General features: G+C 45.6%; 6 protein-coding genes across 6 annotated transcripts; 1 reads left to right on the plus strand and 5 right to left on the minus strand.

The window, feature by feature from the left end:
- Window positions 1-557: 557 nt before the first annotated feature.
- On the minus strand, window positions 558-2,664 carry HOXD9 (homeobox D9). Its single transcript, XM_063116351.1, has 2 exons — window positions 1,598-2,664; window positions 558-1,146 (listed from the first exon to the last, which is right to left on the minus strand). The coding sequence occupies exons 1-2, from the start codon at window positions 2,517-2,519 to the stop codon at window positions 905-907; spliced, it is 1,164 nt and encodes a 387-aa protein (XP_062972421.1). The 5' UTR covers window positions 2,520-2,664; the 3' UTR covers window positions 558-904.
- A 4,370-nt stretch (window positions 2,665-7,034) lies between these two features.
- HOXD10 (homeobox D10) lies at window positions 7,035-9,808 on the minus strand. Its single transcript, XM_063118601.1, has 2 exons — window positions 8,944-9,808; window positions 7,035-7,312 (listed from the first exon to the last, which is right to left on the minus strand). Exons 1-2 carry the CDS (start codon window positions 9,776-9,778, stop codon window positions 7,035-7,037), a joined length of 1,113 nt encoding a protein of 370 aa, XP_062974671.1. The 5' UTR covers window positions 9,779-9,808.
- Window positions 9,809-18,731: 8,923 nt separating this feature from the next.
- On the minus strand, window positions 18,732-20,976 carry HOXD11 (homeobox D11). The gene is made up of 2 exons (XM_063118602.1): window positions 19,984-20,976; window positions 18,732-19,093 (listed from the first exon to the last, which is right to left on the minus strand). Exons 1-2 carry the CDS (start codon window positions 20,786-20,788, stop codon window positions 18,858-18,860), a joined length of 1,041 nt encoding a protein of 346 aa, XP_062974672.1. The 5' UTR covers window positions 20,789-20,976; the 3' UTR covers window positions 18,732-18,857.
- An 8,509-nt stretch (window positions 20,977-29,485) lies between these two features.
- Window positions 29,486-31,085, minus strand: HOXD12 (homeobox D12). The gene is made up of 2 exons (XM_063118305.1): window positions 30,428-31,085; window positions 29,486-29,724 (listed from the first exon to the last, which is right to left on the minus strand). Exons 1-2 carry the CDS (start codon window positions 31,083-31,085, stop codon window positions 29,486-29,488), a joined length of 897 nt encoding a protein of 298 aa, XP_062974375.1.
- Window positions 31,086-42,182: 11,097 nt separating this feature from the next.
- HOXD13 (homeobox D13) lies at window positions 42,183-44,847 on the minus strand. Its single transcript, XM_063116352.1, is given in 6 exon segments — window positions 42,183-42,532; window positions 44,054-44,259; window positions 44,261-44,371; window positions 44,373-44,444; window positions 44,446-44,487; window positions 44,490-44,847. Coding segments are annotated over 6 exon segments (1,020 nt in total). The 5' UTR covers window positions 44,835-44,847; the 3' UTR covers window positions 42,183-42,288.
- A 12,537-nt stretch (window positions 44,848-57,384) lies between these two features.
- EVX2 (even-skipped homeobox 2) lies at window positions 57,385-62,083 on the plus strand. Its single transcript, XM_063116360.1, has 3 exons — window positions 57,385-57,811; window positions 59,328-59,572; window positions 61,394-62,083. Exons 1-3 carry the CDS (start codon window positions 57,388-57,390, stop codon window positions 62,081-62,083), a joined length of 1,359 nt encoding a protein of 452 aa, XP_062972430.1. The 5' UTR covers window positions 57,385-57,387.
- Window positions 62,084-63,255: the final 1,172 nt, after the last annotated feature.

A 63,255-nucleotide genomic window follows, 5' to 3' on the forward strand; every position in this document is an offset into this window, starting at 1 on the left:
ACGAAAACACAGAGCACAAACTCATTCCCACGCACCCCCTTTCCCCCTTCTTCCAAAGGTGGGGGACTTTTGTATAGTCAGGTCAGTCTTTATTATATCACCCATGAAAATTACAAAAAGGAAAAGCCCTTAGGTAAGAGTCTCAGGTGAAAGACCATATGGACTGATGCTGAGAATGGTTAAGCCGAAGACTGTTTGGGCCTGTGGAAGTTCATACCGCTTCAAGTACCAATGAAGAAGGAAAACCATCTTAAAAATCCTCTCCTCTGGGCCTCGATCTGTCACATTTCTTGCCAAACAAAATGTACAGGAGGAAGGAGGTGCACAGCGGCTGGTATTTCTTTTTGTATGTCTGGATATGTGTGCCTTTAAAGTAGTCCTCCTTATCATTTAATATAATCATCGGATCATCTCCTTTCCCTTTATTTTCAAAAAAGTTAATCTCTCTGTCTGGACAATTCTCTCTGTCTCTCTTTCGCCTTCTAGACTAGGTCATTTGGAAGAAACAAGTCAAACATTTAATATTTAAATAAAATCCCCCCCCCAAAAAAAACTAACGTGCACTCACAATACCTTAAAACCAAGGAGGAGGTAAAGGGAAAGAAGCAATAAATTCTCCAGCGAGAGAAGGACTCCTCACAAAATATTTTCCTCCCCAAAATACCTGACAACAGACCACATTTACTGGTATCTAAAACAACAAAAGCCCCACTAGAGCAATTGAAAATTCTGGGCCAATGCATCTGGAAAATAATAATAATAATAATAATAATAATAATAATAATAATAACAATATTAACAATAATTAATATCTCTAATTTTGTGTGTATGTAAGAGTGTTTTAATAGAAATCCCAGTGCATTTCCACACAAGCACACACACACACACACACACTAATAAGGCGCTAGTCCCCTTTATTGCTTTTTTCCTTGTTCATCTTTTTCATTTTCATTCTTCGGTTCTGGAACCATATTTTGACCTGTCTCTCTGTAAGGTTTAAAATCCTGGCCACTTCGTAACGGCGATCTCGGGTGAGGTACATATTAAAGAGGAATTCCTTTTCCAGTTCCAGCGTTTGGAATTTTGTGTACGGACAGCGTTTTTTCCTCGTGGAACGAGCATGGATCCAGTTTGCGGCGGGGTTATCTGGAAAAGGGGGAGAAAATAAAACATAAGAGTGGGGAGCAAAGGAGGGGGAAGGCCGGGGTTAGGAAGGGGAAGAAGGGCAGACGTCGAAGAGGGGGTGGCAGAAGAGAGGGAGGGAGGGGGGAAAGGTCGTTAAATTAATTTAACGAAGGGTGCCTGCTCTTTTCACGATCAAGGCGGAATTATCATAAAAGCTTGAATGGCCCAGTCTGTTTACTGTACAAATGATGTCTTCTTGATGGCGGTAGGTGGTTATGGGGAGCCCCCTTTTTTATGGGTGCTTGTTGCCGCTTGAGCTCGGGTAGGCGTCTAGACGTTTTTATAGGTTAGTAAAACTATCAGTTTTGCACATTGGAGCCTTACAGGTTTGGGCAATAAATCAAAGCGGGCTGCAATTTCTTTTCTTTCTCTCTCTCACTCGCTCGCTCGCTCGCTTTTTAAAAAAACTTACTTGGGTCAAGTTGCTGCTGCTGCTTCTCCTCCTTCAGATCGCTGCTCGGGCTGGGGTTGCGGCTGCAACCAGAGGCGGGCTTGGCCGGGTGGGCGCTGCCGCTGCCGCTGCCGCTGCCGGTGGTGGCGGCAGACGCGGCGCTGGGCTGAGGTCCGCTGCTCGCCGCCGCCGCCGCCGCCGCCTTGTCGCGGGGTTCTGCCAGGAAGGGGTTGCACGTGTATTCGGGCCCAGCGATCCCGGGAGGCTCCCGGGAAGCGGAGCACTCAGTTCTAGTGGAAGGAGAGGCGCAGGAGGAAGAGGAGGAGGAGGAGGCGGCGGCCGCGGCGGACGAGGTGGTGGTGGAGGAGGAGGAGGAGGAGGAAGGGGCCGTGGAAGCGGCGGCGGCGGCGGCGGCGGCTCCGGTTTCGGGCTTGATGATCCCGTAGTGGCGTCCGGCGGCGGCGGAGCCGGCGGGCGCGAGGGCGGCCGCTGCAGCCGAGAGGTTGGCGCTGCCGGTGCCCCCTCCGCCGGCGGGGCTGCTGGGGAAGGCGGCGAAGGGCTCGATCCAGGAGCGCACGTATCTGCCCCCGCCGCCGCCGCCGCCGCCGCCCTCGCCCGGCCCGCCTAAGTGCGGCTGGGGCAGGTAGGGGTGGTAGAGGGCGGGCATGGGCGCCGCCGACGGCTGCGGGTGGACGGCGGACCACGAGGCGGAGAAGACGGCAGACTTAGGCGCGAAGCTGCAGGAGGCGAAATCCGAGCCCTCCGCCACCACACCTGACGGTGGCCGGGGGGACGGATGGTGCCCTCCCTGCAGGAACCGGCCAGCCCCGCCGCCCCCGCCGTACACTTCCTCGCTGTCGTGGCCTATGAGAGAATCGACATAGTAGTTACTGAGGGTGCCGCTCGACGACATTTTTTGCAGGCTCCCTCCGTAGCAGGGCATATGGGGGGAAGGCAAAAAAGGTTACTCTGTTGAACTGTAGAGAGGCGCCCTGCCCGCAGAACAATCGTAGTATTTTTGCAGGCTGCCAGCTTCAACCATTGGTCCCTCCAGCCACGTGATCATATTTACCAATACTCGGAGTAAATCAATCCGCTAAACTGTGAGGTTGTGGGAAAAGGGGGGGGGGTTGCTGCGATTATTATTATTTTAAAAAAAAACTCATCAACAAACAAGGACAACAAACCCTCCCCGTCTCAATTGTTTTTAATGTAACTGCATACACAAAGAGTGGGGTGGGGAGTGTGTGTGTGTGTGTGGGGAGAGAGAAACCCTTTTGCCTTAGCCAGACTCCAAGCGGGCGTGGCTCACTTAGCAGCAACAGCAGCAAGTTGGAGGACTATTTCTTCACCTTCTCTGAGTGATTTCTGCCATTCGTTTCTGCAGCCAGCCCCAAGCTGGGAAGTTCTTGCCGGTTTTGGCTGGTCCTTGGCCTTGAGATCAGCGGAGAAAAACCCATGGAGTGAAAGAGACGAGCACCCCCGCACCCCCACCCCCCAATGAGAGATCCTTGCCTGTGAAAACAAACACTGCCGAAAGCTGGGAGTGTGTAACGACTCCTCATAAAAACAGGGAAATGTTACAGTCAAAGCCCACAATGCGGAGGCTGCCGTCTTTCAAGAGCAACTCCGGGTGCCGTTTCCTTTTAAAAATAAAAAAGGGCAGAAATAAGAAAGATTGGAAAAGGAAAGAAATGAATATGAGAGAGAGCGAGAGCGAGCGAGCGAGCGAGCTGCCCATTGTGTTGTTTTAAAACAGGTGGAAGACCTCTGCAATGATTTTATGCCTTTCAATAAAATTTTTATGAGGTGCATTTGATTATAGATTAATGTGTCCCTCTAATAAAATGGACTGATGGCACACGAGAAGAAGCCCTTCTCTCTCCCCCACCCCACCCCACCCCACCACTACCACCCGCCCGTCTTTTCACCTCAACCTGAAGCTGAGCCAGTCCTGACTAGCAAAGGGTCTGAAACTTTTGGATTCCAACCTGCAGGTAGCAACACTTCCAGGCTCTTGGGAAGTTTGTGTGCGCGTGTGTATGTGTGTTTGCAGGGCGGGGAAATAAAATGAATGAATAAAAAGGGATGACTGAACCCGCGCTTTGGGCTGCCTCGACCCAACCGTTTGGAAAACACTGAGATTAAACCAAGATTCCTTCGCAAATATTCTGTAATAGACAAGGCACAGACTCCTGCAGTCTCTGTCCCCCGACGCTTCTTTGTTTGGTTTTACTTCCTGGATCCCTTAGTAAGCACAAACATTGACTCCTCTCTATTCCCCCTGCTCTCCCCCCTACCCCCCACCCCCACCCCCACCCCCAAATAAGTCAAGGAGATCAATCTGGTTTTACCACCTTTATTATCTACTTGCAAAGGCCAAGTTTCCGGCGTGAGTTTTGGACCTGCAGCAAACATCCCGCCATTATTGAAAGCTAATTGACCCGTTTATTGTTCTTCTTCGAGTGATGTTTGGTCTTCAGACAGGCTTAGAAATGGATGCGCTTGAATGTGGGGAGAATGTACACGGGGTCGGTCCAAATCCAGATCTCTGCTTGAAATGAAAATACACATACACAAACAGGGCGAAGAAACGAGACATAACTTCCTGTGTACAGCTTTGCGAGAGAACGACTCAAATTCCTAGTTATTTCATGATTGATTGCTCTCTTAACACTCCTTTCCCAGATTTGCTGGAAACCATCTCTTTTACATTGGTCTGTTCAGGTTTTATATGCTGTAAAAAAAAAAAACCCACCACCACCACCACACACACACTGGTCTTTATATCTAAAGAAATTCAACACCCATTTTCTTGCATATTCCTATGTGTGTGTATGTATGTATATATATATATATATATATATATATATATATATATATATATATATATATATATATACACACAGTCCACACATCCACCCACACAATATTCATACACACACCCCAATCCTAAACAGCGCAACAATGTGGAAGCCATTCCTCCTGGATTCTAGCAGAACTCGCTTTCGAACTGAAATGGGTTAAAACCACAGCCTAACAATGCCATTTCCTAGTGGCAACATCTTTGGGTGGTCATCAGGGACCCTGATCGATCCAAAGATGTACAGTTTGCATGGTAGTGAAGATACCCCTTTATACTGAACCGATTGATACTACCCAAAAAAGAAAGAAAGAAAGAAAGAAAGAAAGAAAGAAAGAAAGAAAGAAGCAGGCGTTTCCCTTCCACGTACACACCCATAATCGTTTTCTACACATTCCAAAATGCCCAGGGATATGTTATTAGCACAGATAAACACAGGTAGATTACACACACACACACACACATAAATATAAATATGCAATGCAGGCACCTTCTATATACACACCCTGAGTATAGATCCACACACAATTTACTAAATATTGATAAGTATCCCCACAATCTAAACGAACAACCTTCCTAGACCGGGGGTGGGGTGGGGGGAGGAAAAATGTGATGTCACCGTTTCCTTTATGAACTGCCTGGGTGTCATTAGGCAAGCAAATATTTTCAACATGTTACAAGCAATTTCCTGATTTAGCAGCCAAGGAGGGGGCGTTTGTTGTTAGCTGGGATTCCGCTTCTCCAGAAGCGAGGCCGGCAGCTTTCCATGGCTTTCCAGCCCTTTCTGAAGGTGAAAGCAATTTCCAAGCATTTGGACTTCATCTGGGAGTCATGTTCATTTGCAAACTGCCTTTTAACACAGTTTCGGCGTCGGATCCCCCCCCTCTTCTTCCGTTCTTACCACCCCCACCCCCACCCACCCCTGCCAAACACACACACACATTCCCGACCCCTCTTGCAAGATAAAGTAGCTGTTGGCAATATTTCGCAGCTATGTCCGGGGACCGGGGGTGGGAGAGAGTCGTGAACTTCATTACCTTGATGTGTGTTGCTAAGAAAGGGGACCACAACGAAGACGACCACAACACCCCAGAATTTTAGGGGAACCGAATAGGGCTGTATTTGGACCGTCTAGGGCAGTGGAGGAGTTTTTCCAGGCGAAAAGGGAGAAGGCCCTGGACAGAAATAGATGGCAAAATGGCTTCTTTTCTTTTCAGGAGATTCTTCAGGAAGAACCAATGCGGGTATTTTTATTTTCATTAAATACACCTATCTCTATATATATCTAAATGTGTGTGTGGATTTGGATAAATGTATTCAAAATAAATAAATAAATAAATAAATAAAGGGATTTAAAAAAAAAAACCCCCAATTACATCCAGCTGGCTGGCTTAGGATTGCAGCAAGCAATTTTTATAGTTAAGAAACAGCATGTTTATGCTGACAGTTTGGGCTCTAGAGTTGGATTTAGGGTGGTTTTGCTTATCTCTCACTCCCCCCCCCCCCCAAACTAGTCGACTTACCATTTATGAGGGGATGGGATGAGGGTATCCCGTTTAGGTCATAACATTTTACTGGCGTTTTAGCGCTACCTCGTCAAACTCCAGCGACACTTACACACAATATTTTACTCTTTCTTCTCGACCTTGCAGGGAACAATTGTTTGGGTTTGGGTTTTTCATTTTCTTTTTAAGTGACTAGGTTGACATAAACTTCTCTCCCTTTCCCCTTTGGATTTCACATGCTCCCACCCCAGTGGGGAAAGGAGGAAGCTTGATCATAAGGTAAATGCAAGACCTGGAAAAACAATACTCTGTCTGTTGTAGCGTTTTGGGTTTCGTTTCATTCTGGAAAGACCAAAGGAACCTCGAGACTTTACAGAGTTTATTGCATTATACATGCGAATAGGACATGCACAAAGAAGAAGACATATTGCTTGTTATACCACTAGGATTCCACGTATGCACCACAAGGGGAAAAATGTCTACAGTTGAGGGTGAAAGATTCCATTGCACGAAGGACATGTCTGACGCACACGGGAGAGTTACATCGTAAAATGTGCTTTCTTTCTTTCTTTAAAAAAAAAGCCTCCCCACCCGGAAAAAAATGTTTCTTTTTTTCCCTTTTTAAAAAACTCTCAAAGTATTTTATATATTCAAAATGTTATGGCCCGTGTAATAGCCCCCACATAAATACCACGTGGTTAGTTAAAAACATGAAAAAAGTCACATTGTCTGGAAGTTTGACAGCTCCAATAAGTTAAGACCAAATGATCATATTCAATTAGAGTTTACCCTGCATTACGATGAGAAAAAAATTAAATAAGTTACACGTGCTAGACTTTTTTTTAATATATATATATATATATGTATGTATATATACTCGTCATAGGAACATACATAGAGACACTTGCAGCACTAAAAAGAATGACAAAAGGTCACATTCTATCAGAAATTAAGAAAAAATGGAAAATGAAGGGGTGTACTTTATTTTCCCTCTCCCCCCCGCCCCACAAAGTCTTTCCTACATACATAGCAACTGGTAGTAACTGAGCCTATATCTCAGTTACTGCGGCCAACCCGCAGGTTAACCGGTTTAAGAGAAGGTCAGGTTAGCGGTCAGTTCTCGGATTCGGTTTTCCCTGCTCATCTTCTTTAGCTTCATTCTGCGGTTTTGAAACCATATCTTGACCTGCCTGTCAGTGAGGTTTACGCTCTTACTGATCTCTAGGCGGCGCTCTCGAGTGAGATACATATTGAATAAGAACTCTTTCTCTAATTCCAGTGTTTGATGTTTAGTATATGGACACCTCTTCTTTCTGCCACTCTTTGCAGTTAACCAATTGCTGGTTGGAGTATCAGACTTGATTTCCTCTAGCAAAATCAAAGGAGAAGAAAGGAAGGAAGGAAGACAAAAACAAAATAAAAGAAAGAAAACACACACACCTCAGTCTGTTATAGTGTAGCCTTGGCCATGAACCCACCTCCATTGTGTCTGGCAGATATGGTGGCTTGTGGGTATTAAACATTGCTAAAGAGAGGTGTGCACATTGAAATGGGGTGGGTTTTTTTTTTAAAAAAAAAAAATGGTTTCCAGATTCGAATTAAACAATGCCAAGCAACACTGCATTCCGTTCTCTGGATTATATCTCTAGTATTTCAATTCAACATTTCCATACATGCTATGCGTTAATACGCAGATTTCAACTAGACTTGGACATTTGGGATGGTTGGTGTGTTTTTTTTTAAAAAAATCCTGACACCTTTCCAGTGGTCACATTTTAACAGACTTGAACTGTAGGAACGAACCCAAGCCTTATAAGCCACTTGCTCAGAAAAGTCCACACTTAAAAACAAGATTATCCCCATGCATTTCTAAGGGGATTCATCTACATCACTCATGCCATTAAACAGCCAGGAAAACAAAGATGGCCTTTTTACCTTCAACTAACACCAAGATTTGAAAGTGGGAGGGGGGGGCGATATGGATATCTCACAGCAAGACATTTTTCGTTCCGTTTAGGATCTTTACCCATCAGAGGCAATTTTTGACCTAGGCTTAATAATAATTGCCTGCAATTGTTCTACACTTAGTGAGTCCACAATTAAAGTCAAATTTACACCAGAGGATGCAAACTTAATTCTTTTACTAAAGGCAGGTTTCCAATTTTGTTTTAGGTGGGGGAAGTGTTGGGGTTGTTTTACCCTTTCCCCCCCTTTTTGCTATTCCACCATCTTAGCCCCTCTCCAAACGAAGCCCCTTTGCGCCCCTGTGCCTTTTAAAGGACAATGAAATAAACATGCACATACACCCTTCAGTTATTTCATTGCAACCTCCAAACCGTCGTAAACCTTTGGAGACCTAAGTTAGGTTCTCTAAGATACCAAATCCCCATTTTTGATGCCTTGATCTATCAAAGAAGAGGCCCTTTTCCTTATTTTCCATCTCCTTCAAAGTTCGTAAAGCTCTGCGGCACCTCGCTTTTAAATAAATCAACATCAAAATAAAAATAAAACAAACTCATTTTGACAATCAGGTTTAGTAATCGATGCGTTTAGACAGGGAGGAGGGCCACAGGGTACCGTTTGATCCCAATATGACCAAGGGAAGTGGAAATGGCTGTAATTTAACAACCTCTAATTGAAGAAGCCCTTTGGAAGGGACTACTGGGGCTGGTCATTGCAGCAGCCTGGCCAAGGGAAACGAAAGTCCCTATTGCATGCACCAAGCTCTGGATCCCTCCAAGGGTGTGCAAAAAGATGAATACAGGAAGCGTTGTGGGCAAGATCCTAGACATCCAGCCCTTTGCCTAGAAGATGCAAGAGCCTGGCACCTGCAGTGTCAAAACTGGGGGGGGGGAGAGCCGGGAGGGGAGAGAGGGAGCCCTTTCTGCTGAGCAGTTATGGCTGCACTTCAGCCGGCGCTCCTGTGGTTTACGAGACTAGCCGTGCCCAAGTGAGCCTGCCACCACGTTCGCATCTCCCAACTTCGTAATGATACCGACCTTTGCTTTCTTTCTCTTGGGTTTCTGGGCTGGACACCGAGGCTTCGGCCAGGCAGCTCCTGTCGTCCTGCAGCGTGGACTTGGCTTCGGGACTTTCCACTTGAGAGACTTTGGCGGAGTTGTCCGGGTGGTGGTGGTGGTGGTGGTGGTGGGGGTGGCTGGTGTTGCTGGTGTTGTTGCTGCTGCTGCTGGTGGTGGTGGTAGAGCTGCTGCTGCTGCTGTTGGGATTTTCATTCATTTTCTTCTCCATCGGAAGTTGGGCAGCTATCTGCGGTTTGGAAGCGCCGCGAGGGTTTAACTGTAACATGACTGTTGAACTCGTCTCGGGGCTGTTATTGTACTCTTGGGCTTTCCCCGCGGCGTAGGTCTGGCTCAGCCTGAAATAGCCTGGGACGGGCACCTCGGGGTTTTCAATGGGACACGAATCAGAGACCAGCCTCTGGTAGGAAGGGACGTCGGAAGAAGACACCAGCTTGGACCTCTTATCAGAATACATGCAGCAATTGGTTTCTTCCTTGATATTGGTAGTGAAGGAGCAAGTGGGGACCTGCTGGCTAACAGGTTGCTCTATTCGGCACGACCTGTTTGCGTCTGTCCAATTGTCTACTTGAGGTATATACGGATGAACGTTCATACCCATACTTTGATGGTTCACTTCTCTTTTTGCCAGAGACGGTAGCAGTCCACACGTTTGCATCCCATAAGTCCCAATCTCTGTGCTGGGTGGCATGTACATGCTGGCGCTGTTGGAATAAAAGCTATCGCTCCTGCAGGCACTGATCAAGGAATCGACTAAAAAAGTATTCGCGGCAGGAGAACTGTTGGGAAAGGACATTTTGGGGAGGAATTTGAAGAAGAGAGATTGTGTCCTTTGTAGGCTGACATCTCTACGAAAACATTCCCTGTGTAATTGTGGATGCCTCTGCACGACCACATGACAGCGGAGCCAATGAGATTTGAAAATGGCCTTGAGCCGCTACCTCCCCGCCGGTCACGTGCTCCCCGGCACACTCCGGGCTGCGGCGCAAAGGTGGTCAACAGCGCCATCTAGGACTTCCAAGAGAAAGTGCGCGCGCTCCTCGGCCAGGAGCGGCGGCAGCACTAACCAGCCTTTCCCCCCCTCTCCTTTCCACCCCCCTTCCCCTTTTTCTTTTTGTGTGTGTGTGTGTGTGTGTGTGCAAAAGCCAGCCCTGGCGCACTGCGCTGATTTAAAACAAGGAAATGCATTGAATTGATCCTCTCTCTGACCCTCTTAAAAATTGAAATAAAAGAAAAGAAACGCCGAAAGCGAGTTACTGTCCGAATTCAGTCTGATCTTGAAAGCTGCTCCTGGTCTTTTGCTCCAAAAATATAAGACAGGTACTTCAGCCAAAACCTTGCTAGGCTAAACAGAGGGAAAGGAGAGGGCACGCGCGCACACACAATGCAAAATGGGGAGTTCTTCTCATTTCCCCAGCCTAATAATAATAATAATAATAACAACAACAACAACAACAATAATGCCTTTCCCCCTAGGTCACCCAACATCCTCTTCAGTTTCATTAATTGGCAGCAATTGTGTCCTCAGAATAATAGTCCTTAAAGCTCAGGGCCAGGAAACGGAATCCTTCTCCCCTGCCACTTCCTCCTTTCGCATCATAATCAAACTCTTTTTAAAGAAACAGCATCCAATAATAGTCCCCAAAAAGTTTTTTTTGCGGGGACACACACAGCTGATTGTGCCTGAAGTATAGGTGATCTCTGAAAGTGTCATAATTTGGGGAGGATACAAAAGGGGGGGAAATAATGTTTTCCTTTTATGGATTTTGTAAAAGCATTGGTTTCTGACAAGTGCAAGGTACAAAAGGTTGTGGAATTTATTAATACAGATTAAGAAGAATCAGAGTGATCAATAAAATTCTCATCTACATTCTTGGGCCACTTGGTAATTTTCTTGCTTCTGAAGCTTTTTCAAGAGTTATACCCTCTGTTGCCACACACGGGAAGATATTTTATTAACAAATCAATCGAGACTTTGTAAAGGATAAGATTAATAGTTAAGATTTAGCATAATGGTGTTCGCGTTATGAATTATTGAAAATTATACTATTGATTTTTCCTCTTTGCCACTAACCAAGAAGGTCAATTTTTGTTTTAATACAAATCGTCAAATATTAAAACCTAGACTTTGCCATAAGTTTAGTTTTATAGTATGCAAGATCTCCCTCCCAAATTTTTCACAGCCCTTTCTCAAACTATGCATATGAAGAAAAGGTCTTTGTCCACAAATATGGAAGCAGAAAAAAGGTAAAGTTTTCTCATCTGCTGAACTTTTTTAAACACACACATACATAAACACACACACACACACACACACACCAGAAAATGTAGTTATTGCAACAATTGTTCATGACCCAACTTTATATATTAAAAAGAGAGATGAATACCTGAATACACCCATGCCAACAGCCTATGTGGAAATTCGGATATTTCTTTTAGGGTGTATTTCCTCAATTTATTGTTCCCTCTCTTGCTCTAGCCTGATGTATACATCCGTATCACTAACTTTTCTTAAAACACAAGAAAACACAGGGGCATCAAACTACTGACTGTGTTAGTTTTTTAAAAAAATAAAAAATAGATCCCTCGCCTTTCCCCCTCTTTTTGTAAGATCTTCCCTTTTTTTCTTTTAAAATGTCTGTCTTATTCAAGAATTTTCAGACACACATGTCATGAACTTGTGGCCAGATGTTGCTTTAAGTTCCTCTATTTATTTCGGACTTTGAGTTCTCCTGTGTTAGTTCATCCTTCTTCTCCCCTTTAAAAGAAAACCTCAGGAAACCCAAACCAAATCCTTTAAAGGATGTTTTAAATGGCACCCTATTAGCCGCGCTATTGTTGCAAAAGGACTATTTCACCAGCCTGATTTTATTTTCCCATTCTTATACCATATCTTTGGCACTTGGGGGGGAAAGGGGGTGTTCCCCTTTAAAAAGAATAAAAATATTCCCATATCCTTTGGTTGAAAACAATTCCCCTGTTTAAAAAATATCGCGGTGGCAATGAGACAGACCTTTCAAAAGCTTATCGCAGCTGTTCAAATACAACATCATTGTCAGGTTAAGAGAGCCGGTGGCTTTTAGGGCTCCTCTCTCTCTCTCTCTCTCTCTCTCTCTCTCTCTCTCTCTCTCTCTCTCTCTCTCTCTCTCTCTCTCTCTCTCTCTCTCTCTCGTTTCTGTGTTGCTGCTGCAGGGTTTAAATCTTACCCTCTACACAAACAAACACACCAGATTTTTTTTTGAACCTCTTTAAATTGTGGGTATATCCTCACCCTAGTCCTGGATGTGGGCTTATAAACAAGGAACACTACAAGAAGGTAGTTGTTGGTGGTGATGGTGGTTGGTGTGCGTGTGTGAGTGTGTGTGTGTGTGTGAGAGAGAGAGAGAGAGAGAGACAGAGACAGAGACAGAGAGGATTTCTCCCCCCCCCTTCCTCCTATTTAAGATCATTATCAGAGCCATTGCTAAGATTTTGTCTGAGCCGGGAAACAAACAAAAGTGGAGGTCATGATGCACCCTCTTTGGGGGCCGGCTTTTTATGTGCTTTCCAGCAATTTCCCTTTCTCCCCCACCTCTCCCCACCCCGCTTCCCTCTCCCCTCAAAACAAGACGCCAGACAACCCACCGAGTTTAAAGCAACCCAATACTATTTTCACCCCCCTGGTCTGCAGTTTAAGACTTCACCGTGAAATCTAATCAGGAATTTTATCCCCATCAGATAGCCTTTCATAATCCTTATTTACACTTTAAGGAGTGTCCTAGAAATATCCCAGTTGTAACATCTTCTGAGCTTTATTTTATTGGATTGTATGGGTGCATGGGTCGCCCAGTTGTAGCCTTTAAAACAATCAGCCAGACTGTCCTTGCTTTACATCCCAGGGGTCTCTCCATTGTTTAATGAACTGACTCGGAAAACTCCCTTTAGGTAGGATGTTTTCCTAGATTTGAGGTGGCAAATATCTATGATCTCCAAGTATTTTGCTACAGGGGCAATGCATTACGGTACCTAAGGAACCCATTGATCATAACCAATCACTACTAAGAAAGAAAGAAAGAAAGAAAGAAAGAAAGAAAGAAAGAAAGAAAGAAAGAAAGAAAGAAAGAAAGAAAGATTTGAGCAAGGATAGACGTTTGAAAAGAAAGGGGGGCAGCCGATGAAAAACAAAATTTAAAATTTGTGTGACACATCTAGAGGTTGAACAAACATCTCTTTGGGAAATGGGTTACTTAAACCTCATGTGTTTAATGCCACTTCAGTTTTAAATCATATTAAGATGGAATTCTAGTAATTAAAATTAATAAATAAATCAATAGTGTGTCATAAATGAGATATATAATCTACATTACTGCAAAGGTTTTCCTCTTTACTGTCCCATATTTTTTCTCCAAAGGGAGTGGACTCCCACTCCCCCCCAAAAAAATCCCTCCATTTATAACTCGATTACTATTTGCAGTAAAATATATGTTGACATGACCCTTTTCTGTCTTAATGAATAATAGAAAATAAAACCTTGGAGGAAAATCGTTACCTAAAAATTTAATTTTTATCTTTCAAATGTATTAGACACTTAGTGACTGGGCGATGTTCTGCTGCTGTTGTTTTTAAAGATACGTCTCCCACCTTTTACTATTCTTACTGCAATTTGTTTTATTTTTGCCTCTGTATTAATGAGATGGGGGAGCAGGAAGAAGCTACCCAAAAGTGGGTAGCTGAATTGTGTAAATAGTACGTTGGATAAAACTGAAAATGTTACACATCAAAATATTGCTCAAAGGAGTAGCATTTTTGAGAAAGGAGAGCCATCTGGGAAATCTTTATAAATATTGCCTTTGTGGGTTCATTTAAGCATTTAATCTCAGAGGCGCTTACAAGAAGATTCTTATGATTTCATCTCACCTCGCTGTAGAGATGGCATATAGGAAGGAATTCCTTTTAATTATGGACCCGATTGTAATTCCACACCACATTGTGTCTTTTCTTCTCTCAATAACATAACAATTCTATCATACCACTTTCTGCACCTCACATTCTTATTCAATGTCCAAAATCATTGGATTAAAAGTGGGGTAAAGATAAATGTTATTAAGCATTGTTATGCTATCATAATCATATCATTATGTTATCACCATGCTTGATAAATGCATGGCATAACTAAATCATTATTATTAACAATGGCTCAATCACATCTATAGGATAATTCATCCAAGGTTTGTTTTAATTTTTCTCTATGTAGATATTTTTACATAGGGTGTGTACATCCATAAATGAAATGTAGTTCATAAACGAAATTCCCCTCTGAAGATTCAGGTTTTGCCCATTGTTTATCAGAGGTCTTTTGTACACCAAACCATCGAGTTCAATTTCAGACACCACAAGCCTTTAACAGGAAAGGTCTGGCCAGGTTAATGTCCCTTATAGCGCAGAACCGACAGTCGCTCCGTTCATCAGGAACTCTTGAGAGATAGCATATAAACCGGAGTAGCCTTAGGTTATGGTTGTTTAAAATATGAATCAGGAAGCAGCTGAGGCACATACCAATAGCCAACAGAATCTTAACTAGATTATAGACTATTTCTGATCGATCGATGGACAGATAGATAGATGATAGATAGATAGATAGATAGATAGATAGATAGATAGATAGATAGATGTAGATAGATGCAAGTCTTTCCTGGACCACTTAAAAACACTCTAACCAAAAGAATTTGAGAAATGCTGAGATAAATAAATGAATGAATAAATAACGTGGATCTGGTAACTCTCCCCAGAACCATCACACGTGCCTTAAGGTTCCAAAAAGGACAAAGCATACATCTTAAATATTCAACTAATTTAATGAGCAGAGTATATATAATATGGATATCGCTCCAACCACAACGTTACATTTCTTTGAACAAGGCCTTTTTATAAATGGGAGAAGAGCAGTTTGGGGGTGGGGAGATAAAATCTAACAGTGCATCATCATGCCGTGTCTTACAAGATGTGCCTTAATTTAAAGGGTGGGGGGAGGGACCCAAATCAAACCAAAAAAAATGGAATCTTTTCTACCATATTATTTCACAAAATAGATTCATATTTTACTGCCCCATTTATTCTGGATTTGAATTAGAAAATAATTTCCTTTATCTTTCAATATATTTTCAATATATTTCCTTTATCTTTCAATATTTTTTTCCTGGAGTATCCTTGTAATTATTTCAAGGCGGACTGACTATTCTAGGTAACTGGAGTAACAATGAACTTCTAAAAAGAGAGTGAGAGTGAGAAAGGGAGGGAGATTTCCTGGAAAAGAAAGCGCCCTTCTCTCATTTAACAGGAGTGACTTCGAATGTGTTTAGTTTATTGGGTTGTACATTGGTTAATCATCTGTCCTTATTCCCTAGAAAGGAAAGGCGGAGAAAATCCGCCTCTGATCTTTGGTGTTTTTACTTAAAAGTGCTTCTTTAGAGAGGACTAAGATTTACCAGATCAGAGGACAATTTCGGAGGAAATTCCTCTTCCTCTTTTTTTAAAAAACAACAACCCTTTTTTGGTGTCTTTTAAAAACATATCATTCTTTTCCCCACCCACAAGAATTTAGATTCTGAATAACAGATTTAGGTGACGATATAGAAGAGATGAAGAATACAAAAATTCTGGTCTTCTCTCTGGCAAATCATGTTATCATTTGAGAAAAGCACTCCCCCAAAACTCAGCCACTCATTTTTCCCCACTGATAAAGACAATATAATTTCTAAAACTGGGTTATCTGCCTGTGTTCGTTTCCTCAAAAAAAAGCCCTAAATATAAGGTGTCTTTGATAGCATTTGGTTGGTATTCTTTGGATGTTGCAATTGCACTTAAGAAGGAACAATGAGAATTTCGTTATGTTGAGGAAATTCAGGAAATAAACTAACCCATTTCTTAAAATGATAACTTAAAAAAATATCTATGCATGATATTGTAAAAGATTATGACCGAAAATATATTTTTAAATGAAATACGTCTTGTTCATGTCATGGCTATGAGTTACTTGTTTAATAAATCTTGTTTATACTCTATTTTCTCATTTTCCAAGCCCTGAAATCTTATAGTTGCTTATATATTAGAGATTTTATTAGTAGCAGGATTATTGGGGGAGGTGAAATACACTTGAACATCAGGACAATTACCCGTTCTGGAATATGAGTGCGCCCTCTTGTGGAATTTAGCAGTAAAGTATCTACGGATTTATTTATTTATTTAAACAAATCCTGTCTGCTTCCTTCTTGTATTTCTGATACATTGTTGTGTTCTTTGAAATAATTAAAAAAGTTTAACAATTTAGAAACAGAAATAAAAACGCAATAACTATAGCGGGAGAATTTGGATTTATTCTATTTTTAGTATGAATACTTCTGCTCCTTTCCTGATTGAAGAATAAATATAGTAGTGGTAGATCAGTACTGCAGATATCTGATAGAAAAATCATTTTTTCCACAATTTTTAAGGCATTGGAGAAGCTGGATATCTTTTTCTTAATGTAAAGAGTTGAGTTTGCCCCCCTCTCATGTCTTAAGACAAGAACTTGCATTATTTGGCTTGCCTATGAGACATAGACCAATATCAGTACTTAGAAATGTCATTTTTGTATAATCCACATCCCCTGAAATTCATGAATGAATTATAATTTATGTTAATGTTGATGGGTTTCAGTCTTTCCTTTCTCTCCCCAACCCCATTTTAAAGTTCATTACATATCATTGAACAGATTTTTGCATTTAACTATCAAACTGAATTAGAAAGAACAATTATTTTGGCAAAAAGTAGAATTTTATGCTTTTAGAAGTGAGTGGGAGGATTATTATTTTCCCAAAAAATAAGGTAAAATAAATGGTTTAAAGGGTAATTAGAAAAGGTTTCACAATAAATAACCTGTTAGAATGAGGGAACATTCTGAAAATATCATTATAGGTAAGTATTTATAAAAGGAAGCCAGTAACGACAGAGGATGTGGTTGATCCACTGATGTGGATTGCTGTGCAGTAAGAAGTGTGTTTGTGTGTGTGTGTGCATGCGTGGTGTATGTGTGACAGATAGAGAGGGGAGGGGAAAGCGGGAAGTGAGAAACCGGGGAAAACCTGCAAAGAGAGTGGGTGGTTGAAAATAAGAGAGGAACCTTTAAGGCTCCTAATTATTCAGAAAGGTTAAAGGTGATGACCTTGACATTTTGGAAGTTCAAAGGCATACACTTATGTTTTTCTTGCTTAAGAGTTTCAAATTTAAATTTTTGTCCATAACTACCTACTGCTCCAGCTTTAAGGCTTATATTGTATGTTTCCATCTCACTTGATTCCTCCAGTTCGGCCTTTAATGGATGCAAAGTGAATGAGACCCGCTTTATCCCCCCCCCCTTTGCTTTTTTTAAGCCAAATTCTTTTCTCACTCGACTCCTTTATTGCACATTGCGGAAATCTCTTTTTCGCCCACCAGAAGGTGTACAATATAACCCAATTAAGCTATTTAGACCCTGAGCTTTTATGGTGTTGTCTAGACAGTTCAAGGTTTTGTAAACAGCTTAGCCGGGTCATACAACATAAAGTGAAAAGAAGGACCTCCAGCAATTTTTTCTTGGAAAAATGCAGAGCTGGCAACTCAGTGACTAATTAGATTTCTTCCATTGGTTTATCTCTGTGTATATATAACATGGAATAGGAAAATATGACTTTTAAAACATTGGATCTTTTTAGCCTCATTCCTCTCATCCACCCTTGAATAAGTTCAAGTTTTGGAGGGGATGCTCCTCTTATAGGAACTGTATAAAGTCCACAACTTGGTTTGCTTTTTCCCTCCATTCAAACTTTAGATTAGAATAGGATTTTATACACTGGAACTCTGATCAGATTATTTTAATAAGCCCTTTTCTTAAGGTATGATCCAAACAGAGTCAAACCATTTTAATTGTCATTGATTACAATGGGATGGTTCTATGTGCATGTTTAACCGCCCCAGTTTGAAATGGGACTTAAATATGCTTACTTTGGGATGGATCATACTGGTACTTTTAAAGCTTGCTCTAAAAAGTGGGTAAAGTTGCAGTGGAATTTATCCCTGTGTAAGGGTTATTAAAGTTAAGAAGCACAAAGTAATGGGTTCTTCTTGAAAATGTATGGGGAATAATGGAGGCCGCTATTCGTCAATTTCACTTGGCACCAGCAGGGACAAGGTTGTGATTCTTCAGAGATGGCCTTACAGATAATGCACACGGAAGGTACAACTTCAACTTTACTAGCAACCATTTATTCACATGAACAAGACAGTGTCCCATGCTTTTATATGGCAATAGAAAGTGTATAGTTATATATCCAATGCACATCACCACCTTTTCAACAAAATGGGAGAGAAGGATAATCCCATCTCAGAACCAACAGGAGGAGAACGGAGAGCAAACATGGTGGATCAATGTGCTTCTTTTGAAACTACATTTCAGGTCCACTGGCCTCAACCATGAAAAGGGGGTGGGGAGGAGCAACACCATGGGTGGTTTTTCTTTTTTCTTTCTTTCTTTTTCTTTTTTTAAAAAAGCACACGTAACAGCAGCACAACAACAACAACAACAACAGCAACAACAACAACAACAACAACGTTAGAATGGACTGTTGGATTTACCCTATTTCCCCTTAGGACGATTCTGCTCCGCCAAGCCCCCTGAGGCTTCGTGTAGACAAGAGAGGTTGGAAAGAACCAGAGTTGTTGAACACCGAAGGGAAAAAGAAGAAGAAGAAAAGAAACTTGCTTTGTCCGCAGGGCGGATGTCCTGTAAACCTCTTGATGTTTGCAATCAGATGACAGGTTGGACGGAAAGGGGGACCTTTCCTGCCTTGCCCGCCTCTCTCCCCCCCTCCCCGTTTGTCCTCTCAAAACAAGGGGTTCCCCGTAAAATATTGCAGACGATCCCTGTTCAGTTTCTTTTCTTTCATCCGTCGATTTTGGAACCATATTTTAACTTGTCGATCCGTGAGGTTCAGCATTCTAGACAACTGGAGTCTTTTCTCCTTGTTTATGTACACGTTGAAGAAAAACTCCCGTTCCAGTTCTCTGATCTGGTATTTGGTGTAAGGGCATCTCTTTTTCCGGGACCGCTGGGGAAGTGCTGAAAAATTCAGAAAAGAAGGCAAAGAAGAAGGAGAACGCACCTGACGGAAGTGGACTCACTCAAACAACTTCAAGAATAAGGGCGTGCACTGGCCTCCACCTTTATCCCTTTAAAACTGACTCCTTCTTCCCCAAAAGCTCCGAGAGGACCCACGAAGTCTCCCCCTCCCCCTCTCACTCGAGATAACTTTGGTAAAGTGGTTTGGGAAGGGAAAATAAAATGAAAAAACAAAAGAAACGCAGTCCCACATTCTCCTTGAAAGATACACCCCTAAGAGAAAGGTGTTTCGAATGGTTTGAAACTCGGCTCCAAAAGGTCCCCCAAGATCATTCAGATGGTCTCATTTTGCAGGGAAATGCCTTGGGGAAGAATCCGACTTCTCTCTAAAGATCACCCCCCACAAACCCAACAGGACAGGACGCCCATTTCACAAGGAAAGCAATTATTTGAATTTCTTTCAATCGCTCGGAACGCCTCCCGCAACACATGGCAAACACACACACCCCGCCCGCCCGCCTCCCAATCAACCATTTCGTCACAATTAATATCCTCCTCCAAGAATACCTTTAAGCCCACCTCAATGGGTTTCCTATCGTAAACACGGTTTACAACGGCAAAGGAACCCTTATAGGATATATAAAAGCCCTTTGGATGCTTATAAAATCGCACATAAAAAAAAGGGAGAGAAAAAAACACCCTCGGGCTTGACAAAGTGGTGGCCCTGGTGCGCTCTCTCTCTCTCTCTCTCTCTCTCTCTCTCTCTCTCTCTCTCTCTCTCTGTCTCTCTCTCTCTCTCTCTCTCTGTCTCTCTCTCTCTTTTCTCAGTGTTGGGCATCCACACAGCTCCCGTCCAAAGAAAGAAAAAGCGACCGATGCCTCTTCCTTACCTGCACTGTTGCTCTTCTCGGGCCCGGCCTGCCCCGAAGGGGACCCCGCCGCGCCGCCCTCGCTCGCCACTTTCTGCTCTTGGCTGGGCAGGGGCGAGCTCTTGCTGCAGGCGCTGCTCGGGGGCTTGAGGTCGTCGCCCTTGTCGCCCTGTGGCGGCTGCTCCGGGTACGGTGCCCCTCCGCCGTTGGACGTCTCGTAAAACTGGTCGAAGCCTTGCGGGAGGATGCCGTTCCTGCCCACCGCGCCGTAGAAGTTGGCGGCGGCGGCGGCGGCGGCGGCGGCAGCGGCGGCCGCGGCCCCGTGGTGGGCGCCGCACGCGGGGTCGCTCTTGAAGAGCACGTCGCTCCTGCGGGAGGCCGGCGGCAGGAAGTCCCTGGCGTGCATCACCTCGTCGTAGTAGCTGGGCGCGTAGCTGCCCCGGTAGGGCCACTTGCCGCCCCCGCCGGCGCCGCCGCCTCCCCCGCCGCCGCCGCCGCCGCCGCCGCCCGCGTAGTCCCGGAACGCCGCCACTTCGCGCACCGGTTGCACATGGGGAGGCAGGTTGGAGGCGTAGGGGAAAGTCATTTGACAGGAAGGCGACTGGGGCAGGAACGGGCTCTTGCTGGAGAAATCCGAGGGGGACACGTAATAGGCGGCGGCGGCGGCGGCGGCGGCACACCCGGGGAGGTACATGCTGGAGGCCCCGTGGCTGCCGCAATCGTCAAAGTCGCTCATGTCTCCCCTCCTTCCTGCTGCTGCTGCTGCTGCTGCCGCTGCCTTCGGGCGATCGCGAGCAGGCAGCAGCAGCAGCCAAGCCGGGCGCATGGGAGCCCCAGAATCCCCATCTAGCTGCACGAGGAGAGGCTTTGGGCAGGAGCAGCCCCGCAGAAGGGGGAAAGAATCCCACCGCGTGCTGACGTGCAATTCATCTTGATTGATTCGAGTGGTAATTATGTCACGTGACGGGGGGGCGAGGGAGAAATGTCTCGATATCGAGATCAGCTTCCCCTCGCCTGCCTGCTCGCCTTCGCCAAAGGTGCTCTCCAGAAGCCTTTCCAGGTTGAGCTTCCCAGTTCACGTGCACACGCGCGCACACCAGGCGCACGTTTGGACAAATAGACCATTTCCAGCTCTCTTCCTCTCCCCCCCCCCACCCGCACACCCACCCACCCACCCACTCCTCCTTCCCCTCCTCCTCTCGCCCCTTTAACTCCCCCTTTCTCAGCCAGGAGAGATGATGAGCTCTAGGTCGGGAGGGGAGTCACCTGGGAATGCCACCCCTGCCCCGATTCCTAGGCACACACTGCTCCAAACGCCCCGGGGTCCTCCGCGCAGGATCGTCCAAGGCAGGCGGAGAGGTGGTGCGGGAGAAAAGGAGCACAAAGCTTGTGCCACCGGGATCCCCTCTTTTCAGTCACAACTAGGAATCCTGTTTGCTTGTGTAGGTTTAGAACTAAGCAGTCACCGGAAATGCAGCCAGGAAGCCTTAAGGGCCAGGAAGGTCCCAGGCAGCGGAGCTCTTCTCCCTTTCCCGCTTCTCAAGGCCACCTCCAACATTTGCCATGATTAAGGCAGCCTCCTTCCTTATAAGAAATAACATCTCCTGGCTTATGGCTGCGCTCTCGCTCTCACCCCACCCACCCCACCTCTCTCTCTCTCTCTCTCTCTCTCTCTCTCTCTCTCTCACACACACACACACACACACACACACCATGGCTAGTTGACCAACGTTCATGGAGCAAAACGAAGACCTTTCTCAACGTCCTCACAACCCAAAGGCATTTGCTCCCAGACACCGAGGGTTTCCCTGTTTGGTTTGAAAACCCGTTTGTTTTTATGTTTTTGTTTTTCATCTTCCAACTCTCCAGTGCAATTGCCTTATTTTCCTCTTTCTTTTCCTAAATTACAAACACTGTACAATTTGGGGTGGGGGTGAAAGAGAGAGAGAGAGAGAGAGAGAGAGAGAGAGAGAGAGAGAGAGAGAGAGAGAGAGAGAGAGAGAGAGAGTCAGGGAGGTAGAAAGGGGATTAGACCCGAGCATCACTACTCTCTTTCACCAAATGGAGATCCTTCATGAGCACATTTGGACTGGCAGAATACGACACCATAATATCAGACATCTTAGGGTGGGGCTTACTAAACAAAAAAGCAGAGCGTTTGGCTTCTGAAAGCCGAAGATCTGATCACTACATACACACCGGGGAGTGATCATCAATGTCATTTGAAGGGGAAGGGTCGGGAAAGACAGAGTATTTGGGGATTATTTTAAATCGCAGAAACCATACGTTCTACTTTGGCCTCACAGCTGTGTATTTGAAAAGGTTTCATCATTTCCCACTCACTCTTCCCTCGCCCTGCTGCTGCTGCTTCTACTAGACGTTCAAGGCGCATGGAAAAAGCTACAAAAATAGGTCAGTAAGAATACACATCTAGAACGTCCAAGCGAGCAAAAACAGACAAATTCCTTCTGACAACAGGTTACATTAAGACGTCTCCTCTCTGGAAGGCCGATTCTTTCTCCTACCCCTGCTATAGTACAATGTCAAGTTTAACCCCAAGACTTCGCCTCGCCTCTCAATCGAAAACACACTTGGTGCCAAACAGCACATCTTTCTAAAGACAACAATCTGATAATCCAAGTTCCTTTCTCTGCCACCCCCAGCTGCAGTATACTGTTAATAAAATAATATAAAACAAAACAAGACAAGATGTTTTATTTTATTATCCAGGATACTGACACTACAACAGGGTATCTTTTTACTCTTATTTTGTGAACAGTATCCAGGAAAGCGGGTGGGAGAAAAGAAAAGGAAAGGAAAGAAAAGAAAAGAAAGGAAAAGGTGGCTTTCAGGCCCACATACGTGAACTTCAAGAGGAAAGAAGAAAAACGGAACATTCTCTGCGCAACCTTGAAACGTCCTACACAGCGAATTCTTGACTGAGGATTAAACTTGACGGTTGCAGCCACGCTCATAGTTACACTGCTCTGAAAGTATTGAAATCAATAGGCTTCCTGGTTGATTAAATATGCGGAGTTGCAGTTTAAAATGTATGCATGAAAATCCAGGATAAACACATACACGAAGAGGAAGCGAGAACAAAAGATTATATTAATTACAATATAGTAATTATATCGAGTGAATCAACATATAAAAAAATGGCATCGTTTGCTGTAGCAGATCAATCGAGAATGACCCAGTATATTGTATGCAGTTGCAATGCGGGGGTGGGGGGGAGTGCATTTGCATTGGCATCCGAAGTGACCAACGCACCATGTTTTGTTCTCAACTCTAGGAAGGAAGCCCAGAACGCACAACATTGTTGCTTGCAAGATACTTTCGCCTCTAAGCCTAGCCCAACCGAATTCCGAATCTAAGCCTCCTTTCCTGGTTTCGAAAAGGAAGGAGGGAAACGATCACACGCCCAAAGACTAGCCAGACCTCCTTAAAGGGTCTACCACTGGAACATGGTTGCCTTGCTGGCTTGTACGGCGCCATCAACGTAACCCCACCAAGCTCAGATCAAAGAAAGGCATCAGTTTGGATCTTCCACCAGCCAGCCCACCCATAACAAGGAAAGAAACTCAGTGTCACCTCCTTCCTTTGGAGTGCTCATTCATGGCTTGTTTTCGTTTTTTTGCTTTTGCTGCAGTGCCTGGGCTCCCTCCCTCCCAAACCTTGACTGCGCAGCTAAAATGGCCCCTGTGCCTCCTGTCGCAATGGAACCGAGAAAAGACATTCGTTTGGATGGTGTCTATCCAGACCACGCAAGGAAGGGTCCTGTAGGACAACAGACCCTTCCAACGCCATTCTTTCTCCTTCTCGCCCCCTCCCCCTCCCAGAAACCAGACCAGAGGAAACCAACATAAAGCTAAAAACCAGCATCCTGGGGCTACCTCTCCTTTGCAGAACCTCCTCAAATCAACTATGTATTTCGATAGGCGTCCACCAATTCCCACCATTTCAAGTTCAAGGACGCGACCCTCCATTTGTTAATGCAGGCAAGAGCCGGGTGGATGGGTAAACCCTCCACTATGCTTGCAAACCACAAAGGACCACTCACATCCTGGAAATGCCTCTTAAACGAACGCGAATTGGGGTTTCGCTGGCAAAACGAGAGGAATCTGGTTTTCTCTGCTTGGCCAATCCTTCCGCGAATAGAATTCGGGGCTTTTCAGTATATGTGCACGACCTCCCACAATACAGATCCCCTATTCTGTCTGCTGCCTTCGCATGTAAAACAAACAAGCCCTGGCAATGCGCAACAGCAACATCATCCGATGAGACTTTACCGTTCGGCGTCTTGTAAGGTCTGCCGCAGTCCTTGCCTCCTCGACGGAGCCGGTCTTCTGCTGCCATTGACATCCCAAAAAAGCCCCCGTGGAAAATTAGGATGAGGCGCGGAGCATTCGGAGGGGAAGACAGAGAGAGAGAGAGAGAGAGAGAGAGAGAGAGAGAGAGAGAGTAAAAATACGCCTGGTCCAGCCGGAGAAGGTGCGGTATTTTTGTGCCACCCAAGATAAGACACTAACTTGACCTTAACTTTGTTATGGCGCCCCTAGTATCTGGAGAACGTGAACAGACACTGTCTGGCAGGCTCTCGTAAAAACTGACTGGAGAAGCGATTCTGAGTCATTTCATTTATTGCCACTACAGTTCTGCAAGAAAGCTTTTCCTCCCTGCCAAACTTTAATTATTTATGCTCTTTTCGGAAACACAAAAGCGCCTGGAGCCATTTAAAACAATCAGAGGGACGGTCCTTTTGCCTTATCAAACTCGCAGGCATCGCCAAAGCGCGCCGGCTTAGCCTATCAGAGGGAAGGGCCGGTCCCCGACGCCAACAGGATGCGCATTTGGGATTAACTCCAGGAAGAAGATGTATGTACACGTGTGTGTGTGTGTGTGTGTGTGTGTGTGTGTGTGTGTGTGTGTGTGTGTGTCCGTCCCTCATGAAGCCGCGCGATCATGGCTGGGCGTGTTTTTGTGTGTGGGAGAATCTGGGTGAGAGAAAGAAAGCACATTATCTATGCATCTCTCTCTCTCTCTCTCTCTCTCTCTCTCTCTCTCTCTCTCTCACACACACACACACACACACACACACACACACACGAACATCACCACGTTTGTGCTTTTGGTCAGAAAAGATAGGGGACGTGAGGCGAGATATTTTTATTTTTTTTAACTCAGGGTCAAGTTCCAATGCAGTTCAGCACTGCGATCCCTCGCATCTGGAATGAAGCTCTACTGACTCTAATGGGGCTTACGTCTGAGTAAACACGTGTTCGATCGAGCTTTAAGAGCATTTACTTCCAAATAAATATATTTGCTATATTGAAAACGGAGTGCAAAAGTATTCAACATTCATGAAGGTGGGGAGGGTTTTCCCATGGATTCCAACAGCGTGTGGGCAAGCATACACGCACGCACGCACACACGCGCGCACACACACACGGGATATGTAGCTATATGGATTCATGTATGTTTATATATGGCATTCCATAGAATAGAGTTTTATGTTTTGTTAAAACGATTCCTGATTGTTCACAGTTACAAACCAACCATAACAATGGGAGAGGGTGACTTCTCCCTGCCCTATAGATACATATCTGTATATGTCTATCTGTCTCTATCTCCAGATTGCCTTCAACCTAACTACAGTTACATATACAGTTATGTTTAATTTAGACATACCTCTAGTAGCTACACCAAGAAGCGAGTAGTATCATAGCAGTATAGTTATGGGAAACAGCTATATATGTGTGCAGTAGTTTACCTGTCTCTGTATTTATTGTGTGTTTGAACCCTTCAAAATTATCAATTTTTTAAATACATAAAGACCGTTCATCTGCTAACCTAGTTTTTTAAAATAATAATAATAATAATAATAATAATAATAATAATAATAATACATGGATACACTGTAATGTAGTGACTACATGTACATACTAGAAATAATTTCTCTCTTCCTCCCCCTCTCACTTTATTTCATATTACATCGATAAATACTGGAGGTCGACAATAATCCACAATTGCACAGTAATTGAACTTAATAAACAGTGCATTGTCATTTCTACATTTTCAACGGGTAAGGTCCAGTATTGCCATAGAAAATAACTGAATGTTTGAAAGAAGCCAGCAAAAGAGAAGGTAAATGGGGAAAGCAAAAAGAAAAGAAAAGAAAAGAAAAGAAAGAAAGAAAGAAAAAAGGGGTAAAGAAGAGGCATAAAACCAGGCTTTTTTTTTTTGCTGCACTTTTTTGGACAGTAATATTATTCAATAGACCTTCCATTGATGTTATGGAGAAGAAACTTAATAGGAAAGCAAGTGAGATTTGTTTGTATTATTGGTTTCAATAAATTCAAACTTTTAAACATTTATTTGCTAGTTTCCACCATTTTTTTAAAAAAAATACACCCTTGATAAAAAATTTTAGTCTTTAAAGTGTCACAAGACTCTTTCTTACTAGCTTTGATTAGCGTGTGTCCTTAATTGTGGAAGAGAAAATGTTGTAGTAGAGAATGGAGACTAAATTAGTCCACTTTTATTTACCAGTTGCCTTCACCATATCCTTGAAAAATATATCCATCAACTTCCAGGCCTAGCTTTTTATACATTCTGAAGAATCATGGAATATTTATCATATAGTAATGACAAGAAATGAAAATCTTTTCTTCTATTTCATTCTCTCCAACTGCTTTCACCTGTTTAAAAATCGTTTATCATCAGACTCATTTTTCTGATCAGAACAATGGGATTTTTAGATAAATTTTTAAGGCAACAGACTGAACTTTTATAGTACCAACATTATAATTCCTCCTTAAACTATAGAAACTGTTTTCATGTCTGAAGTTATTATAATTATTAGATTATATAATCACAATTATTAGATCATATAATCACAAAACCATATTTAAGAAACGTATTGAGCTGGGTTTAAAATGTGAAATTAAATTGAATGTTACCATTAACCCTCACCATTGTGAGATTAAACATAAATTCCATTTTAATTTCTCCCCTGTTCACAGATTATGAAGACAAATTCCCATTTTAGGAGTGGAAAGCATCAAAATAATTCACGCTCAAATGTTATTATTTGAACACTGCTTTTCTCTTTAGCAAAAAGGCTATTTTTGATTAGAGGAGTTTACTTTGCAAAACACGCTTAATCGTTCTGCTCCTCTCAGAAAAGGAGACAGAATTGTCTACAAGATCGCCAGATGAATTAGAATATCTACCAGAACCGCGTGGCTATGAATCCTCGTTGGTTTCTGTGTGCCTGGAATAAAGATGTAAAGGAATTCCATCCCCAGCCAAATTTTTGGCCAATTCTGCTTTAAGGTCCTAATTTGGAGGTGGCGTTGGAGAGAGACACACAGAGAGAGGCGACCCTGAGCCTAGAGGACGTTCCGATTGAGTCGCATCCTTGATTCTTTTGTGCCATTCCTCTTTTATTTTGCATGTAGGTTTTGGGCAAGGCCAAAGTCAAGCTAAGCACGAGGGAATGCTGGAAGCAGGGAGAGAGAGCGCAGAGCCAAGGGCAGCAATGAAACCTAGAGGCAATTTGCAGAGAAACAAATGGCGCGACCCTCTTGGCAGACGGGGGGGGGGGGAGGATTCGCTTTTGGCAGTGTGTGTGGTGGTGGTGGTTGGTTGTTGTTCAATGGAAGACACGCCACATACAGACACAACACAGCAGCCAGGGATCTTTGAGTCTCCTCCTGACAAAACAAAGGGACGAGAACCGGCTGCACTTGGACTCGAAGGAAAAGGCCTAGTTTTGGGAACAGACGCCAAAAGCAGCAGTGGAAAAGAGGTTCGTAGTTCACAAGGGGACAAAGACCCCTTCAACGGGTCCCATTAGGCAAAGGGCCTTTATCTGCCCTCCCCACCACCACCACCACCACCACCACCACCTTGCATCCTGTGCAGATCCGATCCCCAGCCTCGCAAAATGTATTCGTGAGTTCCATGGATGCCACGAAGCTTCAGCGAGACAGCATTTGTGTCGGCAGATAATATTCGAGGGATCTGGGCTGGCTCACTGCAGCCGAATCCCACGCGTGTTTCTCATTCGAAGGGGCTTCTTGCTTCTGAGCAAACAAACCTACGCTGGGATCCTGGGAGCTTCTGCTTGAGTGCTGGGAGAAACACAGGCGTGTTCGCCATCTGCCGCCCTAGCCCTCCCCAACCTATCGCCCTCCAGATGTGTCAGACTGCAACTTCCATTATCCTCAGCCAGCATGGGGATTGTAGTCCAATACATCTGAAGGGTCTCTACTGAAGTTCTACCTTCCACTCCAGGAGAAGGAGTGGAAGTTTAACCTTCAATGGCGAGTGACGGTAGAAAAGCCTTCCCCCACCCCCCTCTCTTGTTTTAAGTCACAACCAGGGCTCTGCTAGAAGGGAGATTCGCTGGAGCAATTGAAAACCAATCTCAGAGGTCCGTTGCTCATATTCAAGGCGCAGGCAAGGCGTGGAAAACTCTTGGATGCTGTTGCGAAGTAATGGAAGCAGATTAAAGCCAAACCTTGACTGAAAGGTCACCTGCCTTTGTTGCAATGAGGGCAGATTTTTAAAAGACGAAGAAATATTATTATTATTATTATTATTATTATTATTATTATTATTATTATTATTATTATTATTAAAAATATTTGTGCTTTTTTTAAAAAGAAGTTTGGTCGTTTCTTTTTTTGCTAAGGGTAGCAGTGTTAGTCTATTGCAGCAAAACAACAACAACAACACAGTCGTATGGAACCTTAACATCAAATACATTGATTTTAGCACAATCTTTCATGGACTACAGTCCGCTACATCACATGACTCTGATGAAGTGGACTATATAGATTATGTTGTTGTTAATTACCTCTTTCTCTCTCTCACACACACACACCTGCAAACCACCTGGATTAAGTGACAATGGCACTATTTTAGGGCATCTCCTATCAAACCCGTGTCACACAGTGGCCCTGTTCAGAAGACACCTTAAACCTTTCTGCCTTATTCACTGTGGTTAAAGCCGTGGTTTAAGGTGTCTTCTGAACAGGGCCAACATGATCCTTTGGCAAAAGGGGTATTTCTAGGCAGTTGGAGGCAGCAGATTTGAGCTCTGCGCCTTTGCTCTCCCAGACCAAAGATAGAATCCGGAGGTAAATCCATGTCTACTCAGAAGTCAGCACCACAGAGTTCAATGGCGCTTACTCCAAAGTAGGTGTGCATAGGATTGCAGCAGCCTCATTTCTCTTATTTTCCTACTCCTTTCAGCTAAGGAGGAAGAGTTTTGCCCGTTTACAAAGCCCCAAATGGTTTATGAGGGAGATCTGATCGTTTGGACTGGAGCCCTTTCAAAACTGCCCCACCCACCAGGTCCTGCCTTGCGCTTTCTCCCGGAATCGTTTTTTGTTGTTGCTGCTCCTCTGCAGTCCAGAGGTAGGTAACAACTCCAGAGGCAAGTTCATGATTAACAGGAAGGAAGACACCCCCCCCGCAAACCTCGACCCCCACCCCACCTCGGCGGTGTCTCTTAGTAGAGGGAGAGCGCCTGCTCGCGCAAGAGCGCCCGTTTCTTTTTCATCCGTCGGTTCTGGAACCAAATCTTCACTTGCTGGTCGCTGAGATTCAGTCTGTTGGACAGCTCTTTCCTCTTCTGTCGATTAATAAACTCGTTGAGGAGGAATTCGCTCTCCAGTTCGGTGATCTGTTGTTTTGTGTAAGGTTTCCGCTTCTTTCTCGACCTCCCTTGCGTAGGGCACCAAGGCAAACCTGCAACACACACACACACACACACACAAGGCGAGAGGGTTGTTCGGCTTTGAATCGAGTCGGCCTTCCAGGAGCCAGGCACTAGCCCAGGAGGAGCCGCTTTGGGCCAGGAGGTGGGGTTGGGGTGGGGGGAGGGACAGCCTCCTTGGGGAAAGCGGGTTCGGAAGAAGATCAAAGCGGGTGACCCAATTTGGCCCGGTGCAGCGATTGGCTGCGACACTGAATGCGCTTCTTTCGGGGGCAGATCCTACTGAACTCAGCAGGACTTTCTCCCGAGTAAACATATACAGGGATCCAATCGTGGTTCTGCGGTCTCAACCTGTATGTCTTTAGAACAGCTCCCGCCACCCTGGTGCCTTGCCAGGCCTTTTGGGCTACAACACCCACCAGCACCAGCCAGCACGGCCAAGGATCGGGAATGATGGGAGTTGTCGTGCGAAACATCTGGAGGGCACCAGGTTGGGGAAAGCTGCCTTCGAAGCCCGTCGCCATGAACTGAGGGGGACACGCCGGCCAGCCTGAACGCGCTTTACTCGGAAGTAAGCCCCGCTGAGCGTGTCCTGGGGCTGACTGCCTGGTGATCCTGCAGCCTGGATCCCCGTGGAAACGGCTGTGGGGGCGGGGGCCGGTGTCATCCTGGCCTCGTCAGAAGCCGGGGCTTGGGATTGATTGGCTCGGGGGCTGACATAGATTTAAGGCATACCGTCCTGCAGGGAAGCTCTGAGGCTGAGCTGGGCTGCTGCTGCCGGCGGCGGCAGTGTCAGGTTCAAGTTGACGGCGAGCTTCAGGTCCTCCTTAAAGCTCGGGGCACAGCCCGGATCCGCGTCCAGGAGAGGCGCCGAGGGCGCGCCTGGCAAACGCCTCCGGGGCTCGTACTTGAGCGCTTTGGCTTGAGGCAGCAGCAGCATCGACGGCGGCGTCATCCGGCCGGGCTCGTTGGCCAAGGCGGCTTCCCGGCTGCCGGGCTGCTGTTGCTGCCGCCGCAGCCCCCTCTGGTCGGGCTTGGGAGCGGCTTCGTGGGCGTAGTACTTGGGGTGGCCGTCGAAGGGCCCTTTGCTGCTGGGGAGGGAGGCCGCCGCCGCCGCTGCCGCCGCCGTGAGGTAAGGCGGAGGCTGCGAGGGGCTGCTGAATGCCGGGCCGGCCGGCGGCTGAGCCGGGCACGACGTGGCGCAAGGCCAGGCCAGGGAGTTCCTCGGGTAGGCGAGGCCGGGCAAAGAGGCCGCCAGCTGAGGGGCCCCATTCGCCCGCAGGGTGGGGAAATAGAAGGAGTCCGCCGCTGCTGCCGCCGCCGCCGCCGCCGCCGAGGGCAAGTTCAAGAGGGACCCCACGTAACCGGGCCGGCAGAGACTCCGCTCGCCCATCTCCAAGGCAGCGGATTCACGTCGGTCTTGCATTAGAACCGGGGATCGAGCCCAAGCGCCTGAGATGCCCGGACGAGGCCGGCTCCTTCGCCCGCCGACGCCTGTTCTTCAAAGCCCAGCATATCCTGCATCGCCGCCAGCAGCCAAGGTAGCAGGAGAACTTCACGAAATCCGGAGAGAGGCCCGAGGCATGCAGCAGAAGGAGGAGGAAGAAGAGGAGGAGGAGGAGGAGGAAGAGGAAGGTGGGGGGAGGTGGGGGGTGGAAGAGGAAAGGATAGTCTCCAGTCATGGAACACCGAGGGCAACTGGACGGGGAATGCCCTGGTGGCAACGTTTTAGAAGACCCCCCCTCCACTTCCCCCCCTTTTCAAGACTTCAACCTGCAGAGCCGCTTCCTGCTCCCTCCCTTGTCAGTCTCGATTAAGATTGGTTCTGAATTTCTGCTTCCATCATGGCTTCCCTCTTGATGCCTAACACTTCCATGAGTTAGTTAAGTCTTTCTGATCTGCAAGCCTTTAGAGATAGAAAGAGCTGTATAAAAAGGGAGCTTTGGCTACTGGGAGGTATAAAAAGGTGTATGTGTTTGACTGACTGGCTGCGTGTCTATGTCCTCCCCTGGTATACAAGCTCACACGCTCGTATATACCCAGAGCAATGATAATACGAACATTGTATAAAATGGGTGCCAATAACATACACAGAAATGGGCAAGGCCATCGCTGTATGATTTGTGCTCAAAACTCTATTTGAGATGTGCATAAGCAGAATTCTGCATCTTTATTTAGTGTGAGTTTGCCATAAGTGAAATTCTGCATCTCTATTTATTGTGAATTGTACACTAAGTGGAACTCTGGATCTCTTTTTATTGTGAGTTTGCAGTAAGTGAAATTCTGCATCTCCATTTGTCCCTGAAGGTGCACTAAGCAAAATTAATGGGGGTCCGAATCAATGAGGGTTTTGAACTTGACTCAAATGTCCTGGTGTAAACATAAATGTGCAGTGCGATCTTATGCATGTTTTCTCAAAAGTAAGACGTTGTGTCTTGAATGAGGCTCGCTCCCAGAGGAATTGCAGGCACTACCCGGCCAGACAAATGCGATCGCAACAGTCCTTATGTGGCAGAGACTGCATGTGAATGAACCATTTTTATAGTTTGCATATCTTACGATTTATGTATTACATATATCACAAGTGTATAATACATATAAATCCATGCTACCTGTATTCTGCATACATGCATATGCAACATCTAGCTCTCTGTCCGTCTAAAGAAAATCACCCCATTCCGAACTCATTAGGAGGAAATAAGTCCTACTTATTTGAGTGAAACTTATTCCTGCATCCTTAGGAACAAGGTAGACGGAAATTACAAATCCTAACCGTTATACTTTGGCTACAATCCCTTTATACCCCCGTTTTATCTAGGAGTAAGCCCCATTGAACTTAATGGGGTTCACTGGAGATACATATAGCATTGCACCGTAGGATGGAGATTCCTCCCTACTTAAAATGGCAACTTTTCACCTCTTTGTATTAGGATTTCCATTAAAAGTGGTGTATGGTCATTTCCCTGTCTCATTGGGCATCATTCGTTAGAATAAGCTGGATGTGCTTTGTTTTAATTTTTAAAATATCCTTCCAAATCTGCCTTTAAAAAATCACAATTCCCAGAAAGTCATTATACTGAAACACAGACCCAGGGCCATCAGCACAACGTACTTAGCTCTCTTGGGGCTTTAGTTGGAAGCCTCCCCTACCCCTCCTGGGTTTCCGTTGCGATTGACTTGCAGACGAGAAAGCAGCGTATCTGTAGCTACACAGAAGTAAATCCCCTGGTTTTCACTGGGGTTTGCACCCTGGTAAGTGTGTGCCCAAGATTGCAGCCGTAGTTTCTAAAAGACTACAGCAGTAGAGGGGCGATTTCGGTCAAGACCGGGGCCTGCTTGTTCAGAAAGCGACTTACTGCTAGTAACGAGGAAAAGGTTAAATGGTTTGGCAAATAGAGGACGGATAACAACGGCTATCGCGAGCCTTCAGTAATGACCCCCCCCTAAATGATTATACTAATTTCCATGGCAATTCTACCCCCACCCTCCACCCTCAAGAATTGGGAAAGTCTGTCTGTTCAGCGGGGAAATGGGAAAGACCTTTGGGCTGATTTCCCTTTGCGGACAAAGCCAATAAAAATGGTGGGGGGGGGGGAGAGAGGGAGAGAGAGAAAGAGAGACAGACTTTCTTGCCAAAGCCTTGAAAAAGGCAGCAAATCTCTGTCTGCTCCTTCATACCCACCCACAACCGAAGTAAATTGATTAAGGCCCCAATCCTATGCATTCTTACCTGGAAGTAAGATACATTGAACTCAATGGGGCTTACTTCTGAGTAGACACGTGTAAGGACTGCGCTGCTAATGACTCTATGGACTGTACCCAAGTTTGCGCCAGACGGACGATTGTACTCAGGCCATGCCAGCGCCTTATTAATTAGTCCTTTTAAGCAGAGACCATCACAATACAAGGGATCTTAGCAATATTAATATGATTAATAATACATTTTTTAAAAAAAATAAGAAAGGGAAGCGTTTTCGTGTGACCGGCTCCTTAACACAAAGCAGGTTTGCTTTGGACAGCTTCTTAAATTCCACTTGCAACCACCTTTGCCAGGAGACTCTTCGGGTTAAAATTTCAGCATGGTGAACTCTGGGACGAGAAGACTGGCCTCGGAAGTCCTGAATGCCACTGGCAAGGACAAGAGAGCCCACCTTGCCGCCGGCGGGACAGTCATCCTATGCCACTCAACTCAAAGGGACTCTAGAAAAGAAGGCCCCAGCACTTCGGGTTTCACGGGGTCTGTTCGGTGCGCTGTGTGGATCCATTCGAAACCGAGATCCTTGCGACGGGAGGATGGGGGAGCCAGGGTCTCCTGATGCTGCGGGCAGACTCAACACGTTTCGGGCCTTATTGGTTGCCTTGGTGTTTGGGGAGGTTTCTCCTTTCCTTTTCTTTAGCGCATGAAGGCAGGAGGGCCCCGTTCGGCACCACAATGGCTTGGGCTAGCCCCTGCGCAAGGTTTAACATTGGCTTCAAAATCCTTTCGGCAGGCCAGTGAATGTGGTTGCCACGGAACCGGCGTTTCGACTAAACCCACCCGGATTGTTTCGGATTGTCTGAAGCCATCCCGGCGCCAGGGCCACGGCTTTCAAACGTTCAGCACAGCCGCAGCGCGCCGGGCCTCGCATATTTACTCAGAAGTAAATCCCGCGGCCTTCCACCGCGCCCGCCCTCCACCCTCCCGCTCCCTTCCAGGCCGAGGCAGGGAGCGCCTCCGTCGGTTCTTCCTGGCGACGTTCGGAATGGCCTAATAGGGTGAGCGTAGAAGATACAATTCTCCTCGTTCCTCGTTGTTCTCAAGCTTGGGTTTTTATCTTGGCGATCAGAGAGGCGCGCGGGCCCTTGTCTCTTAACTTTAATGGCAAAGTTTCCCGATCCTGTCCCGCCAACCCACCCCCCTGTTCCTGCAAGGAACCACAAAACAACACCAAAGGGGGGGGAAACCCCCCCCACTCCCACCCACCCCCACATCTCTTGGCTTTGAAAGAAATCTTTAAATCATTATTCTCCACATGATCCTGGAAGACCACACAGGCACCGCCGGAGGATATTGCTCACCACTCGGTTTCATTATTATTGTTTGACTTATGTCTACCAATTGAGCGCCTCTTATTAACTCGGGCCTTCGCCTTTGCTGCAGCAGGTTTCACCGAGTAGTCAGGAGAAGTTCCTGACCCTGGTTTCCACAAAGTCCAGGCATGAATGTGATGCCGTTGAAAAGAAATGGTTCCGTGCCAGATCACATCTTCCGCTCCTCGATAGGGATCTACCCGAGAGCTTTAGAACGTCAGTATTTTGCATGCATTGCACACCTTAAGCACTGGGACATACTGCAAAGGATGAGCACAGTCACAGCCCAATTCCATGCACAAAACGTGGTGGTCTTGGCCTACTGTGCCACGCACATTTACACAGGAGTAACCAGGGCGACTTGCCTCTGAGTAGACAGGTATAGGTATGTACTGCAAAGGTCGTTCAGGTCAGTGCCGCTTCCTGCCAAAGGCTGTTTGGCGTTCATAGCTTTATGGATCCCTGCAATGCATTTACGATGCGTTCCCAACAATAAGAGGCCCGTGTTGCTTATCTATGAGATTAGGATTCACAAGGATACATGAGTGTGCACACACCCGTCTTATGCTTCCACAGTACACCCTTGCTTAAAGCATAAACTTCCAGCTAATCAAATTTAAGAACAGTCACCCAACATTACAGCCTATGCCTTTGTTGCAGAGTTGGGAACAAGATTTAAGTATAGTTGAGCACTTTCCTACAAATTCTCATTAATGGGATACAGCGATAGTTGAGAGTTGAGAGACTTAAGAGTTCTTACTGATGAGATTTAAGAGTGCTGCTTAACTTTTAGTTGGATGCTCCCCCTGGCATTTATATCAAACGATACTGATGAAGCCTTTCACGAGGGAACTCTAATTTAGAACCAATTGCTTCCACCAAGCTTGAGAACTTGGAGAGCAGGAAAATGTACTGTACTGGAGTACTAAACATACTCTCGCAGAATTCTGGATCACATGTTGAATCAGACCAAAGGCCTTCCTAGCCCAGCATTCTGTTCACATGGCGGCCAACCAGCTGTCTCTGGGAAGCCCATGGTAGGACATGAGCTCAATATCAGCCTCCCCGCTAGTGTTCCACAGTAACTGGTATTACTCCCAGGTATGTGTGCATAGGATTGCAGTCTCTCTCTCTCTCTCTCTCTCTCTCTCTCTCTCTCTCACACACACACACACACACACACACACACACACACACACACACTTGCAGACAGGGGTGGGGAGGAAGGAAAGAGAAAAATTAGATGGTGGGCTGGGGGTGGGGCTGCGAGTGGCGGGTTACCCCAGTAGTGTGTGTACAAATAGATCCTCCCATAGACAGATGAAAATTGGGTAGTTCCAGTTCTGCCTGATGAAGAGTCCTGTATGACAAGTAGGTTTGCATAGCCCAACAGAGGTTCTTATAGCAAACTATAACACCTTTTCTAAATCAGTAGCTCCGATCCCAATGACATCTACCAGGAAATAAATCACATTGCTTTTTATGTCACTGACTACCAAATCATAGGGCATTGAATTATAGATGCTCCGTGCAATCCAGCGCATATTTTCTGAGAAATGAATCCCCTGACTTTGGAGGGCCTTATTCCCTAGGATTTCAACCTTAGGCTGCAGTTGGACACATATACTTGAGAGTCCATCTCATTCAATAGGGTTTAGATCCTAGTATTCACTTTTAGGCTCCATCTATCAATCCTGAGGTATGGTCTCAGAAAAGTTTGTGTGAAAATATTTCCCAATGCTATCAGTACACTTTGGTTCCAAAGCCATTAGTTAGGTTCCAAGTTCAGTGGGTCAGATACAGGGTGCTTAAGACTCAGGAGGAGAGAAGGTGAGCTCTTTTCTTTTCTTGCGTGTGTGTGTGTGTGTGTGTGTGTGTGTGTGTGTGTGTGCCATACACACAGGTAGCTGAGCTTTGGCTTTTGGGTGGTATCAAAATACAATAAATAAATAAATAAATTCAGTGCTCAATGGACTCAGCTCCCAGGACAAGTGACTCACTCTTCTAATGATTTGTTATGGGTCAACAGAAGTTTCAATAAACTTTTACTTAAGCCACTCAGAATAATAATAAAAAGGAAGAAAGAATTGACCATGTAGTCCTATAATATCTACTCAGAAGTAAGCCTCACAGTGTTCAATGGGACTTACTGTTGGGACTCTTTATTGGGTTGCTGGCTAAAGAGTTTATTGATTCGCTTTTGGACCATCTACATTAGTGAAACATTAAGTATAGTTGTAAATAGCAGCAAAACATCCAAAACCAGATAGGAGAATTAGGCAGGAACCCCCAAGGTAAACACCATGCATGTAAAGGAGTCCAGTTTACTTTCTAATGAAAACAAAACTGCTTAAGATCACAGCCGGATCATGTTTAACCATCTCAATCCTCTCAAGCACGGTTGCCTAAAAGCTTCGGTTGTCTCAGCTGGGCTTTCTTTAGATTAAAGATTCTCATAATTGGGTGTTAAGAGTGTTTATTAATATTGTCTTTTAGAATATGATTCCAAGAGGAAACCGAGAGCGAACATTCCAAAGGAGTAGATCTTTACCCTTTCCCCCTTTCACTTTACTGGCATAACCTTTCAATTATAAGATGAAAGTTGTTCATTAACTGAGTACAATATCTGGAATGTTGCGACAGGGATTCCTCTCCACGGTTCCAAGCTCTATGACGCGGTTTCTCCAGCAGGTGGCAGTATTGCTCTACACATTGCGCAGCCTCGCAGAGCGGCTGCTGGAAGAAACCAAGAGCGACCTTGGAACTGCGATGGCCGCCTTTGTATAATCGCCGTCCCAGCGTATTATCCCCGAGCCGTTGATAACTACCAAGCATTTTAAGGCGCTTTTTCGGTGTGATGAGGTGCTAACGACCCGCGCACTTAACACAAAACGCCATCTCCCCGAAGAATAAGACCTGGGCCAGCTTTCAAGGACCAGGAAATGGTGCCAATGTGGTCAAAGAACCGCAAGAAGATGGTGGACTTCCGCGATGCCCTATTCGCGTTGGTCCCAATGGTTTCGCTTTTACACTGTAGGGCTTAGTTTGATCATATTCCAGCCGAAGGAATTGCCGTGGAGAGAGCGTATTATGGGCTGTAGTTTCACGTCTCTCTGTAGCTGCAGCACCGTCTCCTGGGAATGGGTCCTTGGCTTTCTACTAGCGTTCATATATGGGCTCGATTTAACCCCGTTAGCGATGCGGGGGGACCCCCTCCTCCTCCCTCGGTTTTTGTAATTAAATCTGGCGTTTTCTGCAGTCTGGGTTCATTTACGAGGAAAGACGACTAGGGTGCGCGAACCTCTTCGAGGATGTTGATTCAACAGCCAGTTTGCAGCTTAAGGCAAAGGTTGTTGCCTTCTGCTTACTCTGGAGTCGTCCCGGGGACTTCTGCAGGATGATTCTGGAGGAAGTGATTTTAGGGCCGCAGCGATCCGTTCCTATTTCAGTCAGAGCCGTACCCCACCCGCAACCCCGTAGCTGAGGGGAAAGTCCGTTTAGCCCCCACCCCCCCCGCGCAGACTTATGTGAAAGTAAATTCCCTGGACTTCTGTGACGCTTCCTTCCAAGTAATTGTGAGTAGGATCTAGATGGAGGAAGGAAAACTGACGAGACGAACAAATGATTTCTAGATAAAATAAAATGAAAAATGAGAGCGAGATAGCAATAAAACTAAATCTACATGAGCTTTTTTTTTAATGACAATGTTAGAAAGATTTGTTTCGTTAAAAGTTGGCTGTTTAGAATGTAAAAAAGCGTGTCTGTGTTAAAGAACAGCGAAAGAAATTCCTCTGCCATGTTTTTACTTTCACTACGAATGCTTACCCCTCACCACGTCCACTACTACTTGATATGGACACGATCCATCTAAAGACCTCCCGAGTTGTCTTTAAAGTGCTTAATTTAGGCTGTATCTGATTTATATTACTTTTTACTGTTGTAACCTTTGGTATAATATATATATATTTGTGTGTATGTGTTTATAATAAAGTTTAATGAACCATACTTATGCTATTTATATTCATCATCCCTGGGTGCATTTTTTTCTTTGGATATTTCAGGAAAAATATATCTCATATCAGGCGAAGTTATATGTTTTCAATAATTATTATACATTTTTCTATACACTTCCCTGGCCAAAATATTGGACGAGAGATTGCATTAATTCCATCAGACCTTCAGGAAGTGCAGCAAACATTCAGAGCTGCAGGGGAGGAAAGAATGAGAGAGGAAAATGCCTATTGTGGATTTTCAAAAAGATCTTGGGAGCCCTCGAACAACTGAAAAATGTAATGGATTGAAATTCAGGAATAAGGCACTTGAAATGTAGTACTTGCATTTCACATCCTTATATGAACTGAGTCATCTAAATTTCAACATACATGCAAGGCTGAAAGAAAAATCCTTCTCACCTTCTTCTCTCAAAATAGATTTCTCTTGTCTCTAAGCAGGACTCTTAGGGAGCTTTTTAATTAGTGTATACATTACTTTTTATGCCTTTAAAGGGCGTCCTACAATCGAAAGCAGCATTCAAACAAACAAGCAAGCAATCAGATGGCTCTTACATATACAGAACTTTACAAGCCCTTTAATTCCACACTTGTCTTTGAAAATAAATGCTTTATTCAGAATTGTTTAGAAGTAATAGGGCCGAGGTGCGTGTAGGTAGGAATTGTTAACACCTTGTAAGATCAAGCTTTTCGACAGAGATGAAAGTGAAAAAAAGAAAAGTTAACAGTTAAACAAGAATTCGCAGGCCAGGATGAGAAGCTATTTTATAGAAAAATAATGAATAAGTCCAAGTTGAGTACTTTTGTCCCATTGACTTCAAGGGCAGAGCTTGTCACTTATACCTCGGCTCAATGGGGTTTACTCACAAAAGGAAATGTGCAAAGAATGGTAGTCTTAAACACACGCTTATGTCTCGCCTATTTGAATCAGTTGCATCTGCTTTTGCTGGATCAGGCCCTGTGTGTTTTCTTCAGCAGAACTGGCGGTCAATGGACAATATGATAATGTGCAAAAGCGCCAAGGGAGTTTTTATGCATCTGAGAATCAGGACAAAATGCTGCATGCAACTTTCCCCTTTGAAGCAATGGCCAGAGAAGGTGCGAGCAAAAGAACTAGTTATGATTCAAATTGAATTTCACAAAAGACAGTTTGCTTCTCACTAAGGGAGGGCTCTCTCCGCACCCTCCAACATGCCATTATAAAGGTGTTAGGCTTACTTGGGAACACAGTGGGACATTCTTTTCAAATAAACATGTATAAGATTGTATACACGTCTATGCAGAAGTAAACCCCATTGAAGTAAATGGGCCTTACACACAGGTAAATGTGCATAGGATTGTAGCCTTATATCACAGTCGTATACATGTTTATTCAGAAGTAACTTCCATTGAGTTCAATAGGGATTGCTCCCAGAAAGTGGATATAGAATTGCAGCTTTAAGGTAGGATCCAATGTTAGTCCAACACATTGAAAGAATGGGATTTAAGTCAGTCATGACTAATTTATGGCCCATTCATTTCAATGGGGCTGTTATTAATTTAAGTCCCATTTATTTCAATGGCTCTACCCTACATAGAACTACTGTGTTTAGACTTTATAATGCCAGAGGATGTTTTGTTGAATCAAAGCCAGGTTGATACCTACCTGGAATAGATCTGTTGCCGTTGTCTTCAATGGCCCAAGGATGTTTCACCTCTTGCTCAATAACATGTACACTAAAATTCTAGAAGGAAGTGGAAATAAAACACCAAACTCTTGGGACTAATTAAAGTAGGACTTTTCTTTTTCTTTTTTAGGCATTTATTGCTTCTTTCGCTAACACCCGTTTCATTTAGTAACAAAAGCTATCAACCATGTTCACACCTTGGGGCAGAAGTGTCTTCTGTCCCACCACCACCACCTCTACCACACCCCCAGTACCAGGAAGGGTTAATGAAGGCATCTGTGATCGTGGTGGAGACAAAGGAATTAACAGGGCGTCCAATACTTATATAAAAATACACATCGATTTATACACAGCTTTATACAACTAAACATATAGGCACAGTTGGCTTTAAACCCCTTCAACTCTCCAGGCCGCTGTGGTTCTTCTTACCAGGTTGCTGGTTCGCTTAGCGTGAGGTGCCCCAGCTCTCACCACAGCAGTAATGAAAAAGAGCTTGTGAATGCACCAAAGTGTGAAGCTAATGTTGTCTAGTGTGTGGGGTAAAACAGCCAACAAACAAACAAACAAAATCCTCCCCTCTCACTACAAAAACAAAAACCTGGAGCAACGATCCAGCCAACATTGAAGCCCTTGTAAACCCTTTCCCCCATCCATTCCTATATAGAGACCTGCACGCTCCTAACTCCAATCCAGTGCACACCTATTGGGGGTAAGTCACACCTTACTCAGCAGAATCTATTTGTCAATAAACATACATAGGATTCGGGCAACACAGAGTTAACTTTTGGCCACATTGTCCCTTTAAATATCTACTGCAGAGAAATGATTCTCCTAAACTGTGCATGAAACAGGAGATTATTAGAATCAGCAAAAGGAGGAATGCAGGCAGCCCAATTCCAATCTGAAATCTCATTAATAATGAAATTAAAATGAAATAAAATTGAAATTACTTATAAGCAGAAAACCGCCAACTCCAAATAGGTTTACCTAGGGGTAAGTTGTATTGCAACAGAGCTTGCTTCTAATAGTGCAATCCTGTGTATGTCTACACAGAAGTATGTCTCATTCAGTTCAATGGGATTTACTCCCAAATAAATCTGTAGAAGAGTCCTGTGGCAATCCTATACTTACCTGGGAATGAGCCCTAGTGAACGCAGCAGGATTTACTTCTGAATAGACATATATGGGATTGCCCTGTAAGTGACTTTGTTTAAATGGAAAAGGGCAGGCCTCCAAAACTGGAACCACTAGCTCAAAATGAATCTAAGTGGAATCAGGTTTGGAGGAGGGTGCTGGAGAAGTGAAGTCATTTTTAAAGTATTTCACTTTACAGCAAAACTTTCTGAGTAAAGAGGTCAGTTGCAAACCTCAACTTCATTTACCTGGGCAATGATGTCATCATGACATTGTACAAAATTATTGTCTTCGGATCCTTTATCAAATGCAGCAGTTTGTTGATAGGAATGTGTGTGTGTGTGTGTGTTTGTGTAAAATCCTCAGCCCATTTTAGCACCTTTATTCTTAGTATAGTTTATAGTTTTAAGAAGTTCATGACTACTAACAACTCCACAGTATATAGGCCTGGTGTGGGGAAAACAGAACCTACAAAAATACAAGGAAAGAGGAAATTCTTTTAAAAAAGAAGAAAGGAAGTTAAAACCTGCAGCATTCCATTAAATCCGGGAAGAAATGGGGGAACCTTTGCTAGAAGCGCTTCACAAATTTTCGCCCCTTACTAAAAAAAAAAAAGCGAGGGGAAAAATATTAAATATATTTCAAGTCTTTCCAAAAGTCTTTCGAGCCCATAGTGGATTGCTTGCCATGAATAACCCAACGGATATGGGCCAGATCAGGAGACATTGTCCTTCAGCTTGGAGACTATTTTCTTGTCTTTGACTCTGCGGTTCTGAAACCAAATCGTGACTTGTCTCTCAGAGAGGTTAGTGGCTGCAGATATCCTTCTCCGCTTGTCCTTGTTTATGAATTTGTTAAGGGCATATTCACTCTCCAGTTCCTTCAGCTGCAGTTTGGTGTAAGGCACTCGCTTTTTTCTCCCACGCCGGTAGACGCACATGTCCGGCTGGTTAGTGCAACTTCCCCTACAGCAAAAGACAGGAGGTGGCAAATTAACATTGGAGGACAAGGGTCTTTTTCAACCTTAGCGAATGGCCTCTTGAAATAAGCAGCATCAGTTCGGGGCTATGTATTTATTTATTTATTATATTTCTATACCGCCCAATAGGTAAAGCTCTTTGGGTGGTTTTAAAAACAAAAACAAACAAACGGTAAAACAATAATCATAATAACCACAATAATAACAATGCCGTCTCCTTTGCATATTGTTTGAAAGAAAGGTTGCAATCCTATATACACTTACCTGGGAGTAAGTCCCATTGAATTCAATGGGGCTTACTTCTGAGTAGACGCGCATAGGCTTGCAGTGTAAATGAATGAAATGAATGCAGATGCTGCATCTTCTGAGCTACACTTTTAGTCACCTCTATGGGAGTCCGCCTAGGGTGATTTTCATGTGGTTTGGGATAGGAGCGAGGGGACACGCTGCCCTCTGGGGTGGCGCGAACGCTCGGGGGCCAGTTTGCAACAGCAAATAAAAATAAAACGATCACAACAAGCCCCGGAGAGGCCTCCCTTCATTAAAGCAGGCAACCTGATCCTCAGCTCCTTTCCTCTGAAGTTTACGTTCTTCCAATTGCTTGCAACAGACGTGAGTTGAAAGGAAAGAAGGCAGCCGTGGTCGTGGTTGGGATATTTTCTTGGGAGTAAGCCGCCGCCTCCTTCAAACAACTCCAGAGGAAATAGGATCTGGCTGCGGAGCTGAGGTCCTGGCCAACTCTGCTCAGAAATACTGTGCCTGTGTTTGAGTGGAACTTACTCGCGAGTAAAGGAGTCTAGGACCTTTCTGGGAAGCTCATATCAAAGCAATGCTGACTGGACGCCTTTGCAGGACTTGAGGGCTAGAATCGGGGCGCTGGTGTTTGAGGAATGCAGCCTAGTTTGGGGTGGGTGGGTGGATTTCTCTCCCTCCCCCAAATTGCGTAGGTTACGTAGAATTAAGTCCCATGGAACTCGATGGAGCCTCTAACAGCCGATGGTCAAGCACACTTGCTAGGAACGAAGACGCACTGAGTTCAGTAGAACTTAGCACTGCTTCAGGGCTGGAGTCCAAGCGGGAACATTAAACACTCTCGCTTGAAAGAAGACTGTTCTTTTACAAGTAAGTGGGGCGGAGTGAAGGGCTGCAGGACGAGAGTGCTGAGGACTAAGAGCACAGATGTGACAGGGAGCATTCAAGGTGCGTTCAAGGTGCAATCTAGGGGGGGACTTCCCCCCCCCCCAGACACACACCCCTTGAGCATTTCAGGGTCTGCAGGTCTTATTCCAAAGCACTGCAAAACATGGCAGCCCGTTCTCCGGGTCCTGGCAGATCTGCGATGTATGGATCTAAGCACTTGGAGGAACTCCCCTCCCCTCCTGTCCCCCTCCCCTCCTTGTGGCTTAGGTGGGCAGCTCCTTCGCCCAGATGTTCGCTTCCTGTCCAGTTGACCTTCTCCTCCTCCTCCTCCTCCTCCTCCTCTCTTTCCTGTGGCGATCACCACCTGGCCGGTTGCGTACCTGGGAAGGACGACTTCCAAAAGTGGGAGCCCTGGGCCTGGTCTTTGGCGCAGTACACCTGGCTGTTCCAGCCATTGGCCAGCGTCCACGATTGGTAGCCCTCCATGGAGATGTAGGTTTCGTGCCGGGGCTCGCCCGCCGCCGCCGCCGCCGCCGAGCCGAAGGTGGACACCACGTCCAGGTAGCCGGCGGGGCACGTGCTGGTAAGGGCCGGCGGCGTAGCCCTGGTAGAAGGAGACCTCCTTGGCCCGCGAGGAGACGTCGCTGCCCGAGGGCACGCTGGTGCTGGCCAGGCTGGCCCACGTCCATGTACTTCTCCACGGGGAAGGCGGCGTGAGGGGAGGCCTTGAGTGCCGCGTTCTGCTGCAAGCCCCACGCCGTGCGCCATGCGACAGCTGTAGTAGCCGTTGCCGAAGGGGGTGGTAGCCCGGGGTGGTAGCCCAGCGCGGGCGGCCGCGGGCGGCGGCCGCAGTGGCCGAGGGGGGGCGCCGTCGGGGGGCCGCCTCCGCCGCTGGAGCAGTCCTTGGAGGGGGCCGCCTCGGACGACGACGACGAAGAGCGAGCCCCCCCTGCCGCCGAGGAGCCCGAGCGCTCGTAGGAGAAGCCCGAGGCGGACGAGCCCGCGGGGCGACCCGACGGCGCCGCCCCGAAGACCGGAGGGGACAGGAAATTCCGGCACTGCCCGCCGCCGCCGCCGCCGCCGCCTCCTCCGGCGTCTCCCCGCAGCGCCTCCATCTCCCAGCCGCCCGCTGCTCGGCTCATGCTTCCCGCGCCAAACAGCCCTGGCGGCGGTGGCGCTGCTGCTGCTGCTGCTGCTGCTGCCGCTGCCGCTGCTGCCGCCTCGCCGCCGCCTCCCCGGCTTGGCCCAGCGGCGGCCCACAGGCGCTCATGGCGTGCAGACTGGAGGGGCGGCGGGCTGAGCGGCGGCCTCCCTCTCCGAACGCTCGGGATGGTTTATAAAAACCAAGGCCACGTTGGGAGGGGGGTGGCGGGGAGGGAGCGGGGTGGGGGTGGGGGGTGGGAGAGGCGCCTGGCTTCGCAGGGAGCCCAGCCGGGGCCCGCATTGGCCGCCGCGGCCCACGTGACCCTGACCCGGCCACCGGGAAACTGAGCCAGAGAGAGAGAGAGAGAGAGAGAGAGACTCTTGCCAGTTTTGCTTCCCTCCCCCCTCTCCATTTCTTAAGTAGCTCTAACAGACTGTTCCGATAGAGATGCACAAGTTTGTCCCCACCGTTAATTACAAGAAAGAGAGAGAGGGAGGAGGGGGGAGGAAATAGGAAGATATAAATTTATACGTCCGAACGCCGTCCCTCTCTGACAACCTCAGATAGAGGGACTGACAAACATTTCCAACCAGATTGCAGGGAGAAATGAAAGAAGCCGACCCCAACATTGCAGTTCTGAAACGTATATGCTCTTTCTCTCTCTCTCTCTCTCTCTCCTCTCTCTCTCTCTCTCTCTCTCTCCTCTCTCTCTCTCTCTCTCTCTCTCTCTCTCTCTCTCTCTCTCTCTCTCTCTCTCTCTCTCTCTCTCTCTCTCTCTCTCTCACACACACACACACACACACACACACACACACACACACACACACACACGATTAACCTTTCAGCCCTGCGCACGACCTCAGAAGAACTCAGACTGAAAGCGGCAAGGCAGGAAAACCTTTTCCCCACACACACACATAACCCCCCCAAAAGTGGGGAAACGAAGACAGCCTATATTGATAAGAGGCGGAAGGAAACTGAGACGGGAAAGAGAACCCTGTAGGATTCTTTGAGCTTCCTCTGGACGTTTTGTTATACTCCTGCTATTCCAGGTGGCTTCTCATCCGGCCACAGAAAGAACTAGTTTCTAGTCGTCCTAGTTTTTTCTTACCGAGCTTGCTCCTATATGGACTGAAACAATTCCGGGTGGCTTTCCAGAGTGCCTGAAGCCTGCCTTCCCCGCATTTAAGTTGTCCATTCTATGATTTGCCCCCATTTATACTCCAATCCTAACCCAGTTTACACAGAAGTAAGACCCCGTGATTTAAATTTATTGTTGCTAATGCTTTATGATTTCACAAATTTCTTTCAAGTCACGGTCCTTAGGGCTAGAGCATAGGCTAAGAATGTGAACAATTGTACATGCGTGAGAAAATGTATCCTCATCTCCATTCACCCGACTCTCTATGCAACGATACTATAATAATTCATGCAGACCCATATAATAGAAGATTGACCTAAGTATTGGCTACCATAGCCGAGATTCACATAACCGCCCTCTCACCAAATAACTTTCTTCGGTTTTCCATTTAAGGTCCCTCTAACGAGCCGGACACTTTGTTCAGCCCTAGTTTACAGACCGATGAATATTCTAGCATGTGGCAAATCTTCATATTGGCACATAGACTTTGATGCTCTTTAGGGATAGTATAACTATAAATCTGTGCCACATTTCAGAGAAAAAAAAGAGAGAGAGAGAGAGAGAGAGAGAGAGAGAGAGAGAGAGAGTTGCTGTTTCAGCTGCAATAAGCGAGACAGGACTTGGTTTAAAAAGGAAAATGTATTACACTTCGATCTTCTAAACTGTATTTCCTCAGAAAGAAAGGCTATAATCTCCCATGAGACTTGTTCCCCAGTCAATATTCATAGGATCTGGCCTCTGGTCCCATTGATTGCTTCAAACTGTAGCTGTGCAATGTGTTGCTTCCTCACGAGTTCAATCCTGGAGTAAGTTCAGTGAACTAAATCATGGAGTAAGTTCAGTCTGGACTGGAACCGGAGTTCATCACCTTAAGTTCATCACCTGGAGTTCATCACTTCTTAAGACCACTTCGTAGGTGGTGAGTTTCCCTGGCATCACTGAGACATACTTGGAAGAAGAGATACTCCAAGGTACTGAAATTCGGAGATGAAGAGAAGTGCCTAGATTCGAAGAAGACTTTTGGTATATTTTCATTGCCCCAGTGTATATACTTTTTTTTCACTTTAGGTACTTAACAGTTGGGCATAAAATGGAAAGAAAGAATTCCCGAATATGGCCAAGTGTATGTGGTGTGTGTGTAAAAATACGCTATTTCTTAACATCTACACAGGCAGCCACATCCTTTAAAAAATCTTTAAAACCACTGCGAAGGTACAGATACGATTCCTCTGCCTCAAACGCGAAAAGAGGCATTGCAAATCCGAGCAGGCAGGCTAACATGCGCGCGAGAGGGTTAGGAAATGAACCTTCGGTTCGATTTCGGGTCCAAATAGAATCCGTACAGATGGTGCTGTGGAACCAAACAAAATTGCAGTCCTGCCTTCTCAGTCCCTTGGTGGGGATGAAACAGTAGCAAAACACGAAAACAAAAACAAAACAGAAAAAAAGGGGGGGTGAGAAAGTAAGTAAGAAAGAAAAAAATAAAGAAAAGAAAAAACCCCACAAAAAAACCCTGCCTCCCGGGTAATAGCTGCTCTTTTCTTAGTGGTTTGTAGTCTTGCTAATAACACTTGGCAGTTTCTTAGAACGGAGTGAAGAATGACAAAGCGGTGCCAATAACGACAGCAGCAAGGGCTGGCAACAAACGCAAGTTCACGTTCATTAGTCTTGATCGCTCACTTAACTTACTACCTATCGCTCCTAATCAACTGAACAGGCCAGTGAGTGAAACTGACAAAGGTCACACAGTTCACTCCTCTTTTAACCCAATTCTTATTTGCTTCCAAGACGTGTAAACCAGTCGGTAATTAGGAAGTGGTTACTAGGAAGAAGGAGAAGGAGAAGGAGAAGGAGAAGGAGAAGGAGAAGGAGAAGGAGAAGAAGAAGGAGAAGAAGAAGAAGAATTTTCTTATTCTTTCGTCTACTGGACTTATTCTTTCTTTTACTCAACTGAATGCCGTCTTTTCTTTTCACTTAATTGATCACCCTTTGGAAATCTTTGATATTCTGAGATCTTCCTGTAATTATACAAATATCTGCATAGAATGCTGTTCCCACACCCAGGCATTCAAGCTGCAACCCTGCAAATGCTTACTTGCATTTACGCTTTATGAGATCAAGGTGTTTGGGGAACTTTCTTCTATTCCTCCCCAAAAGTGTGAGTGAGAAAGATGAATTCGTGTGATGAAGAAGAACCAGACAGAGTTGGGTCTTTTAAAGGACGCGATCCGCTCCCTTGGGAATTCTCCCTCCCACTCCTCCTGAATTCTCCCCCGTGGAAATCAATGGGGCTCTATAGGGCTGAATTGTGGCTAGATCAGGCCTTCTCATTTTGATTTATCCTCTTCAAGGCTTTTATTCTTTTCTCTCCCCCCCCCAATCCCCATTGCAAGTAGCCGAGGATGGCCTGCGAGTTTTCCACCATGTCTTGGAGCCGCCTAACCCTATTGGGCAGTGCTCACCTCACTCGGAGAGGTCTTGAGATCAGCAGTTTTCCTTGAGTAATAACGCGACCAATTTTGTGAGGTGTCTCGAAATGCGGGACTGGCCCTGGGACAGGATACTGCGAATGGGAATCAAAATAATGACCTCACAAGGCAAACCTGCGCTCTAAGGTAGAAAAAACACTCGGCTGCCTTTCATTTTTGCGCGAAAACTGTTGTTCCGTCTCCGTCTGAAGCTTTCCAGATCAACGAGGTCTCGGGGCTGATTCACCAGCAATTGCTATATAGAATGAGGGCAGGTCACGACGACCCTACGGATTGAAACAACCCAAGAAAGGGGCTGAGAATGAGGGAGACATTCCCCGAAAACAAACTTCTCTAAACCAGACTGTCCGCTTTGAGAATGGGGGCGGGGAGGGGCGCACCCTTGCAACCCTTTGATCCACAGCAGCACCTTTCCGAGATTATTTTCCCCTCCTTCCCCCTTGGCATTTAGTCAATGTGTGTACAGCTGACATCATCTCTCCATTACATTTTCCATTTACAAATGGCACGGGCAGCATCAGAATAAACAGTTTTTCAGCTGCATCTGGCCTTGGGTACCCAGGGAACTGAGTGAGAGGGGCTTCCTGCAAAGCTAGGGTGGGGTGGTGGGAGAAAAAGTGGCGACTTGTGTTTCTAGAAGAAATGATCTCATCCCTCCCTCCCCTCCCCGAAATAAGCCCAGCGACCTAACCCAATAGCTATGCAAAATCATTTCCTAATTAAATGCTGTTTCAGTTTTTCTGTAACTCACCCCAACCAAGTTGCTTAGTCTGCCCTGCTTTTATCTAAAACGCAAGTCCTGGAAATAAAAGCAAGTCTGGAATGGTTTCTACTTAAATTTAGGAGTTTCCCCAAAAGCTGTACATCGGAGCTCAGCCTGTTATTAGCAAGCAAACCAAAGATCTGGGCAGATAACCTGGAGCCTATTTGCTGATCGAAATCCTGCGCCCCGCATTTGCACCCAGTCCTCTTCTTTATGAAAAGGTCTCTTTCTTTTGGTCACTCGCAGGTAATTTCAGTGGTGTCCAATGAGATTTCTTAAATACAGCTCATCCTGCTTATTCCACAAATCTGTGTAGTTGAGGAATCCACCTTCTGCCCAGACTGGTTCCTGACGCTTTATCCTTTAAAAATCCAGCATTTAAAATTTTTAATTTTTATTCTTATTTTTTTGAGGGGAGTAAAAAGAATGGGTCCTTTGATAAGAGAAACTCCTTTTTAATACTGAGTGGCGGTCAATGGGGCCCTAACAGAGCGCAGACAAGAAAATACATCGGCAATATTTCAATTGCTTTCTTTTAAACTGAAGTACTTAAGATTTTAGTGACTCTGTTTCCATAGAGATAAACTTCGAATGCTTCTATGTAATTGGGTTGTAGATGGGATAGTTTGGCCAAAAGCACAGTCCCGTTCTCACGTATCTTTTCCCATTGATTAATAAATGCGAAGATTACCTCTACCTAAATATTGCAGCTACTTGGATGACTACATACAGCATGTTCTTATACATGTCTACTCAGAAGTCAGCCCCATTGACCTCAGGAGGGCTTGCTTCCGTGTAAGTGTGTATAGGACTGCAGCCTTCATCATTATAAGAAAGAGAAAAAAATAATCGCATCCAAGAGGCAATTTTACTCTGACCAGCTACTTCTAGATTTATCGCCAAAGGCTCCAGACTATCTCGACAAACCTGTCAGTGTAAAGCGCTATTAAGCTCGTCGGCTTAAATAGTTTAAATGGGAAAGTTAATCAAGAGTTTCAATCTCTCCAACTGAAATCAACGGCACTTAAAAATGCTTAACTGGCTGCATCCTCCAGCGATGTAAAACGAAAGCCATCTAATTCCATAAAAGGCGTATTTAACAGCTGATGACTTTTTAGTATGGGGTTGTGCCATTCACACGTATCAAAAAGTTATCTGCAAACATGGCAGGCGCTATCCAGCCAAAATGCCACTTAATTCCAATGGGAGAGGCAATCGCCTGCTTCAGTCGCCCTTATAAACATCGATTGGACTTCAAATTGCTGGACGTTGCTTGGATTGTGGCCTGAATGTGAACTCAAACTTAAGTTCTCCCGCAAGACATGAATGTATAATAAGGAAGGTCGTTTTAGTTGAACTGGAAGAAGTAACAGAAAATACCCGATAGTAGTAATAGTCCAACTCTATTCATGTTTACTCAGAAATAAGTTCAACTTATTTCGACCAATGGGGCTTACTCCGGAATAGGTATGCATAGAATTGCAGTCTTACCGGTACTGTTACGCCCCACCCCAAGATCTTCAAGCTTAAATGCTTGCTGTTTAATAAGCTGTTCTATTTACGCATAACGGTTATCTGCCTGAGACAATGAAAATATTTTAGAAAACACAATCAAGCGGATAAGTATATTAGATTCCTCCTTAGCAATAACCTGAAGTACCTATGATACATATGCAGCTCAAATCTCCTACAGAAGTCAACAGGAATTAGCCCATCGATCTGAAGGTTTGCTGAGATGTGGGCAGAAGACTACATATTCGTGTGTGTGTGTGTTTGTGTGTGTGTACACACACACAATGTATATGTATATGTATATAAGCTGAGGTGCCGGCAGGGGAGACTTTCTTTGAGTCGGATCCCGTCCAGTGATTACATTATATGCTGTAGTATCTAAACTTGACCACTAGATGGCCCTACAAGTTTTCCGGTAAAGATTCCAAATATTGCTATATGCTAAATTTGTGCTGGACAGTCGCCCAGTATGCTAGCACGAAACTTGAAGCAACTATGTTAAAAAATAAACAAAACAAAACTACAAAAGAGAGACGGAGGGGGTTCTCAGAAAAGGCAACAAAAACTCCGCTGTCCTTTTCGTCCAATAGGTCAATAAACCTCAGGTGGTCTTGTTCCTCTTTAGGAATTGAAGGAGAGAGAAAAGTTAAGCCGCTGAATAGCATGGCCTCCCTAAACAGAAACAACTCAAGGATTAAGAGGTGCTGTTTGACATTGGTCTTCAGCTTGCAATCTGTGTATTTTTCTTGCACATTTTTACGATCAGCATCTCCTTGGGAAGATATCTTGCAGCACTTCAGACGTCTCATTGATCCTGTCATAGGAGGCACAAAAGCCCTCCTCAGAGGCATGGAGAGAGAGAGAGAGAGAGAGAGAGAGAGAGAGAGAGAGAGAGAGAGAGAGAGAGAGAGAGAACGAGAACCTAGAGGGAGGGAAGGAAGCAGGGAGGCAGAGGCAGAGAGAGAAAAAGAGAGAAGAGACGCTAGGAAGAGTGAGTTTGGGTGTGATCCATATCCCATATTGGAAAATAATTTATTTGAATGGTTCTGGATCATCTCAAATATATAAAAATGATTATATATTTCCAATAATAAATATGTATTACAATATATATCAATCATTAAGTCTGTGGTGCGTTTGTTCATTTATGCATATCTTGTGTTTTGTAAGTATGAAGTATCTCTGTGTATATATTAACCATAGATGTTTAATTATTTAAATGTTTGCATTATATGTTGCGAAATAGGGTGCATCTCTTATATGTGTTGTTACCCTTCATTTCTGTTATTTATTTATTTTCTTTCCACCTGTGTTTATGCATGTGCGAGAGAGACTGTTCTAACACACACACACACGGTTAATAACTTGAGAAGTGAAAATAAAGTAGATGCAAAATCCACATCCATACACTTCAGATGCGAAACAAGAACGCAACAGGTAATCTTGTGCATTTCCAAAAACCTCGAAGGAGGGCTGCTAAAAATTCCTACGAGCTCTGAGTACAACACACCACCGAAGGGGAGAGGATTCCTTTGGGGGGGGGGGCGGCGGGAAAGGCAGTACTCCCTCGCCTTCCTGCGAGCAACACAAGCGAATTGACCCTCTCCGTGACCCCTCCTGATCTTGCTGACACTGGCGGTGAAATCAAGTTCATCCCAGAACGTCTGGCATAGGAGGGTCTAGACTGATGTAAACACAGCCAGAACGTTAAGACGCGTTCCTCTGCGGAGACGTTGCGGGGACGCCATGTTTATTACCTGCCCTAGCAGGAACGCTCTGCAGTTCACCTCAAAGGACCCGCAGTAAAGACGGGAAACAAATATTTACTCAGCCTTCTTCCTAGGAGCACTTTGACTCTTTAAAAGCTGGTGGGGGGATTTAGGTCCACTTGAAACATGTGCTCCATTTCAATTAAGTCGGATGAGACCGCCTCAATTAAAACTTAACAAACAAGGCTCGCCTATTCTTTGATGTCACAGGCAACAACTTGTTAGAAGGGGTGGGTGGGTTTAAAAGCTTGGCTTCAGGCCGCGGCAGCGACATAAAACTTAGAAGAACAACTGGATAAACACCGACCAAGCAAAAACAGCCCTTTACATTTCCCTCCGAACATTCCCCTTTCCAAATATGCTTTACAAAAACAAGTTAACCCCCAGAAATAGTTTCCTAAATGCAGAATAGTTCTTAGTCTTCGAGCCAATTAACATAGAAGTCTAGAAATATCAAATATCAAATAACGACTCCATTAGTATGTGTTTTCTGAGAGAGAGGGAGGCATGGCGAACTGCAGAGCCTTGCGGTTGATGTTGTTACCTAATATCTACAGTGCAACCTTACACATGTTTACTCAGAAGTAAGCCCCAGGTTGTTCAATGGGCTCTACTCCCAGGTTTAGGATTGCAGCCGTAGTTGACGATTATTAAACTCCTTTTTATGGCGTGTACTAACCTTTCCCCTCTCATACGAAGGGAGCTACACTTTGAAAGAGTTCTCACATAAACTCAAGTATTGGTATTCTTTAAAAGGTGCAAAATATCAAATAACGCCAATAAAGGGGGAAAGGCTTAGACGAACTTGCAAGTAACACCTGATGCAGCCATTCTTCGACTGCAAAGTATCAATAATAATAATAATAATAATAATAATAATAATAATAATAATAATAATAATAATAATAATAGGAGGAGGAGGAGGAGGAGAAGCACCCTGGTGGATCAGACCCAGGGTCCATCTAGTCCAGCACTCTGTTCACACAGTGACCACCCACCCACAAGCAGGACACGGTGAAACAGCACCCTCCCACCCATAGTCTCCAGCAACTGGAGCATGTAGGCTTACTGCCTCGGATACTAGATGATAACCCCAAATCAACACACAGCAATTTTCTTTTTAAGCAAGGGTCCAGTCCCTTCTGAGTTCAGAATGAATTCTGGGTTAGCTTTGACCCATATAGGAGTGAGTGTATGTGCTGAAGATGTGATTATGTACCTGTAGGTTGTCTGAAGATATGGCGCAGGAAGGGGGGGGGGGAGAGAGAAAGATACCTAGTCCGTTCCAGCTTCCGAAAAAAACAGCTGGGGGCGCCAAAGGACAGCAATAAAGGCGCCAGCAGACTTCCGCTTCCCTTTTTACGACTCCTTGCTCACTCCACAGGCTTCGGTGAAGAAGCTTTCTCAGATACCTCTATGTGCATGTACAACACAGGGGTGTTTTACATCGCAGACTCGTGCATTCTTCCCACTTGTTAAACAACATGCATGTCTATTTCGGTGGGGCGATTGACTCCAGTTACCAGGTTTAGCTTTCCTTTTGCCGACGGGACTATTGGGAAAGAGGTCTCCTCTACGGACAACAACGTTCACGGGAAGTTTGGTGAATTCCAAGTTTCGTGGTATTTTGGAGGATCCCAGTAAATAGAGTTGAGAGGCTTACAGAAACAAACAAACCAACAACGGGACAGGTTTTTGTTCTATTCCAAAATTATGAACCGTGGCATACAGAGAATAAAATGCTGTTCTTATGGTTTTCCTTCCGTTACTAACCAAGCGGTCTCTGCATAGCTTTTCAGAATAAAGAGATTTTGTCATTCAACTGGGAATGGGTTAATTTCTCAACAACACCAGTTACAATGTGTGTGTGTGTGTACAAGAAGAAACCTAGAGAGACAGAAAGCTAGACATGCAAATACTGCAGCTTAAATGTCTCTGAATAATAGGATACCTGATTATGAAATGCCATTTCAGAGTTTATTCCAATTTGTTTGCCACTTTCCGCCCTTCCTGTTGCAATATGCGCCAGGCCTTCTGTTTGCTGCTACAGCTAAATCCACACTTCAAAGAACCCAACACTCTCTTCAATGGAAGGTTGGACTGGACTTTATGAACAACCGTCTCTTACATGATCCTCGAAGGCCCATCAGAAAATCTTTATTTGCAGGAACGTCCATAGAACTGTTACTTCTGTGTAAGAGAATCAAACTGCTAATGTTAGTCCTATAAAGATCAGACCTATTTAAATGAATGGGTTTTAAGCTAGTTATTTCAATGGGTTTACTCTATGTAGGACTAACATTGGATACTAGCCTAAATATTCCGTGGAGGAATATTTATGACTTTCACACATGCGATCTCTGTCATGCACACTTATTTTGCTCTTTAGGACAGTGACCCCTGAGAAAATCCCATTCCTTTCAGGGAAATTTACTTCCTCTGACCTAAGAGCTGTAGGATCACGGTGTTATTTGGAATTCAATCCAAACCAGTGGCATTACGTTCCTGAAGATACTAGCAGAATCCCAGGGAGGGCAGAGTGGGTGTCTCCATCCCTTTGAACATCCGTGATCTTACTTTCACTGGAGCTCAATAAAGCCCGCTAAACCTTCTTCAAATCAGGCCCAGTACCTGGCGCAAAAGGTCACAGATATCAGAGGAGCACTGGTTCAAGTGAAAATTAAGCACATTCAAATCGTATTGGTTTTAATGATAGAAATAAGCCACATGCTGAACTCTGTCGCATTGGAACCGATTTGGATCAAAAGCGGATTGTGCCCTCCTCATACAAATCTGAGGCTGCAATCCTCTACCCATTTACCTGGGGGTAAGCCTCGTTGAACTGAATGGGACTTCTGAGTAAATATTTATACATCTGGCAATATCAGATGTGTAAGTTACCATCTTCCTTTCAGGTCCTCTTCTGTTTAAAAGAAGGGTGTATTTTGGGATGGGGGGTTGAGGGGTGATTTGCTGGAGTGATTCGATGGTAGGAAAAACGCAGAGGTATTTTGATCCTCCATCGAAGTCAGAAATATAAACTTGAGCAGAATCGAATCGGGGGAGCAGCTCGGAAAACAGGCCTTCCTTGAATGCGAAAGGTTGGGCGCAGTAGCGCTTGAGGAGGTACTCCCAAGATGCTAATGACAAGGGCTTTATCTTCGCTTAAGCGCTTGCCCTCGGCGTCATGATTACAATCAAAGTTCTCACTGAAGAGAGAGAGAGAGAGAGTTTCCGATAAGAACACCGGCGAATCGCTGTCCCTGGTGTCCCTTACAACGCTGGGAGACTGGCTATTCCGCGGAATCTCTGAACAGAGAGAGAAAGAGGGAGAGAGAGGAGAAACAGATGAGCAAACTGAGAGCCAGGTAACTTTACTGAGTGGGCGGAGGGTGTTGAGATGCTTCGCTTTGAAACCTTAAAACCAGGCCTTTACCAATAATAATAATAATAATAATAATAATAATAATAATAATAATAGTAATATCATCATCCCAGGGCTTCGATTGAAAAAGGTGAAGGAGGTTGGGCGAGAAATCTAGGTAGAGAATGAATGAATGAATGAATGAAGGCTCCCCCCCCCCCACCACAACCTCCTCTCTGGTGCTTTAAATCATGTCTTTAAGCTTCCTTGGAACTTGTTGTTGTTATTGTTGTTGTTGTTGCTCTCAGTCAGTCAACCAGAGAGAGGATTTTGAGCCAGAGGCGAAGGAAGGACTCTAGACTAGTTTCGTTAATAAGAAGGTTACAGAAAGCCCCCTCCCTTAAAAGAGAGAGAGAGGGAGGGGGAGAGAGAGAGAGAGAGAGAGAGAAGGTCTGTGGATGCCTTACAGAAATACACTGAAACCCCTAGGATTACAATTAATGGTTCCATGCAAGGGCTCTGCTTCACTTTAGATGCTCGTGAGCTGGTACGTATCTGCCAGGGTAGTTATTTAAGTCTGGAAAAGAGGGGTGTTTCGTGTGTGTGTTTGCGCGTGTGCGGGCGTGTAAAGAGTGAGTCGATTCCTTCAAGGGAAGCCCAATCGCTTTCTTAAATAGGAAGGAAAGGTGATTAAAAGCAGCCGAATTTAGGAATGGGGTGGGGGTTCTCCCCCCCCCCCACACGTTTGGCAGCTTTTCTTCTTCCCTTGCTTTTTCTGTAAAACGCCTTCCTAGAAATCTAAGGCTTCTCTGTCATTTAGCCTGTGTTTCTGTCGGAGGACAAACGAGAAAGAAGCTGCATCGTTAGGAGCTAAAAAGCCAACACACACGCGCACACACAAGCAAAAAAAAAGGGGGGGAGGAAAGAAGGGGGGAATCAGGGCATAATGATGCACCTAAATGAAGGGGGAAATGTTGCTCAGCTCGTTTTATTAATCAGACTGTCAATTTCACCCCAGAGGCCAAACCCCAGAGCAATCCATGCAAGATCTGATCGAGCTAAGGACAAGCGCGCTTCTCTCCATTTCTGGTCTTCCTGCCGCCCTACCTGGATCTATTTGTCTGCTCAGAAGCCGCCTTCATTATCCGCTGACAGGATCTTGTATTTATTTGCTTATAAACCTGTTACAATAAATGATTATTCGACCAGCGTCATTCGTACCTTAATGACGAGGGCTCCTTTTTGTGATGAATGACATTTCGGGGCTAGAAAGGATGTATGGGTCATTTTGACCAGTCATTCCCTTCGCTTTTGCACCTCGCTTCTTCTTCTTCTTCTTCTTTTTTACGCCTCCCTCCAAACGAGGTGATCATATTTAGAGACACTCGCCGGGTTGAAGGCGAATTAGCCTCTGCTGCAGGCTGATCGTAAGGACGACCAACCAACCCTGGGAACCTTGATAGAGATATAGATATTTTTTTTTGAGGGAGTGTGTGTGGGGGAGAAAGCTGAGATGATGGAAAGAATAAGAAAAGAGATGATCCTGATGGAAAGAGGGCTGCACAGCCCCACGGCTGGCAAAAGGCTCTCGAATTTGTCAGACCCGGCCGGCAACTCGGTGCTGGAAGCCCTCGAAAATTCGCCCCACGGCGGCCGCCTCAGCCCGAGACTAACTTCCGCTTCTCTGCATAGCTCTATAGGGGACATCCCTGCCAAAGGCAAATTCGAAATAGACACTTTATTCAACCTTCAGCACCAGAACAGCGAAAGCGCCGTGGCCGCGGAACTGCCGCCCTCCGACAGCAGGAAGAAAATTAGCCATTACTCAGAAGTTGCTCAAGAGGCAGATATGAACAGCGACGTGGAGGTGGGCTGCTCCGCGCTCCGCTCGCCCGCCAGCCTGACTTCCTCCCAGCTGAAGGAAAACAATAACAAAGGTAACTCTATCGCTCCCCCGCTCCCCAGGTCTACCCCCACCCCACCCCCGCAAAAGCTGGCATTTAACTGGGACAAGAACTTGGGTGGGAATCAATGCATCTGGGCGTTCAGCAGAACCAAATCCACAAGCTTTTTTTTAAAACACACACACACACACACATTTCATTTTATTCTCAATTTATTTTTTGCTTTAGAGGTTCTGTCTGTCATTGACTACACAGCCCATAATAGGCAGTATACTAATTACTAGGGTGTAATATGGCCCTTTCTGGAATGTATATGTATCTGGCAGTGCACTGAGATATAGTGTGGAGGTCATACACTATGGATGTACACATCGGGCAGTATAGCCAAATATCTCAATGGATCTGGGGTGGTATTTATACTCTGGTACCCTGGGATTTCTATACCAAAGTGTGCAGCTCACAACTGGATTGAGAGGATGTATTCGTTGTACACACCTTCCTAGCGTGTCCCAGTATCTGAGTGTGTCTGGGTTTCTCTGCTACAGGATTTACGCTGTTTATTTGGAGATCAAAGTGTCAGTTATAGAGTATTTTGGACAGTCTGTTCCTATATCGCAAGTGTAAACGGGTGCCTTTTATGCAGTTTTGGTACAGTGTATTTATAACAGAGTGTTTGTAACCGGGCAACTCCTAGACAGCAGTTTGAAACTGTATTTATACTTCCTACAGTGTAATTTACAGAAAGTGTATCTGGATGTTTCTTTTAACCTAGGCAAATTCTCTCTGTGTCTGACTTTCTGTTTGATGTTTTCAGTAAACATACAGATCCTTTAAAAAAAAAACAATTAAGTCCCATTTATTTCGTGATCCTATTTCTTGATGTAGTCGCCCCTGCAAAGAACAATCCCCTCGGCATTGTTAATTTTGACTCTCGAAATAATACCTCACAATCTCTGGAATCATCGTAGCAACTTTTTAAAAGTCTGAGTGGAAAGAACTCCTAACCGAGGCCACTTGCGAAATTATTACTACTAATCAGACCGTGTTTCTGACTGCTGGGAGGTTTACCTTTTACCACAAAGGTGTCCTATCAGAACCCCAATTTACAACCCAAGTTTACGGGGTGATTTGGTGCCTGTGAAATGAAAGACGAGATAAAGCCTGCACAGAAAGAGATGCCCAAACCGGAGTCAGAAAATCTCCGCTCCAGGGATTTTACAAAACGCATCTCTAACTTTTTTTCCCTCCTGGGTTGAATTTGTTGCCCGGAGTAGAATCTGTTAGTGGATGATTTGACTTTAAAAGAAAACGCCTAATTTGCTTGACATTATTTGGTTATATGAAGCCATTTTAAAGGGAGAGAAAGGAGAGAAAAGAAAAGGAACTTTTATTGATTCTATTAACAGGGGCAATTTGTATCCATGACAGCCAGCATTAATTATCAGAGGGGGAGCGCGGGAGCCCCGGTTGCCAGCAGCCGGCTTGAGCTCCCCACCCCCGACGCCTCTGCCCGAGTCTCAGCCTCTCCTTGCTGCTTTTCGTTTGCTAGGCTACTCCGACGGCAACTCCACTCCCAGCACCACCACCTCGTCCTCCGGCTTAAGCGGCCTGCACGGCGGGAGCGCCTTGGGCAGCTCCAGCTCCGGGGCCGACCAAGTGAGGAGGTACCGCACTGCCTTCACCCGCGAGCAGATCGCCCGGCTGGAGAAGGAGTTCTACCGAGAGAATTATGTGTCTCGGCCCAGGAGGTGCGAGCTGGCGGCGGCGCTCAACCTGCCCGAAACCACCATCAAGGTACTGCGGCCATGCCTAGACTCGCCGGGCGGAATTTGGGGTGGGGGGTGGGGAAGCGGGGGAGGCGGGCTGTCTCCTAACCCCCGGGTTCCGGGGTTTAGCTGCGTCTTTCGCCTTCCTAAGGCACCAGGCTGAAGTCGCCCAACTCCAGCTGCGTCTTCCTGACAGCGAAGGTGTCGGACGCCACCCCCCTTCCTCCGGGTGCCCAAATCAGGGCAATTATAACGTAATAATACACCAGACCAAAAGAAAGAAAACACACACACACCCCCAGAAAGCCTAGTCCTTCCCACGGGATTGCTTAGGTATTTTCATTCTTTCTTTCTTTTTCTTTCTTTTCCTTCCTCTCTCGCTAGCTTTCTTTCCTTCTGCGAGATAGACAGTTATTTATTTTCTTCCTCTTTGTCGTTTTTCACATTTTCAAAAAAAAAAAAAAAAAAAAAGGGGGGGGAAAGGAAAGGAACAGCAATGAATGAAATATTATTATTATTATTATTATTATTATTATTATTTAAAAAGAGTTGGCTGAAGAATTGGCAACTTCACTGAGACATTTTGGGTTTGGAGAAGGTTCCCCCCCCCCCCCCGCCAAAGCCTTTCTTTTTCGTTGTTAACCTTTCTGAGGAAATCATTTTACATCAGCTGAGGAAGAGGTAACAGGGCAATTCTGTTCACATCGACTTGAAAGTAAACCATCTGGAGTTTAGATGGCTGTGTATAGGATTGCAGTCTACGTGAGGAGGCTCCTGCTGGCATCCTAAAGAAATCCTAACTCTGTTTTCAATACCAATAATAGGAGCAGAATATAAAAATCAGGAGGAGAAAAACTGGACACCTTAATACATTCCTAATAATAAAACTGTGTTTGGTGTTCAAGGTTAAACAACAACATTTATTTATGTGTTGGACTAAATCTCTTTGGAAATAATTGTTTTGAATCATTTGCGTTAATAAGATAAATAAATGGGAAGGGAGGAACAACAAACTGAAGGAGCAGGAGAAATATTATGGTGTTTCCTTGTAAAGCATCTTCTCTCTGGGCACAATCCTCAACCTCTGAATGCCAGTGGAAAATCAATCTTATTGTCAGTTTGATCCTTGGAAAATTTGACGTTGATATGATCTTGCAACCTAATTTGAAATCTAGTTTGTGTGAAAGTTCAAAACTTTGTTGACTAAATTTAAAAAAAAAAATGGAGAGGAAAAATAGCAAAAGCAAAATTAAATCCAATGCTTCCTTTCAATCACTTTTGGGAATTGGCTTGTCACCTTACAATATCATAGTGATATTATTCCCGATTATTTCAGCGTAGGAAAGGTGGGGGGAGTTTTCCTCTAAAACATCGGGAGCGGGGATGTTCCAAAGACAAATGATTTCCAAAGATGCTAGGAGAAGCCGTAGAGGCTTCCTGGTTAGGGCTCAAAAGAAACCCAAGCAGCCTGCGCCATGTAGGTAGGCGCCTTTAACCGAACCGCGGCCTGAAGAATCAACGCGGAAGACGCGGGGATCCTTTGCTTTATATCGAATTGCCGGCGAGACCGTTTCTAGAGAAGCGTCATTGGGCATCTGTCCTGGATGCTATTCAAGAAGCCCAGCGCCGTCTCTGCAAGGAGGGGAGGCGGACCAGAGTTCCCAGCCGGGCCCTGTACTGCCGGGACTAAGAGGCGGAGGCCAGGCTGGCCCTGCAGAAGAGGGACGGACGCCCGCGCGTGCTTTTGCGATGCTGCTTTTGCTGTGTTTAAAGTTGTCGTCTCCTCTCTTCTACCCCCCTCCCCTCCTGCATCCCCGTCCCGTTTCCATCTCCCCCTCCCCCGCCCCAGGTGTGGTTCCAGAACCGGCGCATGAAGGACAAGCGGCAGCGGCTGGCCATGTCGTGGCCCCACCCGGCGGACCCCAGCTTCTACACGTACATGATGACCCACGCGGCGGCCACGGGCAGCCTGCCCTACCCTTTCCATTCCCACGTGCCTCTGCACTACTACCCGCACGTCGGGGTGACGGCGGCCGCGGCCGCGGCGGCGGCCTCGGGAGCGGCCGCCTCGCCTTTCGCCACCTCCATCCGCCCGCTGGACACCTTCCGCGCCCTCTCGCACCCTTACTCGCGGCCCGAGCTGCTGTGCAGCTTCCGCCACCCGGGCCTCTACCAGTCGCCCGCCGCCGCCGCCGCCGGCCTCAACAGCAGCGCCGCGGCCTCCGCGGCAGCAGCCGCCGCCGCCGCCGCAGCCGCCGCAGCCTCTTCGGCCCCGCCCGCCGGCTCCGCCCCCTGCTCCTGCCTCAGCTGCCACAGCAGCCAGTCGGCGGCCGCGGCCGCGGCCGCGCTGGGCTCGCGCGCCGCCGCGGCCTCGGATTTCCCGTGCACCGCGGCTGGGGCGGCGGCGGCGGCGGCAGCGGCGGCCGCGGCGGCCTCGCAGCGCTCGGAGAGCGGCTTCCTGCCTTACTCGGCGGCCGTGCTCAGCAAGACGGCCGTGCCTTCCCCGGACCCGCGGGAAGAGGCGCCCTTGACCAGATAACTAGCCACCCCCGGCGGCCTAGGCGGCGCTGTGGTGCCGGGGTGGCCGAGGGCAGGGGGCGAACCGTTTTCTACAGGGGGGAGAGGAGGGGGGGACATACACTGGAGCTCTAGAAAAAAGTTGTTTTATATATATAATAGATGATTATTATTATTATTATTATTATTCTGATTTAATATGGAAGAAAAAAAGGGGGGAAAAGAAAAAAAAGATGGCTGCTGAAAAAGGGTGGTTTGGCTCCAGTGAGGGACCAAAACATTAACTTTCCGAATTTCTGCACCCCCTCCTCTCTCTCCATGCTAGGCTCTGTGTGAACCGAACGATCATTTTTTCCAGGCTTTGGACACTCGTGCCAACCCTCCGAAAGAGTCCCGCTCAGCTCCCCCTGCTGGCGTCAACGGGAACTCTTGGGTGTCTCCGAAGTAAAGGCTCTGATTTATTTATTTTTCTTTTATTTAAAATAAACATAAAAAAATGAGGCTACCTTAACCCTTGTTCCTTTGCAAATTACTGGGGTATCTTGACGTATAAGTCCCACCCAGCCGCCCCACACTTTTAATTTTATGTTTGGTGTTATTGTTGTCGTCATCATCGTCGTCATTATTATTTTGTGGGAACCAAAACCCAGCCCCTGAAGTTAGTGGGGATTTGGCTGAGGGCGAAGCAGACCAACAAACCCTGAAGCAATTAGCCACAGAGATGCCTGTGGTTAATCAGCGCAGAAAGTGGCCGTTCTAGAGGGAGGGGAAATGCGATTCTTATTATGGTTTCGTTCTGCTCTTGCCCTATTGAACTGGAAACGGCTGGCGTATTTTTAGACGGGAGGGACCCTCCAAAAGAGTGGAAAGCTAATAAGGGCTGCTGTGGATAGGCCAGTAAAAGGAAGGAAAATGTCAGACTGACAGCACGCTGGTCTAGGAAGCAGGGAGAGGGATTTAGAAAGAAAGAAAGAAAGAGACAGACAGACAGACAGACAGACAGGAAAAAAACCTCATGCTTTCTGAATACAAGAGTCCACATTATCTGGAAAATACTTGAAACTTTCTTTGCATGTGACTCATTGTTCTGAATTACTGAATTTCTTCCTTTAATTTTAATGTTGTGTTATTCCCCCCACCACCACGAAAAGATGTGTGTGTGTGTGTGTGTGTGTGAGTTGGGGGAAACATTGG

This window comes from Elgaria multicarinata, chromosome 2 (genome assembly GCF_023053635.1).
Source record: "Elgaria multicarinata webbii isolate HBS135686 ecotype San Diego chromosome 2, rElgMul1.1.pri, whole genome shotgun sequence".
NCBI classification, from domain to species: Eukaryota; Metazoa; Chordata; class Lepidosauria; order Squamata; family Anguidae; genus Elgaria; species Elgaria multicarinata.

Coding starts and splice junctions, on each gene's coding strand:
- HOXD10 (XM_063118601.1), bottom strand. CDS start 9,778: ATGTCCTTTCCCAACAGTTCTCCTGCCGCGAATACTTTTTTAGTCGAT. Junction 7,313..8,943: donor CCAAGAGAAAGAAAGCAAAG/GTCGGTATCATT, acceptor TGATTTTGCTAG/AGGAAATCAAGTCTGATACT.
- HOXD12 (XM_063118305.1), bottom strand. CDS start 31,085: ATGGGCGAGCGGAGTCTCTGCCGGCCCGGTTACGTGGGGTCCCTCTTG. Junction 29,725..30,427: donor CAGAGCTTCCCTGCAGGACG/GTATGCCTTAAA, acceptor TGTGTGTTGCAG/GTTTGCCTTGGTGCCCTACG.
- HOXD9 (XM_063116351.1), bottom strand. CDS start 2,519: ATGCCCTGCTACGGAGGGAGCCTGCAAAAAATGTCGTCGAGCGGCACC. Junction 1,147..1,597: donor GCAGCAGCAACTTGACCCAA/GTAAGTTTTTTT, acceptor CCCCTTTTCCAG/ATAACCCCGCCGCAAACTGG.
- HOXD11 (XM_063118602.1), bottom strand. CDS start 20,788: ATGCGCCCGGCTTGGCTGCTGCTGCTGCCTGCTCGCGATCGCCCGAAG. Junction 19,094..19,983: donor CGAGAAGAGCAACAGTGCAG/GTAAGGAAGAGG, acceptor TGAATTTTTCAG/CACTTCCCCAGCGGTCCCGG.
- EVX2 (XM_063116360.1), top strand. CDS start 57,388: ATGATGGAAAGAATAAGAAAAGAGATGATCCTGATGGAAAGAGGGCTG. Junction 57,812..59,327: donor GAAGGAAAACAATAACAAAG/GTAACTCTATCG, acceptor TTCGTTTGCTAG/GCTACTCCGACGGCAACTCC. Junction 59,573..61,393: donor TGCCCGAAACCACCATCAAG/GTACTGCGGCCA, acceptor CCCCCGCCCCAG/GTGTGGTTCCAGAACCGGCG.